The 72,089-nt window shown below is 40.7% G+C and overlaps 4 protein-coding genes and 2 long non-coding RNA genes across 6 annotated transcripts in view; 5 read left to right on the top strand and 1 right to left on the bottom strand.

Annotated features, from left to right (window-relative positions):
* Positions 1-165, bottom strand: part of LOC125785857 (uncharacterized) — a 5,479-nt gene extending 5,314 nt beyond the window's left edge. Inside the window, exon 1 of the mRNA XM_049470038.1 lies at positions 1-165. This exon is cut by the window's left edge and continues 2,847 nt beyond it. Within this exon, the coding sequence (XP_049325995.1) occupies positions 1-144 (144 nt within the window). The 5' untranslated portion in view covers positions 145-165.
* A 16,577-nt stretch (positions 166-16,742) lies between these two features.
* On the top strand, positions 16,743-18,148 carry LOC125785638 (G2/M phase-specific E3 ubiquitin-protein ligase-like). The gene is made up of 4 exons (XM_049469596.1): positions 16,743-16,915; positions 16,999-17,171; positions 17,478-17,692; positions 17,794-18,148. The coding sequence occupies exons 1-4, from the start codon at positions 16,772-16,774 to the stop codon at positions 18,048-18,050; spliced, it is 789 nt and encodes a 262-aa protein (XP_049325553.1). The 5' UTR covers positions 16,743-16,771; the 3' UTR covers positions 18,051-18,148.
* Positions 18,149-44,836: 26,688 nt separating this feature from the next.
* LOC111188254 (uncharacterized) lies at positions 44,837-46,973 on the top strand. Its single transcript, XR_007427969.1, has 4 exons — positions 44,837-46,266; positions 46,549-46,596; positions 46,710-46,815; positions 46,872-46,973. It is a non-coding gene; the product is annotated as an uncharacterized LOC111188254 (long non-coding RNA).
* A 210-nt stretch (positions 46,974-47,183) lies between these two features.
* Positions 47,184-48,531, top strand: LOC125785639 (uncharacterized). The gene is made up of 2 exons (XM_049469597.1): positions 47,184-47,696; positions 47,867-48,531. The coding sequence occupies exons 1-2, from the start codon at positions 47,296-47,298 to the stop codon at positions 48,195-48,197; spliced, it is 732 nt and encodes a 243-aa protein (XP_049325554.1). The 5' UTR covers positions 47,184-47,295; the 3' UTR covers positions 48,198-48,531.
* Positions 48,532-48,823: 292 nt separating this feature from the next.
* On the top strand, positions 48,824-49,585 carry LOC125785650 (uncharacterized). The gene is made up of 3 exons (XR_007427971.1): positions 48,824-48,997; positions 49,087-49,247; positions 49,375-49,585. It is a non-coding gene; the product is annotated as an uncharacterized LOC125785650 (long non-coding RNA).
* Positions 49,586-58,914: 9,329 nt separating this feature from the next.
* On the top strand, positions 58,915-61,575 carry LOC125785856 (uncharacterized). Its single transcript, XM_049470037.1, has 3 exons — positions 58,915-59,005; positions 59,052-59,653; positions 60,220-61,575. The coding sequence occupies exons 1-3, from the start codon at positions 58,915-58,917 to the stop codon at positions 61,540-61,542; spliced, it is 2,016 nt and encodes a 671-aa protein (XP_049325994.1). The 3' UTR covers positions 61,543-61,575.
* The last annotated feature ends 10,514 nt before the right edge of the window (positions 61,576-72,089 follow it).

Below are 72,089 nucleotides of genomic sequence, written 5' to 3'. Positions count from 1 at the left end.
CAACTTACACATTAAATCTCTCGCTAACAGGTTCACAGGGCAACACATGGAGATTATGAAACTGTGTCTGAATTTGAAGTCATCTAGCTCACACTGTACCTCGGCGGATACAGGTTCACTATTTATCTTTCCTCCTACTCCCATAGTAGTTATGGTCTTTCTGGTTATAGGTAAATGTCGTGATGTCGGGCGTGGTCTTCGATCGTGCTCAGAGTCTGGCGCTCGAATCCCACACAACTTTTCTTGATTGCGTTGCAGATCTCTGGTCTGAGTCCCATTAGGAAGCTGTTCCTGAGATGTGCTTCCCAAGGACCCACCGCATCCGCGCCTTGTGCTCTGTTTGCGGGTACCTCCAATCCACTGTAATCTGTGTGGACTTGGGTTAAGCGCACAAGATAATCTTGAACTGTCTCACCATCTTCCTGCTTGCAAGCTGCAATTTTTCCAGTATTGACGTGAAGGGGGAAAGCCGCTTCAAGTCTTGTTCTCAGATCCCGGATCATGTTGCGGTAGGGCCCGTTCGGATCGGCTCCTACTGCTGGACCTTCCCACACGGGATTTGTCAACTTTACGTCGGTGTTCGGCCAGTTACGGTCTATTTTCGTGTAACTGGATCCTAGTTTTCTCAGGAGCACTCTTTTCAGTTCATTTTCAGTGGGTCGGCATGCTTTGACAAAGCCTTCCAGTGCTTCTCCGAAGCGAACACCTCCTACGGTTGCTGGATGGGGTAGGTCTCCTGCTACTTCCATGATGTCTCTTTCAGTCCAATATCGATGTACAAGGATGGGTCCTGCGTGACCGGGGACCTCCACCATCGGAGCTTGAAAGTGTCCTGAAGGTGGGGTTCCCTTGCTTCTGGTCCACGGGCCCGTAAGCCAGGATGTTGGAGCTTGTGGTTTTGGTGAGATGAAGCTCTCATTTCCTCCGTACGGTGGAGGATATTCCATCTGTCGTCTTGCTGGAGTGTATGGGTTCTGGGGTGGAGGAGGAGGAGGAGGAAGGTCCTCAAAGTTCATCAGATCTTCTTCCTTTTCTTTTGGGGGGTCTGGTGTTGGAAGGATCTCTTCGGGTTGGTGGGGGTGTCGGTGTCTTGGTGGAGCGGAGTCGAGATCCGGGTCGACCTTAGAGAGAGACACACACTGGGAATCTTTGTTAGTAGGGTTAGGTTTTTTTGAGTTTCTTTGTGAGGCTTTTTTCTCTGCCTCATCCTGCCATAATTTAATTCCCTCTAACATTTCTCCCTTATATTTTCTATAGTATTTCTTATCTGATTTGTTCCATTCTGGATTTTCCATTTCTATTTTTGTCTGAAATCGTTTTAAGAATTTCTCCCCAAAACATCCCGCTGGTGGGAAGCTTAACTTAGCTTCCCAGAAGCGCAGATGCTTCACTGCCATTTCCCCATATTCTTCCTTCATTTGGAAGCATGCTTGAGAGGTCCATGGACCCTCCTTATATTGATATTTCTTATAACTTTTGCAATTCCCCATGCTTACCGCTTGATAATTTCCTCTGAGTCCTTTTTTTAGTCCCTTCTGCCAACCTAAGTTTGAGGATCCGGATTCCTCCTTAGTCTACCTCTAGACCTTGACTGAACTCGCCTACGCGGATCGACTTTTACATCTGCGCCTACGCGCTTACTGCTAGTCAGCTCAGTTTTGTTCTAGAGGTTGACTGAACCCGCCTACGCGGATCGACTTCTTCAGTTACGCCTACGCGCTTACTGTTAGTCAGTTCAGTCCTACTATGCGCTTACTGTTAGTCTATTCAGTTCTGTTACTGAACCCTCTACGCGGATCGACTTTTACAGCTGCGCCTTTTATTGGCATAGGGTCACTAAGTAAGGTTTAAGTTTTTACCCACCTCTGTTAGTTCGTGATATCGCTGCTCCCCTCCAGGTGACAGGAAAGTTGGAGTCCTCCGCTGAGAGTCTCTTCCTCTTACGAGGCCTCTAGCAGATCACCCCTTTCGGGTAACGAGCGTCCTCAGGAGTCCCTCTTACCGATCACCCATGGAAGAGGAGACAGGAAATCCTGTTCGTTGACGCCAATTTGTGGTGGAATTTTGTATTCTAGGAATCAAACCCAGACTCAGAATCTCTATTATCAAAAGGTAAAGCTTTATTCTGCAGAAGAGAACCTTGTCAGGTAATGACAGTGTTCTGACAAAAACGTTCAAGTGGTCGCTTTAAGTACAATTCACAACGCCTCTCACCCTATGAGCCAGGATTCTGGAAAATTCCATTATTTCAGCAAGCAGAAACAAAATCATAAAAAAGGGTTACAGGTGACATAACGTCTGTATAAAACGAGACACAAAGCTTCAGCAGACAGAAACAAGGTCATAAAAAGGTTACAGATGGAACGAGACACATCCGCCCTCGCTCAACCGCATGAGCTGCAAAGTCGAGGCGAGAGTGACACACTTTCCTTTGGAAACATGAAAAAAAGCATTTTTCTTTTTAGAATCATATAATACACATTCAATTTAAGCATTTTCTTTTTAGAATCATATAATACACATTCAATTTGCCACTACAACGTGAAAGCCTTTTCAGAGTTATTTGGCCAAAACTCTGTCAAAGTTTAAACATGCCAAAACTGTCGAAGCTACTAATTAACAATGACATTTGAAGCACATGTGCCAAGTATGAGCCAAATAAGTCTTCAGTAGGCTCTACAGTGACAAATGAACTCTTTTCAATTTATTCTATTTATCGCTATTTTCCAACCTAAATGGACAGAAGTCAGGAAACTTTGACCCTATCAACACAGAAATTTACATACATGTATATACAGACCACTTGATCATGACTACCATCATCAAGAGCACAATCAGACTTTTCTTCTCTTTTTAATAAATAGAAACACACTGATAGGGAATGTTCTGTCTTACTTATAGAGTGATAGATTTCCAGCAGGTTATATGTGGTCTCTTGCTGCGCTCTGGTGGTCATTTGGTGAAACAGCTACAGGTGAATTATTCTAAATTAAAGCTCTGCTGAACTTATTCAATCTTGCTTGTCTTGCTTAATTGAACATATTTATCCTTCTTGTTCATGCTGGTCAGCCGCCTGGGTCATTCTTGTTTATGCTCCACCCACTTAATTTTTTTTTTAATTTGCATAATATGCAAAACCTACTTTTGAGATCTTGTCCTTGGATCCTTGACCAATCATGACATGTTTGGTGTCAAACAGTTCAGCAGAGCTTACTCCTCAATAATTATTAAAAAAATCTTTACATTTATAAACAATATGGCCGCCATATGCAAATTAGTTCTACCATGGTGCAGTAAAATGTCTTTAACACTTATAACTTTTGAATGTTTAACCTGACACTAATACCACTTCAGTCCTTTGATCATTACATGACTCTCAGATACCCTGTCAGTTTATGTAGACGTACAGCACAGGGGGCGGAGCCAATGCTAGATAAGTGTTTCTCTAGAACCTTACAAGGTTTCAAGCTCAACCTGGGCATTTATCATCTACGGCCCATGCACTAATGGTACACCAAATGAAAATTTGATACATTCTTGTGGTCACTATTAGCCAATCACTTTCCAGCAAACTTTTTACAGGCTGAATGTTAATCAGGTTAAAACATACACACTATTTGTGGATTATTTGTATGTGGCATTTTTATTTCTCACTACTAGGCTCTCATCAGGATTAATGTGGTTTGTATTTTTCAATTTAAGAACTGAAGTTGTTTCACCAAATGCCCACTAGAGTGCAGCAAGAGACCACATAAAACCTGCTGAACACTAAAGCTCAGTTTATCAATGCTTTTCAACTAGTTTACTCACACCACTCATCTAGCATGCTTATTATGGTCATGCTAGTCAACCAGCCCTGTCTTTATGTTAAAGTTGGTCATCCATCTTGGTCATGCTTTGATGATTGGTTACTGAGAGATTAGTTACTGAGAGATTTGCAGTGTCTGACAGTTCGGCCTGGATAATAGTTTAATATCAATACATGGTGTGATAGAAATTCATAGTTTTTTTTCATTTAATTATTTAGAAGATAACATGAGACTAATTGTTTTAATGAACTTCTAGTGTGAAAAGTACAGACACCGGGCCAACAGCAGTGCAATATACAGTATCGTTAACATGGAATTCAGAATGTTACCATAGGGAGTAACATGAAAATTAGCTTTTGCAAAAAAGTAAATTATATCTGCATTTAATAAGAGCGGCACAAAAGCACATTTATGCTGAATGTCCACTAGAGGGTGGTAATAAATACTTTTTTTCAGGTTTATCCTGTTTTATATGCTGCCTGTCCTTCACTGTTCACTGGTCCACTCCCTCTTAGTTCTGTCTGGCACCGATATTGATGCATTCCTGGTGGTGCGGTGTGTTTTAACATGTGTTAAGTCTTAAAATAGATTATTTCAGCGTTTTTTCACCATATTTTTACACCTTTCTGCTGCTCTGTGTTTATTTCACAGCAGCAGTGCCTTTCTTTATAGTCTCACACCTTTGTTTAGTCATTTTATTTCATTTTATTAACTCTACGTGTTAGTATACCTACAGTCTTCATGCTCTTCTATGGAGTAGTGGAGGACATATTGGCTTTTCCCACCTGCAGCCTGGGTTCAAACCCTGCTTGTTCCAAGTTTCTCATATCTGCTTTTTGAGTTCATCCTGATTGTATTTTCCTTAGACATGTGTAAATGTGTAATTTTCCATTATAGCTGCTTCAGAAAAACAAACAGTGTGTCCAGAGACCCTTGTATAGTATTGTAGTGCTCTGAAAACTTTCCTGTCCCTATTACTTAGTAAAAGTTTTAATTTTATATACACACTATCCCCATGATTGTTGACTTATGTTCAAACACGTCAATTTCACTGGTTCTGGCTTTGAGAAATTGTGATGTTTGAATATATCATCATGGTATTAGGGCTAATGAAAGCATCATACTTCTTTTAAAAAACATGTGGGAGATCAGCCATTTCAGAAAGCCAAACAGGGTTGATGGATTTGCAATCAGCAGCTTTAGTGTGGGTTTACAAAACCAACGGCAATGTAAGGAAACTCATTTTTCTCCTAAAACAGACAAGATAACAACCTTTTGTCCATGCAGCTGCTTAGTGGACCAGTGTTCCTGATTGCTGGCTATGCATGAATTGTGATTTACGGGGCACCTAATTTTTAATAATACAATTAATACACATTTAGCAGTTCTACCTTTGTGGAGTAATGATAGCTTGCATGTTTGAGCTGAGTGCAGTTTTATGAAATAAATGATACTACGCTGGAATGTGTTGTGTGGCAGTTCAAATATGTTCTATTGTAATAAAAGACACAGATCAATTTAAATTCCCACAGGTTGGTATGTGAAAGCATTTACAAAACATAAAAAAGACCATTAGGTCTAGACAATAATTTAATATCAATACAGATAGAAAATGTTTCTATAAAGGCGATATGTTGTATCATTATTTCCTCATTTATAAGGTTACATTGCATTAGACTGAAGTTTAGTGTTGCTTTTAGTGTGCAGGTACAGAGCGTATGAAACGCAGCTAGCTTCTAACCAGAGATGCTATATGCATTATTATTTACACAAAATGCTGGAGGGTACCATAGCAAATGCTATAGTAACTTTTTAGAAATATGAAATACAGTGTTTAATACATATGTAATCATACAAATGTATGTAAACATTCAGGCTATACATCTATAGTGAGTAGAGGAATGCAGTCCACATTTAGTAAGAGCAGGATATTAATACATTTGTACCCACTGATCACTAGAGGGAAGTGAACACAAGCCTGTAATAAACACCATAGAGGAATTCCAAATAATCTCAAATTCTTCTTTATTAGAAGTTATTATAAAAATAATAAATATAAATGATATGTATATATATAAGATAATTGTGTGTCCTGGTAAAGTATGTTAGTGATCATTACAATTGTAAATAAAGGTGATTTAATGGATCACACTGTTCTTATGTTGAATGAAGATGTTATATTTATATATACATGAACAGTACTTTAATCCATCTGCTTTTTAAAAAGAATATTATTTAAAGACCATTTCAAACCTGTTGTTTTAGGATTTCTTTTATTTAATCATATATTCATTGTATATACACAATCCCATATATAATTCAATAAACCCCCCACCCCCCCAACATACACACAATAAATAAATAATAAAACAACTGGTGCTATGAATAATAAATTGATAGAGCTTTGTGCAGGATATATATGAATATTACTGCTGTCCACACAAAACATCTGCCTACATAGTAACATTAGTGATTATTTTCCCCCACTGCTTCTGTTTATATTATATACACATTTCTTTACGGTTAGACAAATACCAATCTATGTTCATTGTGTAAAATATGACACAATTTGACTACATTTTGTTTCACATTGGGATTGTTTTTCCTTTTTTCTGTAAACTAACTATTTTGGAGACATGTGGTTTTGTTTGGACAGTAGCAAAATTAAATCCATAAAAACATTAACAGGTATGATTAAACATTATTATATAGTGTACATAAAGACAGATGTAATCAGGGTCAATACAGAAGCAGGGGTAATTACCAGTAGACAGAGCAATGCAGACAAAACCATACCATAGACGAGAGACAGTCCAGAGTTCATACACAAGCAATCCAGTATCAGAGATAATCCAAGAGGCGGTGGTGAAAGCACAGTCCAGGTCATACACAAACAATCCAATATCAAAGGCAGAGGCAAAAATCGGCGTCGAGAAAACAAAAGCAAGGTCATACACAAAGTAAACTGAGACAATAGATAAGTAACGCTTTGTACGAGGATAACCTACAATACGCGGCGTGGTAGTCTGTTTGGCGTGCACCTTTATAGTGCCAGTAATCAGTATTCGGGACTTCCTGGAGGAAGCAGGTGAGGTGTCACGTGATCAGGTGAGTGCGTGATGTCAGCGGGTGGTGCATTCTGGGTAGTGTAGTTGTTAACCTGAGAACCACCGTTAGAGCTGGGTGTGGAAGGGACACAGGAGCTAACAGCACCAGACGTGACAGTACCTCCCCCCAAGGGAGTCGGAACGGGGAAGACCACGACGACGTCCACCCGACGGGCAGGGAGTACCGGCGGGAGGACCAGGCGTAGCCTCAGAGGTGCCAGGCAGGTGGGGGTTGCGAGACTGGGAACCCCGACGTACCGGAGCCGAAGAAGAGGCTTACCAGGGTGACGGGCATGAAATTCGGCCAGTAAAGCAGGATCCAGCACGTCACCGGCGGCAACCCAGCAATGCTCCTCAGGGCCGTAACCCTCCCAGTCTATGAGGTACTGGAGCACACCGCCACGCCTGCGTGAATCCAACACCTCTCGAACCGCATAGGTAGACAAATCCTCCCCCTCCACTGCCGCGGGCGGCACGTCATCTGGAACACCCTCAGCAAGCGGACCTGGGACAAGAGGCTTGAGCAGAGAAACATGGAACGAGTTATGCACCCTGTACTGAGCAGGCAACTCAATCTTATAAGTCACCTCGTTAACCTGAGACAACACCTTAAATGGGCCAATATACTTAGGCAGCAGTTTCCTACAGGCCCCCTCAAACCTCAAGTCCCGGGTCGACAACCACACCCTGTCTCCGGGTTGGTATTGGGGGGTGGTACCACGGTGTCTGTCGGACTGCTCCTTATATTTCCGTAAAACCTCCGAGATTTGCTGATGCGTCTCCTCCCACACCTGCTCACTCCGCTTCATCCAGTCGTCGACAGCGGGGATCTCAGTGGACGACGCTGTCCACAGAGCTAACGGAGGCTGGTAACCCAGAATGCAATGGAAAGGAGTGAGACCAGACGTGGAGTTAATCAGGGAATTCTGAGCTATTTCAGCCCAAATCAAATACTGTGACCATTCAGAGGCATGCTTGAAACAGTACAATCTTAAAAACTTTCCCAACTCTTGATTAACTCTCTCACATTGACCATTACTAGTGGGGTGAAACCCAGAAGTGAGACTCACGTGTATCCCCAAATGTTCAAAAAACGATTTCCATACCCGAGAAGTAAATTGAGGACCTCTATCTGACAAAATGTCCTCCGGGACCCCATAATGTCTGAAAATGTGTGTGTATATAGCTTGGGCGGTCTGAAGAGCAGTAGGAAGAGCAGGAAAAGGGATAAACTTAACTCCCCTAGAAAATCTGTCTACAACCGTAAGGATAGTAGTGTAGCCTTCAGATTCAGGTAAATCTGTAACAAAGTCTACAGCAATATGTGACCATGGTCGTTCAGGAACAGGCAGAGGACATAGCTTACCGGCTGGAAGGGTTTTGGGTGTTTTGCATTGTGCGCAGATTGAACATGAAACTACGAAAGTTTGAACGTCAGCTCACATGATTTCCCACCAATACCGAGCTGAGATTAGTTGTAGCGTGCGTGTAACACCTGGATGACCGGAAGTAAGGGCAGCATGTGCCCAGCCAATGAGCTGATTGCGAAACTGCTCAGGTACATAAATCTTGTGAGGAGGGCAACCCTCCGGAGGTTGTGTGTTAGCTTGACTCTGCTGAATGAGGTCATCAAGTTCCCATCTAATAGCTGCTACTTTAACAGTGGGTGGCAGAATGTGTTCGGGTTCGGAAGCGTGACGTGTCGTCTGGAGAACTAAAAACACGGGATAAGGCATCAGCCTTAGTATTACGGTTGCCTGGACGAAACGAGATCGAAAAATTGAATCTGGAGAAAAACAGTGACCAACGAGCTTGACGGGGGTTTAGACGTTTAGCAGTACGGAGATACTCTAAGTTCTTGTGATCTGTAAGAACGGTGAATGGATGTGCAGCACCTTCCAGCCAATGACGCCACTCCTCTAGAGCTAGTTTTACAGCCAGCAGCTCTCTATCCCTCTATCCCCTATCCCATAATTACGCTCCGCTGGTGACATTTTCTTAGAGAAGAAAGCTACGGGATGTAATTTGGGCGGTGAACCGCTGCGTTGGGAGAGAACTGCTCCGATACCAGTATTAGAAGCATCAACTTCAACAACAAAGGGTAGGTCAGGATTAGGATGTTTGAGGATGGGGGCAGAAACAAAAGCGGCTTTTAACTCTTGGAAAGCTTTGTCAGCTTCAGGGGACCACTTAAGAATTTTGGTGGCATTTTTAGTCAGCGCTGTAAGGGGGGCAGCTATGGTGCTGAAGTTGCGTATGAAACGCCTGTAAAAATTCGCGAATCCTAAAAAACGTTGGAGGTCTTTGATAGATTGGGGAACAGGCCAACTAGTAACGGCGTCTACCTTCGAGTCATCCATAAGAACTCCCTGGGAGCTGATGACATAGCCGAGAAATGCGACTCTCTGAAGGTGGAACTCGCATTTCTCGGCTTTAGCATAAAGGTTGTTCTCCAACAGCTTTTGGAGAACTGAACGAACGTGCTTAACGTGTGATTCGAGATCGGGGGAATAGATCAAAATGTCGTCTATAAAAAGGGTTACGTATTTCCCAATCATGTCCCTGAATACGTCATTCATAAATGACTGAAAAACGGCGGGGGCGTTAGCGAGACCATAGCTCATAACCTGATACTCATAGTGGCCATTAGTAGTGGTAAACGCTGTTTTCCACTCGTCCCCCTCCCTAATGCGGATCAGATTATACGCACTGCGGAGATCGAGTTTGGTGAAGTAAGAAGCTGTGCGTAGTTGCTCGAGTGCACTAGGGATGAGAGGCAATGGGTAGGCAAATTTCTTAGTTATAGCATTTAACCCTCTATAATCTATACAAGGTCTCAGTCCCCCGTCCTTTTTCTTCACAAAGAAGAACCCAGAACCGACAGGGGACTTTGACGGCCGAATGAAACCTTGAGCCAACGCTTCGGTAACGTAATCATTCATAGCTTTTTCCTCATCTAAAGTAAGGGGGTAGACTCTAGCTTTGGGTAGGGTGGCACCCTCCACTAGGTCGATGGCACAGTCATAAGAACGATGCGGAGGTAACTTAGTAGCATTTTCTTTGCTAAACACCTCTAAAAAATCTGAATATTCAGCGGGTATTTCAATGGGCTCAGAAACCTCAGGACTTTCAACAGAAGTAGACTGAATAACTAAACTATCCAGAGCTAAACAATGTTCATGACAGTGAGCAGACCAAACCGTGATATCCCCATCGCGCCAGGAGACAGTGGGATCGTGAGTCTTCAGCCATGGCATCCCCAGGATAACTGGATGCTCCGTGCAGGGAAGCACGAAAAGTGGCAGTTCCTCGAAATGAAGAGCGCTGGCTTGCAGGGTGATGGGTAATGTCTGTAGCGTGACCGGTTTGGAGCAAACCGTCTTCCCGTAAACAGCATGGATGGACAGGGGGCATAGAAGTTCACGGGTGGGCACTTTATGCTCCTTAACCAGGTCCAGACTGATGAAGTTCCCTTCCGACCCGGAATCTACAAGCGCTGAGACAGAGAGCAAACCATCAGGCAAAACAATATTCACTGGTAGAGTAAAACATTTAGAACGAAGGATTGTGTCATGCTTACGTACCACGGGCTGGAGCATTCACGGGTCGGGTTAGGAGACCACACTCAGCTTTGAAATGCCCGGCCTCCCCACAATAGAGGCATAGGCGAAGCCGGATTCGACGCTGTCGCTCCTCTGGAGTTAGCCGGGTTTTCTGGATGTCCATGGGCTCTGGGGCAGGCGGCGCAGCCTTCTCTGCTGTGGGAGCGCGGGGCAGAGACGCAGGAGTGTTTTGAGTGCGAGGACTGGTCTTGGGTCGGCGCGAGAGAAGTTGATCCAACCGGATCGACAGTGAAATGAGCTGATCCAGGGTCAGAGAATCATCTCTGCAGGCTAATTCCCTCTGTACATCTGGATTAAGTCCGCATCTAAACACGTTGATCAAAGCAGCGTTATTCCACCCACTACCAGCTGCGAGAGTGCGAAACTCCAAAGCGTAGGAAGCCACCGGCTTCTGACCTTGCTTAAGAGCCAGCAAAAGTTCTCCATTAGACTGTCCATACCGCGAATGATCAAAAACTGAGCGGAAAGTAGCCAAAAAGTCAGTGTAACTAGCCCCAGAAAGGTCTTCCCAAATAGCTGTAGCCCACTCGAGTGCCTTACCAGAAAGCCGGGAGATAATGAAACCGATCTTAGCTTTATCGGTTGTAGGCGGTGAATTACTGAAAACACGGAGCATTGTAAAAGAAAACCGCTGCATTTTTCCGGATCCCCATCAAACAACTCCGGTTTAGAGACAGAAAATCCAGGCACAGAAGAGTTAGCGTTGGGCATACTGGGGGCAGCTAAAGGGCTAGGGCTAGGCTCAGTTACGCCTCTGAGGTGAGCTAGCAGCTCAGCTAGTTGTTGCTGCTGCGTGGTTTGCTGGCGGGCTAGCTCAGAAACAGCTTGGGTCACACCAGCGAGCATTTGCTGGTGCTGACCGAGTAGCCTCCCTTGGTTGGCTAGACCAGATTTAATAGCCTCAGTATCCGCTATCTGATTTAGTTCGGCCGCGTATTCTGTCATGGTCAGAACAGAATAGCAGACAAGCGCAGATACTGATAAAAACAATAAACGTTTATTATAAGAATAAACAGATGTAATCAGGGTCAATACAGAAGCAGGGGTAATTACCAGTAGACAGAGCAATGCAGACAAAACCATACCATAGACGAGAGACAGTCCAGAGTTCATACACAAGCAATCCAGTATCAGAGATAATCCAAGAGGCGGTGGTGAAAGCACAGTCCAGGTCATACACAAACAATCCAATATCAAAGGCAGAGGCAAAAATCGGCGTCGAGAAAACAAAAGCAAGGTCATACACAAAGTAAACTGAGACAAGAGATAAGTAACGCTTTGTACGAGGATAACCTACAATACGCGGCGTGGTAGTCTGTTTGGCGTGCACCTTTATAGTGCCAGTAATCAGTATTCGGGACTTCCTGGAGGAAGCAGGTGAGGTGTCACGTGATCAGGTGAGTGCGTGATGTCAGCGGGTGGTGCATTCTGGGTAGTGTAGTTGTTAACCTGAAAACCTCTGTTAGAGCTGGGTGTGGAAGGGACAGAGGAGCTAACAGCACCAGACGTGACAAGGTGTCTCATTTCTTTTATAGTTGAGATTGTGTAAATATGAATAAGAGTTTGTTTAAATGTTTTCTTCTTGATGGTACTTACATAGATGAAAATAGTAATATACTAAAATAAATAGGAAAACTTATTTAAATATAACTGGAACTTTCTTGGGTTGTTTCTGTTTACAACTCACTGTGAGGAATTCGGAGCACTACAGAGGACTGACTGGTGTGTCATGGGGCCATATAGGGTACTACAAACAAAAGTGTTGCAGTACCGAATACTACATACTGGGCAGTGTGTAGTATGAAGTACGCAGTACAGTAGTATGCCATTCCGAATACAGCCATTGTGTGATTAATAAACTGCAGCTGTGTTAGTGAGTTAGCTTAACTTCGGAATGAGCTAGAGAGGGAGTCAAGGTTAAAGAAAAATAAACTATATATGTAATGTTCAACTTGACCTGTACCTGATCAGCTGATCACTATTTCATTTTTAAACTGTCTTTAATTTAGTATTACAGGAGTTACTGTGAGCTATAATGAAGGAAAATTCATTTAGATAACTAGTTTGATAGAAGCCGGATGTTGTGTATAGTCAGAATTTAGTACAGTACTTTATGTTTGTAGTTTAAAGCAGTTTCTGAACTCTGATCACTGCCTCTAAACTGTGTTTTCCACCTGATCCAGCTGATCAGCTAATAAACAGTCATGTACTGAGTTTACCTGTTAAAATCCCTTAGCCCCCTATGGAGCCTAAATTAATCATGTATATCAGCAGTGTATTAGACACATCATTCCACCACTTACTTTATTAAATGCCTTTAAACAGAGGAAGCTCTAAAATATGCAGAACAGTGGGAATATGCAGGAACAGGGTAGAGAAACACTGCTGTAACGTGACTTGTTTATTTGTAGTTCACAGTAAGACCACATGTCCTGTCGTTTATAAAAATCTCTATGAAACGTAAAGTTACATTCTTTTAAATAAAAGGACACCATCTTAAGAAGAGCTCTCAGTAGAAAAAAAAGCGCAGTTTTTTTAAAAGAGTGGAGAAAATGTAAATATACAACAGAATTTAAATGCCAATACATAATAATAATAATATTAATAATAATAACAACAACAATAATAATAATAACCAAATCTGTTATTATTTTAAATATTAGGTGATAACTGATCAGTTTTGTCATATGTATTTAATTCAGACTTTGCATGCATATTTTTTTAACAGTAACTGTAACATGGAGTAACATGTTTAGGGTCTAAAATCACCTTTACTTGAATGTTAACTAATATGAACAAAATACAAAAAAATGATTATTTGTGATTAAAAGTAATTTCCACAAATTCTAGTTCTAGGAAACTATAGGGTGGGCTTGGGTTCATATTGGCAAATATGTCCCCCCCCCCCCCCAATATCAAACCCGCTCCTACGCCCTTGGCCAGCTTGAATATAATAGTGGAGTTGGGAGTTGTCATAGAGTAATAGTCCAATAGTCCAAGTGCAAAGGATGCATCCAAGAGGAAATTAAAAGGAAGTAAGTGGAATACTTGTCCATGCATAGGTCGATGTAGTGTGAGTTAGCCTTTGTGAACAGTTCATTTTGGCTATAATGAGTCATTGTCCACAGTAGAGCACCTGTTCCGGATAGACATCTGTTGTTCATTGTGGCATCAGCCTGGCTTAGTTGTCTTATTCACAGACTGGCAACTTGTGTCACGGCCTCGTTTAAAATGGGCCAAAATATCCCTTAACCCAATTAAAAAAACTATACACCTTGGGGATTAGTAAAGCCAACAGTAATACACTGGAGAGGGTATACGGTTCACAATCATTTATTGAACAATGGAAAAATAAGATCTACTTAAAAGAGATTAAGAAATAAGATTTTGTAGAACTTCTAAAAGTCCATGCAGAAGTCCAAAACCTAGGCAGCAGCTCAAGGCAAAACCCACACACTCTTCACAAAAATAATAAGTAAATAGCAATTTAAATATAACCAGAAGCCAGAATAGAAAAAAAACTAAATTCTATTATTAATTTAAAGTAAACCAAATCAATAAACCAAAAAAATATAAAATGTACTTAAACTAATACTAGTGGTGAGCCAAGAGTAGAATTCTCAAAATATGGGGGGAAATAGCACTTAACTTAGGGAAGGGTGAGCGTTCTCACCCTTCCTTCTCCTCACAACGCCTCTCGCAGCAGACAAACGCCGCTGCAATAGAGTCTCTCACGTTCTCATACACACCGGCAGGTCCACGTGGCTTCCCAGCGCGCTGCAGCAGACACAGGGCAAACACTAACATGAACAGAAAGCCGCTCCGTTTCTCACAGACAGCAACTTGTTCAGAACTGACTCAGAATAGAAACTTAACTTTGTGGAAGGGTGAGTCGAATCCACACCCTTCCCCCAGCCAACACAGCCTCACCGATTCACCTTCTCGATCAGTGATTCAACCAGCGGCCACTCGATTCCTTCGAATCCCAGTTCAGTCAGCGCGAGTCATTCTCAGCAGCCAAATGGGTCAGAATTCGCCTGGGTCTGACGGCGCTTAAAGCGTGCGTAATACTTAAAAAACGCCGTCCAAAACGCCGTTCAGGGCTTACTTTTACGCCTTGGAACAAACGCGAGGCGCCGCCAGGCGTTTAAGAGCGTGTGGCGGCGCCAGGCGCTTACATAACGCCACCACGCGTTTTCATAACGCCTCCAGGCGTTCCATATGCAAAAACGGACAGAATATACATATCCCCTCCTTCTCCAAGCAGTTCAGCCCTCTGACTCTGTCAGGGAACTATATCTCCTGTTAAAATAAAAGCCCCCAAGTGCTTCAAATGTCTGCTGTGTTATTAGATGTGCTAGATTCATGTATTTCTGGCTAAACTGGGCTTTGCAAAATGTAGTCCCTGATTAAAACATAACAAAATAAAAAAACTTATTTTTTATCAACTCTTTCATTGCTGCTTTATTTAGTAATCATGTTTCATTTGCCGTAAGACCTCAGCCCGCCAAAACACACACACACTCTCTCTCTCTCTCTCTCTCTCTCTCTCTCTCTCTCTCAATACAGACAGAGACCACCACAGCATACAGAATGAATGCATAAATGGAGAAATTAGGAAATCAACTGGACACACAAAATCCAGCAACACATTTAGCAGATCTGTGTAGAGATTCTTTACGTTTTAGGGACATTCTTAAAACATAAAAACTGTTCACTATGAGATCGTAATATTCCGACTTTAATCATTCAGTATTCAAGGTATTCCTTAATTAACCTCAAACGGGCAACGTGGGTCTAAAATGAGCCACATTCATTTTCTATGCTAAGTATGGCTGTGTGGTGCTATTATATATTTTAGCAACACATTAATTCCGTCGTTCAGAATTTAATTGACGAATTTATGAATGAGTGTTTCTTTAGCACAAATCTTCATTTTCATTCTCCTTACACAGGTTTACACACACGGGTCAGACACAACGCACATGAATTGACCATTTCACAGCTCAGCACAGCTCCCTCAGTACTGTTTTACGATAACATCACCTTAGAAAATATTTGATACCACTAGTGAAAGATAACTGTACATAATATTTGATTAGGATTAGGTTACCATTAGAGTGAGAATATTACCTGTCAGAAAGTTACAAGTAATTATTATTAGATGTTGACATGTTCTATTTTAGTTAGCTTAATATACTGTAGTACTGTAGTACTTTGTTAGGCCATTTAGCTACAGGGTGTGTTTATAATAATGTTGTTGGTGACAGTAACTGAAATATTTTATTAATTTAAAGAATAAACATTTTTAATAAAATAAATAGTACAGTCTAATATAGGATAATAATAATAATAATAATAATAATAATAATAATAATAATAATAACTAGATTGCAGTTCCTACAGAAACTGCGAGTGTGATTGCAGTGCTGGCAGGGGTACCCAAACTTTTGACCCGTGGCTCCATTACACACAGTACTGGAGTTCTAGCTGCCGTCCTTCGATCTAGCTGCCATCCTCCGATGGCCCCATTCATTCCTATGGGGCCACTTCGTATGACAATAGTACGAAATCCGTACGTCGTAAGGTTCAGCCCTACAGAACCAGCCCTACAAGAGCAACTACTATGAACACCACCAGCCCAAGAACCAGCCCTACAAGAGCAACCAAATTTGAAAATGTGTGAGTGATGCCAATACAATTGCAACAGTTATGCTTTCTTAGTAATGCCTGAAAAGTAAAGTATATAACCTTTATGTGCATTTGGTGCTTTTTTAGATCTGACCTGAAGGAACTGCTTCACCATCTCAGCAGTAATGTTGACTGGGCATCTAAACCAAGGTCAAATCAAATAAATGTCATCAGAGATAGTGTCTTTGAATGTGCACTTCGGGCTTTTCGAAGGAACAGATTCGATCCAAGGGCCAAATTGGACATTGTTTTCCAAGATGTTGATGGACAAGGTGAGGGCGCAGCAGATGAGGGGGGTCCCACAAGAGAGTTTCTCAGGCTCCTTATGAAAGACATACATACTTCCCATATATTCGAAGGGCCTGATTGGAATAAATGGTTATCCTGCAACTCACAAGGTGAGTTATACCTGTGTGCAGTTTTATATTGAATGTGATCTTGTTTACTAAAATGATTTTGCAGTTAAAGGTATGATCATATTGCTGAATTGTTCTTATGTGCATTAGCACTATACACAGGATTGTACAGGCAGGTGGGCCGCATGATGGCAGTATGCCTTGTGCATGGTGGTGTGGAGCCTCAGTTTTTCTCACAGAGGCTCTACAACCAGGTTTGTGGACTGCCATCTCCAAAAGCTGATCCCAGTGAAATTGTAGACTACACATTTAAGGAGAAGCTTCTCAAAGTAAGCAGTTTTTAATTAATTAATATATCTTTTCGATTCTAACATTGACACGCATGAAAAGTTAATTTATCATTTGCATTTAGATTCTTTCAGCTGAATCTACAGAGCAAGCATGGGCTGCAGTTATGGACGCTTCAGATGAGCTATCAATGCTGGGTTCTGTGCAATGCATACGGACCTTGGAAGACAGAGATGTACTGGTACAGTCTGCGACAGAATTCTATTTGGAGAGTAGGCTGCGTGATGCTGTGAATCAGTGAGTGTAATAATATGTAATTTTGCATTTGAATACAGTGGTGTACAAAAGTCTGAGACCACCTCTGAAAATTTGGCTTTTTAAGCAATGTGAAACAATTGAAATGTTCAGATTTTTTTTAACTGTAAAGAAAATAAAGCAACATAAAAAATATTTACCCTGTGCTGTTTTAAAAGCACCATACAAATATAAGAATATTATTGACCATAGTAAAGCCTCACTGTAATTTTTGTTAATTATCTCAAACTTTTCAACCTTAATGTATGTACAGCCGTAATCTCTGATATTGTCATGTGTATATTCCAGATTTAAAGAGGGCCTGCAATGTCTGGGAGTGTTAGGGGAAGTTACAAAGCACTCAGGCATTTTTGAGGAGGTGTTTATGTACCATCCAAGACCTCTTACAGCAACCAGCATCTCAGAGCTGTTCAAACCAATACTTTCAGAGCCCGGCAGCAACAGAAGAGCCACTGAGGGTCGTGTTACTTGTTTCTGGAGAGACTGGCTTCTAGAAGTGGAAGGTATGAAACAGAAACACTAAGGTCAAACTATGTTCTGGTCCTATTAGTAGCAATGTACATGATATTGCATTTTATTTATATATTTTTGTCTTATGTTATAGAGGGAGGATCATACCCATTAACCCTCAGTGATGTTCTAATATTTGCATCTGGGGCCTCTACTATACCTAGACTGGGCTTTCCAGTGGAGCCAGAGCTGCATTTTTTGCATCTACAGGAGGGGGAAGCACAGAGGTCCTATCCAGAGGCAAATACTTGCAGCATCATCCTGAAACTGCCAATCCACTCTACATACGAACATTTCAAGGACAAAATGGAGAGCGGAATCCTGCAGTGTCCAACTTTTGGCACAATATGACCTTTGAAATGTATCTGAAAAAAAGCCCACATTTTCCACATTAGAAGAAGTGAGCACAAACATTTTGACTACTATAATCACCAGTTTACAGAAAAAAGTTTTTGTATAACAATTTCACATAAAACTGTTCTGAATGAGTAATTGAATTACTATATATTAGTGTATAATAAGTGTTTATATGTTGTCATGTGCCTGTGTTACTACCTGGGCTACGGTTTTGTTTGTTTGTTTGTTTTTACTATTTACAATAGTTGTATTATGCGTTTCAGAAAATATATCCTGTTTAAGTGATGCTCCAAGATTTTACTACAAATTTCCTAACTGCCCCCCTAACGCTGGAAATTGAATTGTTTATAAAATTATAATAAATTTGGAGTAATTACACTTCTATCAATTTGTGTTTATTTTCAGGTTCAGCAAGTAAAAATTCTAAACATCTTGTGTTCTTGTGCACCAATGTTTTGCAAGTAGAGTTAATACATACACAATCTTTGTGTCTCTGTTGGGGTCAGAGACAAAAACAGTATGATATCCAAATTAAATTTATGATTTAAACTGGTTAAAACAACATGTTTATTTAAATGTATATTTCACATTTCTACTGGTGTCATAATATTTGATATGACATTTCTACCATTTTAACCAATTTAATTAAATTCATTAAATTAAAAAGATGTAACCAAAAAAGCATGCCAAACATTAAATAACTCCTGATGAAAACAAATTAGAATGAAATATCTCAATTTTATTTACAAAATTAGAAAATAGGAGTTTTTGTTGCACTGAGTCATTTCGTTATGCCTTAGACATTAATTTTTCCACTATTCTTGGAAGAAGAGTTTCACCGATTCACAGTTCAATATAGTTCTTTTTTACCTGTCTTTGCACGTGCACACACTTTGAAATACATCCTCTTCAACTCAATCACTACAAGATACAAACATTTACTTGCACCCGGCATTAACCCTGTCATGAAATATTCATGTTATCTCCATATATTTACATTGTATTGGAAATACTTTTAGATAGAGACGAGAACAGCTGTGTAAACACACTTGTATATCTTTGTCAGACATGACACTGAACAAATTGCTTCATCAAGGTCTCCACAAACGTTTGCACACAGAAAACTGATTGGTCCATCTTAACTTGTGCTGGACCCAGTAAAACCTGGGTTTTGAAGACTCAAAGACTCTATGTAAGAAACAACTTGGCGAAAAACCTCTATTCCAAGGTCAGTTCTACGGCCACCCTAGAGGATCAAATTGTGCAAACACTTCTTCTGTGTAAACACTTTGTAAAGTGTATTGGATTTCAGGTACCACAACTCTTTCTGGCCAATCCAACACTGGTGCCTGTTCCTGCTCCTCCTCTGAAATGGAGTGATCCATTCCTGCATCTGAAGCCATCTCCGGAACAGATGCCACTATTCCATCATCAGGAACGTCCTCAGTAAGAGAGGCCTCTCTTACGGCAGAGGTTGTGGTTGCCAAGTCTTCAAAAATGTCTTGCATTGCCGTTGAAGGTCGGCTTTGCTGTTCCAGGCACCCACGAACAAAGATCTGCAAAGGGCTTTGGTGCCTTTCGGTTCTCAGCCCATGGTTGTTCCACTGACTGGCAAATGCACTTAGGTCACGATTTATCCTAGGCAGATAAACATAATGTAGTGCCCATAGATGCATTTCATTGTCAAGGTTTAAAATTCCTTCCGTTTCAAGGAAGCTGAACAAGTCATGGTACACATTAGTTAATCCACGCCACATATCACCCCAGAGTCTCTCAATGCGCTGATTGTGTGTGCTTGGTCCTCTGAGAGCACTGCCTCTCCCACTGCCTCTAAAAATGTTCATAAATAAGCAGACACCATTGTTCTCTCCTCCATGATCTGTCCTGACCCTTGAAGGCACTCCGAATTTTGCCACAGCATCTAAAAAACACTGTAGAACTGTGTTACTCCGGTTATTATTGGAGGCACAAAGAAAGACAATCAGTCGACTGTATCCATCTATGCCTCCATGAATGACTATCCTCCACCTAAAACACAAGCACAAAAAATTCAAATCAATATGTAGTTTAAAATACAAGAATGCAACAAGCATTGTTTACAGTTCACCATGGTTAGTCATTACTTACTTTATATGTTTGTGATTTTTTTTTGACAAAGAGTAGAATGAAATACAAACTCATACATCTACCTTATCAGCTTGTGATTTCCATCAAGATGCCACAAGGAGTTTAGCCCACCAACACAATATGACCTACGATGCAGTCCCTGTGACATGGCTCTGAGTGCAGCTGCTCTTGGGTTGACACGAATAATACTCTGTCTTTTTCTGTGTCTCTGCACCCTGATTCCTACTGCAAGTAACTGTGCTCGGACAGCCTCAGGCCCAATTCTTTCATTTCCAGCTACTATGTCCCGAACAGTTTCATCCAAGGCAGAGTTTGACATCTCAGCATATGACACTGAGCATGCCAAATTGAACTGCCTGAAAAAAAAAAAAAAAAATTCAAGTAAGTACCTACACTCACTGAACATTTTAATAGATACAACTAATGTCTTCAGGGGGTAACCCATTGATAACCAGAGGGTAGTTGAGCCGTGTAAAAAAAAAGAACTACAGTGAACTGAAGAAATAAAGTGCTCTTATGTGGAAAGTGAAGTTGATAAGATGGACAAAGAGTGGGAACTAAAATAAATTAGGTGCAAGCAATGGAGTGCTCAATGAAGAAGCCATATATAAAAACATAATTGTTTGATTTGACCAAGTGTAATGCACAAGAATGAAACGCTACAAATCAACTTGCCTCAAGCGTCGTTTCACTGTAGCTTGAGATACATGAAGAATATCGGCCATCTGTGTTACAGAAAATCCACATGATCTCAAAAAACATAGCTGTTCTCTTGTTATACAGTAGTGTGGTGCACCACGACCTCCACTCCAGATCAGTGGAGCTCGGTAACTACCACTGCTGCCTGTAAAAAAGAATAAACACCAGTTTATACAAAATATTAAGTGAAACAAAAGTATAGTTTTTAAGCTTAACATAATTAACAGCTATTTAAAAGGAGGAAAAGAAACGTGAACAATCAAGATATGTGAGACATTTTAATCCTTAAGATTAAACTCATCATTGCATTGATGTTAACACATTACTTTGTTGTCCATGATGACGAAGTGTTTGAACTTCTTGAATGTATTCATTCAAGTCTTCTAGCAACTGGTCAGCTGCTGAGACATTTAGAAGTCTCCCTCTTGCCCATTGAAGGCTCCTCTGCATTGTCTCCAGCCTGTAACACAACAAAAAAATATTTTGTTTAGCCAGAAGTATGAGAATTGCAGCAGCTTTAAAATACTTCTCTACCTAAAGGTACTGCAGCATATGCCATGTAGAAAATGTATTGTTTTGTAGTGTTTGTATGTATTGTATGTACATTGTATGTATTATAGTGTTACTCTACGTATTATTATTTTTTTTTGTTTGATATGTGCCAGGTTGTGTAAGAGGAACTAGCAACAGAGCAGGTAGAACCACTTCTGATAAGCCTGCTCTGAATTTTAAAATATGGAAGTAAGGGAATGTATACAGCTCTGGGAAAATTAAGAGACCACATCAAAATGATCAGTTTCTCTGATCTATGAAGAAGCGCTGCAGGGGTCACGGTTGTAAAGGCAAAAAATAGGTGCTTCTAGCGAGTGGGTGCAGTTGTCTGAAAACACTGGGAGTAGTGAGAGCTCCATATGCATCCACAAGCAGGGGTGTAGCAGCAAATTCTGGGCCCTGTACACTCTCAATGTCAGTGGGTCCCTATCCATGTCGGTACACAAGTAACGTAAGCAAGAAAAAAAAACAGGATTTTCAAGGGCCCCTCTCCCTACTCGGGCACTGGGAAGTCAGGTCTACTCCCCCCCCCCCCCATAAGCAAGGAAACTCCCGGGCACACTATCGTAGACAAATAAAAAGCCTTTATTGAGACATAATAGTAAAAAGTGCAGAAAAGTTGCAGCCTACTAAGGCCTTCATCAGGGCACAAATGCCCCCTACTGGACAAGAAGCATTGGTACTTTTTACTACTTTGCCATGTTTCAATAAAGCCCTTTTATTTTTCTAAGACAGTGTGCCAGGGAGTGCCAGCATACGGATGGCACAGCTCTCACTACTCCCAGTGCATAATCTTGTTTTCAAAATTTTCTCCTAAATTCTGTATAAAAATATTGTCATGAAGAGCATTTATTTGCAGAATGAAATATGTGATTAAAAATAAGGGTTATTTCATTAAATATTGATTTCTGAACTCTTAACAAATTCATATCTGAAATCACTGCATCAGTTTTGTTAATTTGACTTTCATAAATTCTCATAAATAAGCAAATAAATGTTCTACATAAAAATATTTTTATTGAATACATTTTGTCCATAGTTTATAGAATAAAACAACGTTTTATTTTACTCAAAATATACATATAAATAGTAAACTCAGAAAAACTGATCATTTTGCTGTGGTCTCTTAATTTCAATTTTTTTATAAATATAGTAAAGCCTTTTTCTATAGGCTAAATTATTAGCAGTAACTCAAAGTCTAACTAAATGTTATGTGATTCATATTTAGAAATTAAATGTAATTAAAGATATATCGAATTACAATTTAACCTAGTCAAATACAATTAGTGTTTCTTTTTTATTTAGTAGTTCTATGTCTATAGTTGAAGTTATATCGGCTTGACACAGTAAATTGAAACAAACTTTACTAGGTTAGATAGTTAAACAACTTTTACCTCAGTAACGTTGACTCAAACACACCAGGGCCAGCGTCACCAGTTAGAAGTCGAGTGCAATCATTTAATGTCCGCTTGCAACGTAAGATGAAACATCTTCTGGACATCTTGTAGATGTTTAGCAGTATCTATCAATAAGAAAGCTTTGTTAACACCACCAAATGCCTTCAGTGGAGAGAGAGATCGAGAGAGAGAGAGAGAGAGAGAGAGAGAGAGTGAGTGAGTGTGAGTGTGTGTGTGTGTGCGTGTGTGTGTGTGTTTTGGCGGGCTGAGGTCTTACGGCAAATGAAACATGATTACTAAATAAAGCAGCAATGAAAGAGTTGATAAAATTTTTTTATTATTATTTTGTTATGTTTTAATCAGGGACTACATTTTGCAAAGCCCAGTTTAGCCAGAAATACATGAATCTAGCACATCTAATAACACAGCAGACATTTGAAGCACTTGGGGACTTTTATTTTAACAGGAGATATAGTTCCCTGACAGAGTCAGAGGGCTGAACTGCTTGGAGACATGGGCGCAGATGGCACTGGGGACGGGGGGGACATGTCCCCCCCAGATTTATAGTGATCTCATCCGAAATCTAGCATCTACAAGCATAAACGTTGGGGTTTTAATTTAATTAACTGCACGTTTGTGGAGTTCTGTGTTCCACAATGCCCTCGTTTTTAAACTAAAGCGTTCAGTTCAGAGGTTCCATTGTTCGGAGCTCCGTGTTCCAGTTCCAATGTAAATTTAACGCACCTTCTCAAGTCCGGGGTTCTAAGGAGCTGGTAACTGCATGTACAGACTACAGACACAGGCAGTTACCAGCTCCTTACGGTACGTGTCCACTGGCACTTTTTTTCAACGCAATCCGCTGCGCTGGATCTCCTTGCTCGTTTTTGAATTAAAATGAAGCAACAGAAGTAGACAGTCATAAGTTTAATATTTTTATTTTTTTACCAACCTCACTGTAACCTATAGCTCTATAAATCCATATTCTGCCGCTTTCAGCTTCTCTTCTGTGGTTGAAATGCGCCTGTTCTGTGTGTGTGTGTGTGTGTGTGTGTGTGTAAGAGGCTTGTGTGTGTGTGAAGACGCAGCCTGCTCTTCCCTCATTGGCTGGACGCAGCCTGCTTTTCCCTGATTGGCTGGACGCAGCCTGCTTTTCCCTGATTGGCTGGACTGGACACAGTGCGGCGGCCGGATTTATTTGAATAAAGTTGAGCCGGAGGGCGGAGCTGCGTTAAACGCAACGCAACCCGGCATGCACCGAGGCATGCAGCGGCTCTCTATATTGATTTTATGTATGATGTTATTATGATGTTATTTTAGTAAGCAGTCGCTGTTAACTGAAATTATAAGATGTAAAATGTTAACGTTGTCTTCCTGGTCTTGCCTAGGCTGTAGCAATGAAGAAACAAAAAACAATAACAGCGTTTTTTCAAAAACCAAACAATGTAAGTATCATAGGCCGATTGTCTGTTAACTTCCCCAAATGTGGTAGACTGTTATTATTATTATTATTATTATTATTATTATTATTAATTATGTTATTTTAGTAAACAACCCTTTAGCTTAAATTACAAGATTTAAAATGTTAACATTGCCCTCCTGGCCGGCAGGCAATTCCTGATGACAGTGAGGCAGGCTGTAGTCAGGTGAGACAGGATCTGCCCGGGGGGAGTGGAAGCCACAATAGAAAAAGACAGCATGAGGAAGACGAGACAGAAGGAATACAGACAGTAGAAGCAGGGAGAGAAGAAGGAGGGAGAAGAGGCGATACAGAGGGAGAGGACTGCAACATGATAATGCAATATACAAAGCCAAATCAACCTGACCCTAAAGTTTTGCGAAAACAAGTGCTTAAAGAGCGGACACTGACATTCCAGAAAGCATGGTATGAGAAGTTTCCCTGGCTACATGTTAGTATGGGTACTGAGGGTGTTCTGTGCTTTCACTGCTCGAAATACTTTAAGGCAGGGAAACCAGCACAAGCCAAGAGTATCGACCCAGCTTTTGTCAGTACTGGATTTTATAATTGGAAAAAAGCACTTGAAAAATGTTCAATGCATGAAAAGTCAGAGGGTCACAAAGTGGATGTTACAACTGCTGCATATGAAACAAGGCCTGTTAGTACACAGTTGAGCAGTGCAGTTAGTACACAGCAAGCAGAAAACAGAGATAGCCTGTTAAAAATAATAGGAGCTGAGATGTTTCTGGCGCGGCAGGGATTGGCCTTTAGGGGTCATGAACATCACCAAGGTAACCTTGACCAGCTTCTAAAATACAAAGCTGAAGAAGATCAGGCATTCACAAGGTGGTTATCTGGAAAGAGAGGCATGCACACATCTTGGGACTGTCAAAATGAGCGAATAAATTTGATGAGTTCATCAATTATCAGGCAAATTGCAGATGAGATCCAGTCCTTGCCAGTGCTACAATATTCCATTATTATGGATGGAACAAGGGATGTCTCTGGTGTTGAGCAGGAGGCACTGTGCCTACGTTATGTTGATGCTGATTTGTTTGTGCACGAAGAGTTCATAGGGTTGTATGAAACAACTTCTACAACCGGTGAAAACCTTGCCAAGATCATTTTGGACGTTCTGTTGAGGCTGAACTTACCAATATCAGTGAACTAGAGGTTCTGAACGCGTCTCTCCAGAAAAACACTCAGACAATGGAGGGCATGCTGTCCGCAGTCTCCCTTGTCCAAGACAGCTTGAAATCAAAAAGAAACACTGAACACTTTGAGGCTATCTTTAAGGAGGCAGAGGACAAGTGTGACAGTCTGTCTCTAGAGCCCATTGTTCTACCACGCACACATAGGCCCCCTAAAAGACTTTCTGGTCAGGCTCCTGCATATACACCTGGATCAGCTGTGGATTTTTACAGACCAGAGTTTTACCGTGTTCTAGATACAGTAGATTCTCAAATCACTGAGAGGTTTATGCAGCCAGGCATTCAAAAATTAAAAGAGCTGGAACACTCACTTCTGACTCCCATGACAAACGATGCAGCAATTCGCAAATATCCTGAACTGAATGGAGATGACTTGAGAGTCCAACTCACCTTGTTTAAAAACAAGTACAAGGTCAACACAACTGCAGATGCTGTGCATGCTTTGAAAGAAATGCCCCCTGAAGTCCGTGGCCTGTTTGATCAGGTAGAGAGACTTGTAAGGTTGCTGATGGTGGTGCCCATATCATCTGCTGAGGCAGAGCGCAGCTTCAGTGCGCAGACTGAAAACATGGTTGCGATCGACCATGACTCAAAAAAGGCTCAATGGCATTGCTGTGTGCCATATTCACCAAGACAGGCTTGACAAACTGGACAGAAGAGATATTGCCCAGCAATATCTTCAGGTAAATGAAAGGAGGAGAGATGTTTTTGGGACCTTTTGAGTCTCTTTCTAGAGGGTACATTTGTTAGGCTGCAGAGAGAATTCTTTTTTTTTATCAATTGTGTTTATTATTTGAAAAAAATTACAAATATACATACTTACATTTCATTTCAAATTTCATGCCACTTAGGCTATACTTATTTTTTTTATTTATATGAATCTGTTGTTTAAGTGTGTACTGTATTTACTTAAGTTAGTATAATAAGTGTTTTCATACACATTGTTTTGTTTATAATCATTTACATGAAGGCATGTTTGTGAATCATTTAAATTTTATTTTGTTATTTTTTGTTATTTTGTTATTATTATTTTTGCACATAGGTTCTTTGATTTTTTGTTATAATACAGTTTCTTTCAGTTTTTTTCAAGTTTCTGTGCTGATATTGAGATTTTTCATCTTGTTGACATCAGCAAATGTTAAAATAAAAATTTGCAGAAGGCATTTGGTGTGTGATATGGAATTGTAGGCTGTCAGTGATTTGGCATCATGGTGTAAGAATGCGCGCAGATGGCACTGGGGACATATTGACATACCAGACCAATAACAGTTTCAGTATGGCTAGCGTTGATCAGAAAAGTGAATATTCTAAAGTTTATTGCAGCATATATATGTATATATATATATATATATATATATGATTTTACAGCTTGGTCCCCCCCAGTTCAAAATTTCCATCTGCGCCCCTGCTTGGAGAAGGAGGGGATATGTATATTCTGTCCGTTTTTGCATATGGAACGCCTGGAGGCGTTATGAAAACGCGTGGTGGCGTTATGTTATGGCAAGCCAACTAAGCCAAAACGTGTGGGAAAGAAACGCCTCCACGCGTAAAAATATGACGTGTCCACACGTAAAAAAATCACGCGTTGACAGATAAAGACGTTATCTTTTTACGTGTACAGACGTAATCTTTTTACGTGTGGAGGCGTAAATTTATGCCGTCTGTACATCACGTGCTTTTTTTCACCTGTACAGACGTGGATATATTACGTGTACAGACGTAAAAAATTAACGTCTTGGGATTTACTGTCCATCTCAAAAAGCCGCAGTTGCAATATGCAGCCTGTAGATGGCAACATTTACTGAGCTGTAGAAGCAGTCTTAATATGCCTGTACAACACCTCATATCTGCTAGGACAGATTAAAATGTGGATAAACAAGTATTTTTAATGCCACAGTGCCCTACTCAGGGAACATAACATTCCCTACATTAACACACAAGAAATATAACTATTATTGCTAGGTGTAAGACAGATCCCACAGGGAAAGTCATATTAAGTCAAGTCGTATTATAGCGGCACAATTAACACTAAAGCAAGGCTGTTATTAAAAATGTTAGGTCTAAAAAAAAAAAAAAAAAAAAAAGAACTACAATCAATATAAACACAATATTTCAGTCCTAACTGTCCACACTTAAAGTCTTAACTTTTAAAATGTTATACTTTTAAATTGTAATTTTGCTTTTTTAAGCCCTAGTAAACAACATTCGGTGTTCAGCCACTGAATTTAGTAAATTTAGAGTCACAATTTCTCTGTATCTTTTATTAGTTTCTTTTACATTTTTATTGTCCTAAAGCAAATCAAAATGACAAAATAACCATAGATTATTGTGCAGATGACTAGTACTACAAAAACTAATAATAATAATAATAATAATAATAATAACAATAATATGACTAATATATATACTATGAATTGCATTTTAATAAAATAGACATCCAAAGTATACAATACAAATAATGCTATATTAAAATATAGCTTTTTTAAACTGTTTTAGCATTCTCTGTTTTATAGATGTGAAGTGTTTTTATTGTCTTTTTTTCGTTTTGAGCGCACGCCCCCCCCCCCCCCCCAGAGGATGGCGAGGAACCCGTATGTAATTAAAGGCAGGGTAAACACTATGGATATAAAATGGCGGGGGTTACATCATGTGAAATAGGGGGTACATCATAGACACATGATTACAACGTTTCAGTTATGTGGACCTTGCGTGCAGAGTGTGTATGAGTATGTATGGGGCTATGTCACGGTACGTAGACACTGCGTTGTAACCCACGTAAGCGACTTATGAATATGGAATACAATACGTTGCATGACATCATGTGTTGTCAGGCTGCCTTATTACAATGCAAATGTATGCATAGGCGCGTTTACCGATTGGATGTTAGATGCCAAAACGTGTATACACGAACAGTTTTACCGCCTGTACACGTGATTTTTTTACGTGTGGACACGTCATATTTTTACGCGTGGAGGCGTTTCTTTCCCACACGTTTTGGCTTAGTTGGCTTGCCATAAATTTATGCCGTCTGTACATCACGTGCTTTTTTTCACCTGTACAGACGTGGATATATTACGTGTACAGACGTAAAAAATTAACGTCTTGGTATTTACTGTCCATCTCAAAAAGCCGCAGTTGCAATATGCAGCCTGTAGATGGCAACATTTACTGAGCTGTAGAAGCAGTCTTAATATGCCTGTACAACACCTCATATCTGCTAGGACAGATTAAAATGAGGATAAACAAGTATTTTTAATGCCACAGTGCCCTACTCAGGGAACATAACATTCCCTACATTAACACACAAGAAATATAACTATTATTGCTAGGTGTAAGACAGATCCCACAGGGAAAGTCACGCCCGAACTCTACGTTCTAACTCCACCCCGTATCAATCAACCGTCCTATAAATACCTCCCCTAACTAACTATCTCTCGTGATGAAAGTTCGCATCAGTCGAATCTGCCGCACCCGCCTGCTAGCATTAGCTTGTTCTCCGTCATGGACCTTTAACTGTAAGGTCCTGGCCCTGTTTCCTGTCTGTCCTCATGCCTGTGTTTTTCCACTCACCTGTGTTCTTCTGTAACTCCGCCCCTTCGTCCCAGGTGTTTCATGTTTCCTGTGTGTGTGCACCTCTATTTAAGGTCCGTGTTTCATTTCCCCGGTGTCGATCCTTGTACGTTTTTACATCTGTTAGTGGTCCATGTTTTCCAGAGTTTCCCCAGTCCTGTGTTCAGTAAATCCCGGTGTATTTTGTATTTGTTTTCTTTAATAAATCCTCTTTTTGTTTGCAATTGCGTCCGCCTCCTCGTCTACCCTGCACCCCACCCTGACAGAAGGATCGACCTAAGATGGATGCAGCAAACAAGTGGACCGGCTCCAGGTTGGCGATCCGCCATGCACCATGCAGGACCCCGGCGCTGGAATCCCCGAGGCCTAAAGGACGCCGCAGGCCTCGGGGTAGACGTTCTAAGGGGTCCCGCCAGCATGAAGAGGATCCCTTTACGGGGGAGGATTTGCTTGGGGGGGCGCTAAGGGCTGATGCGTTGAGCCTCGGGTCTCATCCCGTGTGTGGCAGTAGCCATGAGTACCCGAGGCAAGTGGCGTGCAGCCCGTGGGACTACCTGGGATGTGCGCCCAGTAGCTCCGAGGAGGAGGAGGAGCTCTACCCCGCACCAGCCCGTACTCCATTGCCGTTTCCCCCAGGGGCTGTACTCTACCCGCGCTCGGTGACTTTCGCGGCCAAGATGCCGCGCTCCGTGAAGCTAGCGGATGGGACGCCACGCTCTGTGACTCCCGTGGCTCATCCGTGCTCCGAGAATCCCGCGGCCAAGACACCGCGCTCCGTGAAGCCAGCGGATGGGACGCCACGCTCTGTGACTCCCGTGGCTCATCCGCGCTCCGAGAATCCTGCGGCCAAGACGCCGCGCTCCGTGAAGCCAGCGGATGGGACGCCATGCTCTGTGACTCGCCGCACCTGCTCAAGCAGCACCCGCTGCCCCAGCTCAAGCACCAGCAGCTCCTGCAGCTCCCGCTGCTCCGGCCTCAGCCTCAGCTCCTGCAGCTCCCGCTGCCCCGGCCTCAGCCTCAGCTCCAGCTCCCGCTGCTCCTGTATCTGCTCCTTGAACTTTGTATACCCCCAGGCCTGCCCCAAGGCCCCCTGTCTTTGCCCCCAGAACTGTGCCCAGGCTGGCTCCTTGGACTTCCCTACAGACTTTTGCCAGTCCTGGGCACCCACCAATGTTTGTACCCCTGTCTCTCCCTATCCTGGTCCCCGTATCTGTGTCAGTTCCAGTTCCTGTCCCCGGTGGTTTTTCTGTTCCCGTCCCAGTCACTGTATTTGTTTCTGTCCCCGTCACTGTTATGGTTCCTGTTCCCCTGTCCAGTTTTGTCCAGTCCCCGTCTTCTGTTCGGTCTGCTGCCCAGTCTCCGTCCCTGTCTAGTGTCCAGCCCCCTGTCCAGTCTCAGCCCCCTGTCCAGTCTCAGCCCCGTGTCCAGTCTCAGCCCTGTGTTCTGTTCCCTGTCCAGTCTCATTCCCCAGTCCAGTCGTTTGTTCAGTCTGAACCCCCTGTCCAGTCCCAGTCTCCGTTCCCTGTCCAGTCTCTGTCTCCTGTTCGGTCCCCTGTCCAGTCCTTGCCCCATGTTCAGTCTCTGTCCAGTGTCATGCCCCAGTCTCCTGTCCTGTCCAGTGTCCAGTCCCCAGTACGGCCTTAAGTCCAGTCTCTGTCACCTGTCCAGTCTCCGTCTCCCTTTGTGTCCCCTGTCCAGTCCCTGTTCCAGTGTCTGTCCCTGTCTCCTGTCCAGTTCCCTGTCCGGTCTCTGTCCTAGTTCTGTCTTGTCTTGTTCTTTGTTTTCCGCCCTCTCCTGACCTGCTCCTGGGGTTTCGTTTTTTCGCGCCCCGGGAGTTGCGCGTTAAGGGGGGGGGTTATGTAAGGTCCTGGCCCTGTTACCTGTCTGTCCTCGTGCCTGTGTTTTTCCACTCACCTGTGTTCTTCTGTAACTCCGCCCCTTCGTCCCAGGTGTTTCATGTTTCCTGTGTGTGTGCACCTCTATTTAAGGTCCGTGTTTCATTTCCCCGGTGTCGATCCTTGTACGTTTTTACGTCTGTTAGTGGTCCATGTTTTCCAGAGTTTCCCCAGTCCTGTGTTCAGTAAATCCCGGTGTATTTTGTATTTGTTTTCTTTAATAAATCCTCTTTTTGTTTGCAATTGCGTCCGCCTCCTCGTCTACCCTGCACCCCACCCTGACATTAACTCACCGCCTCCGACGAGGACCTCTTCCCTCCCAGCCAGCCTGTCTCCACTCCTGCTCCACCTCGCCGGGCTCGTCGTCTGAATTCTGTAATCTCCATTCCGGCTACTCCTGGTTCTACTCCGGCTACTGCTTATTCTTCCTCCCGGGTCGGTCGTCCTCACCAGTGCACCCCCGGATCTCGGCACTCCCGCCGCTCTTCTCCCCCTTCCCCTACTCCACCTCGCCGGGCTCGTCGTCTGAATTCCGTAATCTCCATTCCGGCTACTCCTGGTTCTACTCCGGCTACTGCTTATTCTTCCTCCCGGGTCGGTCGTCCTCACCAGTGCACCCCCGGATCTCGGCACTCCCGCCGCTCTTCTCCCCCTTCCCCTACTCCACCTCGCCGCGCTCGTCGTCTGAATTCCGTAATCTCCATTCCGGCTACTCCTGGTTCTACTCCGGCTACTCCTGGTTCTACTCTGGCTACTGCTTATTCTTCCTCCCGGGTCGGTCGTCCTCACCAGTGCACCCCCGGATCTCGGCACTCCCGCCGCTCTTCTCCCCCTTCCCCTACTCCACCTCGTCGGGCTCGTCGTCTGAATTCCGTAATCTCCATTCCGGCTACTCCTGGTTCTACTCCGGCTACTCCTGGTTCTACTCCGGCTACTGCTTATTCTTCCTCCCGGGTCGGTCGTCCTCACCAGTGCACCCCCGGATCTCGGCACTCCCGCCGCTCTTCTCCCCCTTCCCCTACTCCACCTCGCCGGGCTCGTCGTCTGAATTCCGTAATCTCCATTCCGGCTACTCCTGGTTCTACTCCGGTTACTGCTTATTCTTCCTCCCGGGTCGGTCGTCCTCACCAGTGCACCCCCGGATCTCGGCACTCCCGCCGCTCTTCTCCCCCTTCCCCTACTCCACCTCGCCGGGCTCGTCGTCTGAATTCCGTAATCTCCATTCCGGCTACTCCTGGTTCTACTCCGGCTACTGCTTATTCTTCCTCCCGGGTCGGTCGTCCTCACCAGTGCACCCCCGGATCTCGGCACTCCCGCCGCTCTTCTCCCCCTTCCCCTACTCCACCTCGCCGCGCTCGTCGTCTGAATTCCGTAATCTCCATTCCGGCTACTCCTGGTTCTACTCCGGCTACTCCTGGTTCTACTCTGGCTACTGCTTATTCTTCCTCCCGGGTCGGTCGTCCTCACCAGTGCACCCCCGGATCTCGGCACTCCCGCCGCTCTTCTCCCCCTTCCCCTACTCCACCTCGCCGGGCTCGTCGTCTGAATTCCGTAATCTCCATTCCGGCTACTCCTGGTTCTACTCCGGCTACTCCTGGTTCTACTCCGGCTACTGCTTATTCTTCCTCCCGGGTCGGTCGTCCTCACCAGTGCACCCCCGGATCTCGGCACTCCCGCCGCTCTTCTCCCCCTTCCCCTACTCCACCTCGCCGGGCTCGTCGTCTGAATTCCGTAATCTCCATTCCGGCTACTCCTGGTTCTACTCCGGCTACTGCTTATTCTTCCTCCCGGGTCGGTCGTCCTCACCAGTGCACCCCAGGATCTCGGCACTCCCGCCGCTCTTCTCCCCCTTCCCCTACTCCACCTCGCCGGGCTCGTCGTCTGAATTCCGTAATCTCCATTCCGGCTACTCCTGGTTCTACTCCGGCTACTCCTGGTTCTACTCCGGCTACTGCTTATTCTTCCTCCCGGGTTGGTCGTCCTCACCAGTGCACCCCCGGATCTCGGCACTCCCGCCGCTCTTCTCCCCCTTCCCCTACTCCTCCTGCGCGGGCTCGCCGCTCCGGACGCCCGTCTTCCTCGGCCGGCCTCGCCGGCCCTGGGCCCCTCTCTCCTATTAAGTCCCAGCCTCCTCGCATGTCCGATTGGACTGTTGTTAAGCTGCAGCGGGTTTTTGAAGGGCCGCGGCGTCCCTTTCCCCCGTTCTGCTCCAAAAGCGGAACTTTTCACTGAACCTCTGAACAGCGCACATGAGCCGCACTGGCGTCGCGGCCTGATGACGTCACCCGCTCAACTCGCTGCCGCTGCAGCTCTCGCGCCCCCGGCGCGGCACCAACTTCGCCTCAGCGCCTCGTCTCTCGTCTCTCTCGTTTCCCTCTTCCCCTCAGTCGTTCGAACCCCCTCTCTGTCATCCTCCTTCTCCATTTCTGTGTTCCTCCTGCTGTTCTCCAACAGTGTTGCCAACTTGCCAACGTAGTTTTTGTTTGTTATTGAGAGTTTAAATGAACACACATGCTCTTCAGTTTCTCCTCAGCGAGCAGCAGGTGCTGCCGCGAGCCCCACCCACGACACTCACAGCGCAGTCTCAGTCAGACCACACACTCACACCGCTCTTCAAACACGCTGCAACGAACTGCGCATACCTAAAGCCGCCACTGACTGTCCAAAAAAAAATAAATAAAAATAACTTAATCATGTAATTTACGTTAAAATGGAGTTATTTTCAGAAGTCTCTGCCTATTTATAAAAGCAACGGACGTAGTTCATTTGTTAGAGTTCATTTGTAACATTCTAACATTTAAGGGGTTTTAATCACAAATTGCAGCCAATGGCTACTTTCCTTACTGAGCAGTTGGCAACACTATTCTCCAACCCGTCCCTTCCAGCCAGCCTTTCTCCTTCCTTTACTCCGTCAATTCTCTTCCCGCCTCCTCTCTCGCCGTTTCTCACCGGGCTGCAGCACCCGCTCAGCTCCTTGCTGGAGCTTCATGACCTTCATTCTCCATCTACAGCGCCGCCCCCTCTCAGCTCGCGCTGCGGTTCATCTCCAACACTGGAACCCTGCTACATTCCAAGACGCCCCGGATCTGGAACTTCATTGACGTGTGTTTGCGGGACGAAGCTCCCCATCCCGCGATGGGCCTGGCTGTCTAAGGCTGACGTGGTTTCGGCTTTCAAAATCCTCCCTCTCCATCCTGACTCCTGGCGCCTTTTCAGAGTCCGTTTTTCAGTTCACCTTGCTTTCGGGTGCAAAGTAACCCCAAGCTTCGACTCCTTTGCTAAGGCGCTCTGCTGGATTTGCTTAACACGGGCCCCAGTTCGTGCTCCACCTCCTGGGTAACTTCGTCATCGGTCCTCCTTCCTCGCCCCTCTCGATGGGTCTTGAAGCCATGACCAGCGCTTTCACTCGCCTCCGTGCCCCGCCGTCGGAGAACTCCGTTGGTCCCTCCACATCTCTCGAGTTTCTTGGGATCTTTCTGACTCCGCCTCCTTTCAAGTCTCCCCGCCCGTATCTAGCACCGTCTTTCCCCCCTCGGCCACTTTATTCACAACCCAAAATCGAACCCAGGGTCGTTCTTTCATTTCCCGCCTCCTCCGCTTGGCTTTTTCGTCCGAGCCCTCCACCATTCGTTATGCTCAACTGATACTGCACATCTGAGCTCCATTTCTGGCTGTGCCTCCTCTGCAATCGAACGGGTTTTTCTTCTACGCCAACGCAGCTTCCAGCTCTTTTGATATTAAGCTATTCACAGATGCCGCTACTTCCTCTGGTCGCTTCTGCTTGGCCGGAGAACTCCATCTGCTCCGCCGCGCGATTCTTCTGCGCTCTCTGGACTTATATGCGGTCCTCGTCGCTGCCCTCCTTTGGGGACATGAATGGTCAAAATCTATTCTACTCCACTCTGATCAATCTCGCCGCAGTCCACATCAAAAAAAAAATAAAAAAATTGCTCCAAATCGCTAGAAATCTTGCCTTTTATCCGTCGTCTCACTTGGCACTCCATTAAGCATCAGTTCACCACTAAAGCTGTTCACACCTCAGGTCCATTTAATTCTATCGCTGATAGAATTTAATTCTATTCTTTTTCGTTTTCAGTTACAGAAATTCAGATCCTTGGCTCCGCATGCAAATGCAACCCAACCTCGGTACCTTAATTTTCACAAACTACACTTCACCTAACCCCCGTGTAAACGGACTGATCTTCCAAGCTCAACAAACCATCCTTTCAGCCGTCCTTCTACTTAGATTCCTCAGATGCTCAGAATTTACTTCCCTTAAAATCTCCCACAACTCCTTCTCAGCCCCTAATTTCAGATCTCATCATCCTTGACTCAGATACCTTTACCTTCAAGAATGAAGCAAACGGACCAAATTGGCAAAAACCACGATCCTCTATCTATTCAAACTTGACTCACCCCTCAGCCCGTACGAACCACTCGTCCACCACTTAATCTCCGCCTCTTTCAACAAGCATCACCTTTAGATCCTCTGTTCACAACGGAATCTAGTAGTATAATCTCAAAGCACTGGTTCCAACACATCTCCGTCACATCCTTTCTCCCAGTAGTTACTCACCAGATCAATTCTCCGCCCACTCAGTTTACATCGTGCAGCACCCAACGCCTCCAGACAAGGAATCTCCGAGCACACGATCAAGCTCCACGGCCGGTGGTCTTCCCAAGCTTATAACCTATACATCCGTTCCCAACCAGACGGTTTGAGACAGGCTCATTCCAAACTAGCTTCCACACAAGCTCCAATTTTGGGGATATAACTGCACGCTTCTTCAAGCACGCAGTTCAGAACTCCAGCCCAAATTTCCCTGAGTTCCCTCCCCTTTTTCCTTCTTCTTTCTCTACTTCTTTAGGCGTGGTCCGCACTTAGCAAACACAATATTTCAGTCCTAACTGTCCACACTTAAAGTCTTAACTTTTAAAATGTTATACTTTTAAATTGTAATTTTGCTTTTTTAAGCCCTAGTAAACAACATTCGGTGTTCAGCCACTGAATTTAGTAAATTTAGAGTCACAATTTCTCTTTTATTAGTTTCTTTTACATTTTTATTGTCCTAAAGCAAATCAAAATGACAAAATAACCATAGATTATTGTGCAGATGACTAGTACTACAAAAACTTATAATAATAATAATAATAATAATAATAACAACAATAATATGACTAATATATATACTATGAATTGCATTTTAATAAAATAGACATCCAAAGTATACAATACAAATAATGCTATATTAAAATATAGCTTTTTTAAACTGTTTTAGCATTCTCTGTTTTATAGATGTGAAGTGTTTTTATTGTCTTTTTTTCGTTTTGAGCGCACGCCCCCCCCCCAGAGGATGGCGAGGAACCCGTATGTAATTTACTGTAATTTAATGTAATTTATTTAGAGCTAACAAGTACTGAAAGCAATGGCAGGGCGAAGATTTAGATTGCTTCAGGAAAACTTTAACAGAATTGTGAACAGCCATCTTCGCAGAGATGATACAGGTCAAGGGAACATAAATCGACGGAGTGTGATTGACCGGTAACTTCTGTGTGACCAGGGTTATATGCAAACGGCCTGCACATGCATAGCTAATTCGATAATGCAAACTCTTAACACAAGACTAACATTGCTTTTTTGTTTCTGAATCGTGCATTAATTGAACTCTTCAAGACATCTCGTCTTTCCCTCTTTTTTCATTTTGCTGCCACAAAATATTTTCTAATAACGGTTTGGCTTTAATATTAGCAAAGCTAGCTAACACAGTTAATGCTAACGGCTAACGTTACTAATAAACGCCAAATATGCCGTTTATGATCCTCTCTAACACAGACTGTGAGTTGTAAGTTGTGAGTTGATTAAACTGAAACCCACAGATAGCCATAAACTGCCTGTTTGTCCGTCGGTACTCGCTAGCATTAATATGTAATATAAAAATGTACATGCCCCACTGAGATCAAATCTTGGCTAGCTAGCTATGTTTAGCCTAACATAACCATAACTGTAGTAGTGCTAGAACCACTGAGAAAACAGTTTGTGTGAGAAATTTCCCATGGAAGGAAGACATGGTTCCTGTGAAAATTAGGACTGACCCGAATATTCGTTAAAAAAAGCCGGATTAAAAACGAATTAAAGTACGAAAAAATGCAACTCAGGGCCCCCTTAATCCACTGCAAAATTTTCCGCGGACCCTGGCCCCGAAAAAAAAAAAGACTTCCCACCCCTTTTCTCGGCTGGGTCTGTTATAGACGTCTGTTTTTTTAATTCACACTCTTCTTATTTCTCATTAAATATCAACTAGAAACAGATTAAATATGTACAGTACCATCTATTGCACTTCAGTCCTGATTATATGGGGTGCATTATGTCTCCTTATGTTGTGCTGCGTGCTCTGGTGTTTTCACCCCGTTTTTTTTTGTTTTTTTCACCCTAGATTTTTGTGTTTTCACCCCGGAATTTCTGCTTCCCCACACCAAGGCTTCAGCGTGCGTATGCAGGCCAGGAGCTCCGCTGCTCCAAGGCTTCTCCACTGCGCAAGCCGGCCCAGTAAATTGCTCTTTTTGTGTTTTCTCACTTAGGCTATTTGCTTAAAAATATATATATATATTTATATATATTTATATATATATATATATATATATATATATTAGCGTATAGGAAAGTCATTGTAAATGACGCTACTGTACTTGGTCTATTTCGGTTTAATGATTGTGCAGTTCATAGCCGTATTACTGATTTTGTATTTTTGCACTTGGGCTATAAGCTCAATAAAAAATTGTTTGTTTGTTTGTTTGTTTGTTTAGAAATTATTTTATGTTCTTAAATGATATTAGATTAGAGGAAAATAATTCAGACATCATTCTTTACATTTTAATTATTTCACTAGAACCATCAAGCTGCCTCTGCTCCTCCTTAAGCATTTTGAGCTTAGATTGGTTTTATTTAGCTTTAGATTAATTTGTTCTGTTCATTCTGTTCTATTTGTTATTTACTTTTGGATATTTGCATTTTTTTTAGTATTAACAGACGCGCCAAATGCCCCGCTACACTCTAAGAACAAATTTGTTATTTTTTCTACATATCTACTCTGTTGTGAGCACTAACACATTTTGTGTCAATTCTGAACACATTATGTGTAATATGACCCCTAGAATTACACACTGGATGTGTGAGAATCAACACAACATGTGTTGTCTCTGAGCACACTCACGAATGTGTTAAAATTCTACAGTCTGTGTCATTTTTAACACGTTTCTTATGCGCGGTGTGCAGTCCACCGATTAATGCGTTGAGCTTTAAACGCGCAGATAAGCTGTAATTGGGGAAACAACACAAAAACCACAATGTGATTTGTTACATAAAAACACAGAACATTTTCTTCCGCCGAACCTGACAGAGCCCGCGGAAAGCGGTGGGAATTCTCGGCCGGCCCGAGTTCAAGCAGTGGGTCAGTCAGGCAGATATTTGCGGTTTTTTTTGTTATATTACTGTATTGTTCTACTCTTATTCTGAGTTTTTCGTTTTTGCTCTTTTGAAATTCGTTAGATTAGATTTTATTGGGCTTAGTTTAGTTGTTTTTTTTATTTCATATTTATTTTTCTATTATTACTTATTAAAGTTTGTTATTCATTTTCCATTATTTTTAAGATCAGGCCTTATTTGCCTCACAGAGTAATACTTTGACTTTTATTTCGTCAGAAGAGACTTGAGACTTGACTCGGACTCCTGACCAAAGACTACCGCTCTTATACCGCCATAAACCTGAATGAAAGTGTGATGTTAGAGTGAGGCGGAGCTCTGGAAAAGCAAAAAACACGAATATCCGAATACCAAAATTAAAAACAGAATCAACGAGTGAATACCAGAATATTCGGGTCCAGCCCTAGAAAATATTGATGTATAACATAGAGGCAGAGCAAACATATATAAAGTGCCATGAAAAAGTATTTATTCCCCTTGAACATTTTCCTTTTTTCCAAGTTACACCCACAGACTTGTATTTTATTAACAATTGACAAGTAGTAATTAATTGTGAAGTGAAAGTAAAATGTTACATGTTTAACAATTATTTTCACAATTACAAATCTGGAAAGTGTGGTGTGCATTATTAGTAGCCCCAAAGTCAGGATTGAGCTTTGGACTTGATCTAAACCAGGGGTGGGCAATTCATTTTCCCAAGGGGCCACATAAGAAATTGGAACGGTTTTAGAGGGATATATAGGGATATTTAGAGCCGAATATATATATATATATATATTGCATATTATTGTAATGTTTCATTTACTTTTTTTTATAAAAAGGGTTATTATAAATGCTATAAAAATATATATATATATATATAGCATTTATAATAACCCTTTTTATAAAAAAAAAGTAAATGAAACATTACAATAATACAATACAATGTAGTGAATTATATAATCATGTAATAAACATGTGATGGTTCAGTTTAAAAACTATAAACATTTTAGTGCACAACTAAAAGTTGTCCTGTGGACAGATTCTCCCACCTGAGCTGTGAATCTCTGCAGCTCCTCCAGAGCTTATCTAATTATTGTTCTCCTTGCCTGGGCTGTCAGTTTAGGTGTGCCAACACATCTTGGTAGGCTTGCAGTTGTCACATGGATTGAACAGTGCTCTGTGAGATGTTCATTGCTTGGGATATATGTTATGACATAACTCTGCTTTACATTTCTCCACATCTTTATCCCTGACCTTTCTGGTGTGTTTCTTTTTTTCATGATGGTGTTCAATCACTAATGTTATCTGACAAACCTCTGAGGCTTTCACAGAGCAGCTTTTGTTATACAGAGAATTAATTCCAAAAAGATTGAATCTATTTACTCATTAGGTGAATTCTGAAAGCATCTGGATTTTGTTGAGGGGTATCAGAGTACAGGGAGCTGTATAGAAATGCACCCCACTTTGCAGATTATTATTGAATAAACATTTAGAAAAACATGTATCATATTATTTTCACTTCACTTCTATGATGTGTTGGTTTATCGCATAATATAAAATATTAAAATATTATGTAACCAAAAATAAAATTATCCCAATAAAATACATTTAATACCTTTTACGTTTATTTAAAGCATTTTCTGGATGTTTACATTGCTGGGGTCAAATTAGTTTTTGTGACTGTCTTTATAATTCACCTCTAAACCATCACAGATTTATATATTTTGAAAGAGATGTTCAGTAGAGATGTGTAATTTGTTTAATACTGTTTCTTTTAGTCTTAGGGACTTCCAGAGAGGTGGGGCAAATAACATACCTACACGGTCATCCCGAGGTCGGGCAACAAGAAGGTGCACCCTGAGACTGGCTTTTTTGCCAGATACATGCAAAGAGGTCCTAATTCCTAGAAGTAGGTTTTATAGCTTAGTGGACTGTTACTTGACTATGTTTGAGAAACAACTGCATTTGTTAGCTTTGTACATGTAAATAGTTTTTTTCCTGGAATCATTTTATATTTTATTCTTTTTGTCACACAGCTGATGCATCCGTTAAAAAGGTATCTGTCCCTTACGCCATGTCTGAAAGTGACTTTCAGCAGAAGGTTAAGGACACCTTTCCTGAACTACAGAATGAACCCTTTGAACTGTGCAGAGTTGATCGGTGGCGGAAAATTCACCTTGTGCAGCTCACTTCTCAATGCCCTGCAGTCATTAAAGCATGCCCTGACTTTTCAAGATCAGCTGTATACGTCCGATCCAGAGCAAGCAGTGAGGTATCATTTTGTTTTTTATCATAGTCAGTCATAATTAATCAAATCCTATCACAAGTCACAAAAGTAAGAAAATATTACACTGTTTAATAGGGTGTCATTCAAATAACATTTAAGGTTTATTTCAGCAGAGGAACAATGTTTACGGCTTTTAATATTACATTTAAATTGTGTGATAGGTTATTTCCACTTCAAATCCAACTCACAATGAAGGAAGTAGGAGCAGTCAGGTAAGTTGGAAGCCAGTACATGCTGGAGGTTATAGATGGGCTTCTTCTAGAAAAAAAGTTGCAGAAAATGTATCCTCTTAACATTAGTTTATCTTAAGAATAAGGTAAGTGTGTTTAGGCATGCCCAGTACTTGTAAGGAAATGCTAGGCAGGGAGACTGTAACCATGTTTAACTTGAAATGCAAGGTTTTGGAAAAAACTTGTGGTAAAATATTTAACACCCATTTTTTCATTAGGATGCTGTTGTCTCTGATACTTCATCCCCAGGTTTCAATGGTGATGTGAGTAATTAGTTTTCCATTAATGGTCTGTCTGTTGTTCCAGTTTAGCATAGTTTGAATTTATTGAATTTATTGAAAGGATAGCCCCTTGAGATGTGACATCTCATTTTCAAGGGGGTCCTATAAATACATACACAAAACAAACGAGCAAAAAAAAGAAAAACAAAAAAAAAACATTTACACGCTAAACATACATTGCACATACATATACAGCTCACTTTCCACCAGAACTCAACTTATCAAATTACATCACTCGATACTTATAATATTCCAATACAGATAACTGAAAACAATTAAGAAACAGAGGTGTTTTAAGATGAAAAAAATATAACATTGCATATATAACAAATATAACATCAATCGGTACTTTTATTTTAATACCAATACAAACAACAGAAAAATATATATAAATAAATAAATTAAAAACATAAACACGTAGTTTTAAGATAAGAAAATAAACATTTCCTGAAGCAGTGAAGTGAAGTTAATTTTTTCAAAGAAAAAGGAAGATTATTCCAGTCAGAAGGAGCTTTGTAATTAAAAGACCTTCGCCCTACTTCTTTAGAGATTCTAGGAACAAAGAAAAAAGGATATTGCATATGCCGAAGAGAAGATTTAAATAGAACAAAAAACTGTTTTAAGTAGGGTGGACAATCCAAATAAATACATTTAAAAATAAACTGTACCCAGTGATATTGTCTTCTAGATTTAGGTTGCAACCAATTAATTGATTCGAACATAAAACAGTGATGAGTTCTATATGGACATCTCAAAACAAACCTACACAAAGAGTTAAACACAACATTAAGAGGTCTTAAGTGAATTTCAGAGGTGTTCATATAAACTATATCAGCATAATCAATAATAGGTCAAATTAATTGAGAAACCAATCTTTTTCTAATATGAAACGTAAAACAATTAATTGCTCGATAAAGTGAACTCAAACAACCATATGTTTTTTTAATAATATAGTCAACATGGGGTTTAAAGGAAAAATTCAGAGTCAACCCAAAGACCAAGATATTTAAATGAATCAACTTTTTCAAGAGGTGATCCATCATCAAAATAAATATGTAGATCCCTTAAATTAGGAGAACCATGCTGCATACCAAACAACATGCAACAAGACTTCTTCTTATTCAGTATAAGTTTATTATCATAGAGCCAATTTTGGACCAAATTAAACTCAGACTGTAATGAATTCTGAATTTGTAACAAATCCGAATTAGAAACATAAATAACAGTATCATCCGCATATAAGTGAACAGAACATTGTGAGCAAATCTGAGGCAAGTCATTAATAAAAATAGAAAAAAGCAGGGGTCCCAAAATGGAACCTTGAGGAACACCTTTATCAACTATTAAATAGTCAGATTGCCTTCCCTGAAAAACCACACACTGACGTCTATTATGAAGATAAGCACTAAACCATAGTAAAGCATTTTGACTTAGACCAATAGAATAAAGCTTATCCAAAAGAAGATAATGATCAACCATATCAAAGGCTTTAGATAGATCGATAAAGATTGCACCTGTATATTGACTTTTATCAAAAGATGAGAACACATCGTTAGAAAATTTTATGAGAGCTGTAATAGTGGAATAATTAGATCTAAAACCAGACTGAGATAAAGATAAAATATTAAACTTATTAATATACTCAGATAATTGATTAAAGATGAGTTTCTCAAAAATTTTAGCTATAACACAAATAATAGAAATTGGCCGATAATTATTTAAATCAGATTGATCTCCGCTTTTAAAAAGAGGAGTAACTCTAGCGCATTTCCAGATTTGAGGAACTGAACATGATAACAGGGACAAGTTAAATAAGTCGGCAAGGGGACACATTATTATGTGAGCAACTATTTTAATGAACTTGGTTTCCAATCCATCAGGACCAGCACAACAACCTCCTTTCAGCTCAGATATCGCTTGAAATACATCAGTGGGCAAAATATTAGTAAACGAAAATGAACTATTTAGAGTATCAGATTTTAAAACATTTGCCAGACAATAAGATTTTGGATATTGGGGACCACAAATAGAAGAAAAGTACTGATTAAAAGCCTGAGCAATTTGTAAAGGATCAGAAATAGTTTTATCATTAAATCTTATCTCGTTTATGAAGCTTTTATCAGTTTTATTTAAAACCTGATTCAACTGTCTCCAAAACTGCTTAGGATGATTAAAATCCTGAGAAAGGCTCTCTTTATAATAGTTAGATTTGGCATTCCTTGTTTTTGTCTTACACAAATTCCTCAAACATCTATACGTTTCCCAATCAGCACAATCTTTAGACAAGCGATATTTGGCCCAGGCTTTATCCCTTTGTTTAAAAAGACTAATAAGATGTGAACTAATCCATGGTAGATGTCTACCTTTAACTCTGATTGTTTTCAAAGGAGCATGTTTATCAATCACGTTAACAACTTCAGAGTAAAAGAAATCCCATGCTTCATCTACAAAAGGAATTAACTGGAATCGATTCCAATTAACATTAATTATATCTTGAATAAAATTATCAACATTCATATTCTTATTCTGTCTTAATCTAATATACCTAGGAGGAGAGCGTGGAGTTTTAATTTTCCATACACAGAATATGATCGAATGATCACTCAAACAATCTGACATAACACCAGATTTAATTATTCTTTCTGGGTTAGTCACCAGTATCCAGTCAATTAAAGAAGAAGACTGGTTGACCACCCTAGTGGGTTGATTAATTAACTGCGTCAGATTTACACTACCAAATAAATGTCTATCTTTAGAAGATGAACGGTCCAGCCAGTTTCTATTAAAGTCTCCCAAAATGATCATTTCACTGTGCCTCTCAAGAGAATTAATAGTTGACAAAATACACTTAGTAGAGTCAATTGGAGCATGAGGAGGTCTATAGATATTACCAATAATTAAGTGTTTCTTATCATGAAAATTAATATGAATAAACAAACATTCAAAGTGCGCTGGCTCTACTTTAGGAGCAACACGCACAGAAATCAATCTTGAAGAAACATAAGTAGCAACTCCACCTCCTCTAGATGCCCTATCAGCTCTATATAAAACAAAATGATCTATTTTTATATCATTATCAGAAATATTACTATGCAACCATGTTTCAGAAATAGTGACAATATCTGGTTTATAGAAGTTTATCCAGGCTCTAAGAAGATCAATTTTTGAAACAAGGCTCCTAATATTTAAATGAATAACCTTCAATCCTTTAACTAATTCAATTGTACCTACTTAAATTGCAAAAAATATAAAGTTGAGTTTGAAAGGAAGATGATGGAGGAAAGAAGAGCAGCACACAGACACACACACACAGACACACATGCCTATGAAGTAAAATAAAAATAATAATAAAAAAAAAAAGCGTGAGCAACAGCAGGTTTAGTCTGCACATAAATAAAAAGAAAAAAGAGAAGGGCCTTTTCATTCATATTATAAATAAATAGATAGAAAAATCAACAAACATATGAATAATATATTAAACATTTAAATGCACTTAAACAAAGCCAGGTAACAATGCAATGTCCATTCATAGGTGACAGACTTTTGTCCAGACAAACAAAATCAAAAGACAAGCAATTTGCATAATGACTTACTCACTCGATCAGAGGAGATGACGGTAAAGTTTTGACAAAAAGGTCAGCTTCTTCAGGGCAACGGAATAGTTTTGGCTTTCCATCCACTGTGACTCTCAGTGTACAGGGGTACAGCAAAGAGTATTTAATATCAGCAGCACGGAGGATCTTCTTGACAGCATCAAACTCTCGACGTTTCTTGACCAAACCAGCACTGAAACCAGGGTAAATATGAATGCGAGTGCCGCTGTAGGTTAGCACCTCTTTTGCCCTTGCCAGACGTAGGATCTTTACTTTGTCCTGGAAATGCAAGAACTTAACCAAGATGGGTCTAGGAGCAGATCGAGCATTGGAGCCAAAAATAGGAGTGCGGTGAGCCCTTTCAATAACCGGCATAGTGGAAAAGTTTTCACATCCCAGAAGCAATGGAATCATCTTGTTCATGAACACAATCATATCTCTTCCTTCACTTTTCTCTGGAACACCAATAAAGCGAAGGTTGGATGACCGGTTTCTATTCTCTGCATCTTCCACTTTGTCTTTCAAGTAGGCATTTTCTTTTTCAAGAGTTTGTACACGTTTATTCAAATCATCAACATTGTCTTCATTCGAACTCACCCTTTGTTCAAGCTCAGAAATTTGCTCACACAATGAATTCAAAGATCCTTGAATATTTTGAAGTCCTGTTTGAATGGTCTCAGTCTTTGAGTCAAAGTGAGCAGTCATTTCAGTTTTAAACTGCTTAATTGCATCCAATATTGTTTGGAGGGAAGCCTCAGCCACATGATCCATTGTGTGAACCAAACAATTGTCTGCACAAGGCAAAACAAAGCTTCCACAACAGCAAATATCCAACAAAAGTCAAATATTAAGTTAATAAACTAAAAAATAAACATAAACTGATCAAAAGAACCAATTAATACGGGCCCACATGGGAAAAGCAGACTAAACCCAGCAGCAAGCACTCAAGGTAATCCAGCCATGGCGGCCATTTTGAGACCAGTTTGGTCTGACTAGTTTGCAGTAGTAGATTTTTTAAGTAAAATGTCCTCAGTCTAATCATGTTGTGCATAGTTGAAATCAGTTTAATAAGTTTAATAAGAATGCAGAATGTCTTTGTAATTAGCAAATGAGGCTTAATTTTTACTGGACTGGACTGGAACGTTCATATGGGTTAACTTCTCCCGTCCGATGACTGCTGGGATAGGCTCCAGCCACAAATAGGATTAAATGGGTTTGACGATGAATTAATGGAATTTTTTAAAATACATATCAACTAACTCTGAATCTGGATAAAGAGATACGCCTTGAGCATGTGAGTAAAGCATCAACCTGATAGTTATGATGCAAAACCTGTAGAGTATATATTTTATTGATATTCTTTAACTCACAGGACTTACTGGCATGGAGGGCATTAAGGGCACAACAAGATGAGGAATTTCAACAATGTGTTCTGATAGACAGAGAACAAGTAAGCACACAAATTGGAACTTCATATTTATAGTTTTGTTGTATAGAAAGTAAATTGATAAGGCTGATAATTCAATAAAAAACAAAGTGAGATTAGTTTCTTTTTTTAAAACCGCATGTTTCACTGTTTGTTTTTCCAATATACAAAAGGAAAATTATGTAGTATAAATTGGATCATATATGGAAACTTGGTGTGATGTTACATTTCATAATGGCTGGTCAAATGTGCTTTTATGTGATTCTGTTTTTGGTAAGTGTTTTACTCCTGTTTTATTTACAAAAGGAAATGAGGCGTAGACAAGTTTGTGAACTGGAGAGGCGCAGAAGACAAGTAAAGTAATATTATTTAATTAAAGGGAGAAACAGGACATTAGTATTGATTTTTTATTACATACTATTTATCATTTATTTATATCAAAATGTTTCTTGGTTTCTTTCATTCAGAAAATAGGTGAACGAAGGCAGAGATTGAGTTTGGTCCTTGAGCCAGTTAAAGTTTTCAGATGGTCAGTTGCAGAGGAGAAGATTTTTGACTTCACAGCCATTCCAGGTGTTTCAAATTGGTACACTTGCAGTATGCTAATTAGTGTTTTTCTTATTCCACAGGATTTGGTGGCATTTGCAGGTGTCAATGACATGGCCAGTGAAGTATTTTCATTACAGCTGGCCATGTCACCAACACCAATGTTAAGCACTTTGACTGGCACTCTGGAGGTGAATGGGATTTCTGAGTCCTGTACATTGTACGTTCTATGGATGTCAGGAGATGATGTACAGGTAAGTTTTTCTCCTTCACAACGTATGTGGAACTCTGTAATAGTTCCTTAATTTCATTAATATAATTCTATATATATTCACTTGTTTTGAACCATGTTCAAATGTATGGCCACTAATTACAACACCTGCTTTGTAGGAAATACTGTCAAATGAGCAAGATTCGTCTACTTCATGTGGGAATGAATCTTTGCTATCCACTTCCAGATCTCTTCTCTCCACGGTTCCTACACCCTCCATAACTACCAATACTAACATGTGTCCTCTAGACATTGAGTCTCAGACCTCGACAACTTCACTGCCTCCCCTACTGACCTCCCCCACTCACAGTCTTTGCCTTCCTCCAGACACTGTACTCCAGCCCTCTACAACTCTTAGCATTTTCCCTCCTATACCCCTTGGGCCCCTCACCTCTACCACTCACAACATTCGCCTTCCTCCAGACGCTATACCACCCATCACCTCCACTCACAGTATAGTTCCTTCTCCAGACACTATGGCCCTGACCTCCCCCACTCGAAGCATTTCTCCTCCTCTGTACATTGCAACCCCAGCCACCCCCACTCACAGCATTTCCTCTCCTCTTGAGCCTGTACCCATCTTAAGTCCCACACTTGAGGTAGACCATGATCTGGATGATCACTTCATGTCAGATGGGTAAGTACTCATGTCCTGCTATCCTCGTTCTATGGTGAGTTTTTAGATGGTCAAATTTACAATACCATGCCACGAATGCCTTATTCATACAGGTGTTACAGGTCAAGAATTTGTCATTGTGATGAGCCTCTGAAGTAATAAAGCCATAATTAATTTTTTCCTTCCTTTAGGATTGATGTTTCAGACCTTCTTAACGTTCTTAGGTCACAGATTGATTTTGGGACTTGTCCATCAGCCAACCTTATTAATGTTTGCCGTGATGACATCATGGCATGTGCAGTACGTGCTTTTGAACGGCCTTTGTTTGATCCAATGAAGAAGATTGATATTATATTTGTGGATGACTGGGACATGTCAGAGGGTGCTGTGGATGATGGAGGCCCAACCAGGGAGTTTTCACGACTGTTGATGCAGGCCATTAAAGAGAGCTCTCTTTTTGAGGGCCCAGAAAACGAAAAACATCTTTCATTAGACTCGCATGGTGAGTATTTAGCATATTAATATTACAATATATTAATATGTGTGTGTTAAAATATATTTTTAATATTTGAAATTCATGCACTTACTAGTGCATTCATTCAGATTATTAGAGTAAGGCTGAAAAATCAGTGGAATAGTTAATGAAGTGTAATTAAACTTTTTGATTGTTTCTCATTACTGAGTGACTGCACCTGGAGGAAATCAACACAAACACAGGGAAAGCAAGCAAACACCACACAGACAGGACTATAGTCATATAATATAAATCAAAACAGCCCTTCTTGGTGGAAGGTGACTATGCCACAAAGCCAACTTTTTTTATTTCTAAGTTCAAATAAAGCAAAACAGACAACACACTCCAGCACATATTAAATGTATGTATTCATATTTATTGGCTGAATTTAACATTTTGGGAAAAAGTATTTTTTCTGATATCCCACATTAAGTAAATAAGCAGTGCCTTAAATGTTTAAAAAGCACATTTTTCCTAGATAGTATTCATTTACTGCTAGCAAACTTGACTAAGGATGTTAAAACATTTGCTTACACCTTGCACCAAATTGCAGTATTTGCACCACTCCTTTTAAAATACATTAAATATTTATTGAAATTGTTATATTTATTCAAGTGCTGTCACTTCAGCTCTGCGAACAGGGAGGTACAGAATTGCTGGCAGGATGATGGCTGTGTGTCTCCTGCATGGAGGTGTTGCACCAAATTGCTTTTCTCAAAGAACGTACAACATGGTGGCAGGAAGACCTAATCACCCGGTAAAATTAAATGAAATCCACAATACTGAACTCCATGACAGGCTGGAAAAGGTGTGTGTGTGTTTTAATGTGCTTAAAGCAGTTGCTATGGTAATTTGCATTTATAGAAGTTTTTAATTGTTTTCTTTTTTGGAATGCAGATACAGAATGCTGCTACTGTTGAAGAAGCAAGATTGGCCATTTTTGATGCTTCAGAAAGCTTGTCAATCCTTGGAGCATTACGGCACATTAAAGACCTTGATTTGGTCCTTGAAGCTGCCCAGGATTACTTTGAGGGGAGAGTAAAAGTAGGACTGGAACAGTAAGTACCGGTAATTTGAAGTATGACAATGCAGACACACAGTAATCTAAATGCAATTTTTTTTTTTACATATATATATATATATATATATATATATATATATATATATATATATATATATATATAGGTTGGCAGAAGGTTTGGAGACATTTGGCTTAGCAGAGGCTATCCGTAAGCACCCCTCCGAATTTGAAGGTCTGTTTTTAAAATCTTCAAAATCCTTAGTGGCCAAGGATCTAATAAGTCTGTTTCAGCCCAACTTTTCACCACGTGGAAGCAACCGGCGGCGTGAGGAGAACAGAGTTCTTTGCTTTTGGAGAGACTGGCTAATTAACGTGGAAGGTAAGTAATAGGAATGTGCAAAACATAACATGGTACATCAGCACATTTTTCAATTTACACTGTGGTGGAATTGTGTGTGTGTGTGTGTGTGTGTGTGTTAAGTTGTAACACGACATATTTGTTAAGTTGTAACACGTTACTATCATGACCTTTACACGACACAAGATTTTATAGTAGGTGAAATAGGAACTGTAGTTCCACATATTTAATTATATACTGATTAAGAACAAAAAAAACATGTAATAGTAATTTCAGTGAACTGTTAATTACATCTCTTAGACTACATTAAATATGGTTTTAATGAGCTTGCTTATAACACGTTCCGTGCAGTGTATCCCTGTGACCCTGGAAAAGGTGCTCATCTTTGCATCAGGACTTGACAGACTCCCTCCCCTGGGATTTCAAGTCCCACCGTCTTTGGAATTCCTGCATGCAACAGGGTGCCGGAGACCGCTACCAGAAGCGAATACCTGCTCTGTTTGCATTAGGTTACCTATTCACCCCACCTATGAGGATTTTGAGCACTGGATGAACTCTGCAATCATACAAGCACCTACATTTGGGCTTGCTTAATGCATTTTGAGAATGAATCAAATTTTAGATAACCTTTACTTGGCTTTAGATATTCTGTCCCCACTGTCCTTGCAGCCCCAGTGCACAACAAGTCATAAGAGCTTTGTTCTTTTAATTGTTTGGAACTTAAAACAGCTGTGATTTTTTTTCAAATATTTCAATATTAGAAACAGCCACAGTATTTACAAGTAAATCCCACATAGAATAGAGATTTGTAAGAATTCTGCAATTATGCAGTCAACCCGTTTGGGATAGTTGATAAGTCACTGAAATATTATGATTTGAAATGTTGCATGTCCTTTATTGCCTCATCGTCAGCATAACAACCACTCCCTCACAACTCCACACAGGCCCCAGTAGACCCATCCCCCACCACACCCACTAGACTGTTGCCCCCTTCAAAATACAAAACAGAATGTTTCTTCCACGTCTTTTATTTGTTCAAAACATGTACAACAGTTGTGATGTTAATGTTGTAATGAATGTAATGAATTATCAGCTATCTTCTATCCTGTTACTATGATCACTCTCTTGCCTTAGTGAACAAATGTCACCAAAGTCATCAGCTATGTTACAAAGAAATGCAATTTTGAGTAAATTTGTCTTTTATTCACGTCTTTTATTTGTTCAAAACAGTGATGTTAATGTTAATGAATTCACAGCTATACTGAAATGTTAATAAAGCATACTGTTACTTTCATCACTACTGTCTCTTGCCTTAGTAAACAAATTTCACCAAACAAAGTCATCAGTATTGTTACAAAGAAATGCAATTTTGTGTACATTTTTTGAGTCTGCATAATTAAAGATAATTTACAACTATATATCTCTGCTGAGCTTTATATGCTTTCTAAGTATGTACATGTATTGTTTCAACACATAATACTTTTTTTCTCTGTATATTTCTCTGTTGCAGTGTGTTGTGCTGGTGTAAATGTGTCAGAGAAATCAGTGCTGCTGGAAAACCTTAGTGTCACTGCTGGACTGAGAACTGTCCACCAACAAAAACAATCTGTCCAACAGCTTCTCACACAGAGCGTCCTGTGACCACTGATGTACTAAAGGAGCACAAACTGTGCAGCAGCAGATGAGCTATCATCTCTGACTTTAGATGTACATGGTGGACCAACAAGTAGGAGTGTCTAATAGGGTGGACATGGTGTTTAAAATTCCGGTAGCACTGCTGTTTCTGATCCACACACAGCAGCACAACAAAAGCTAAAACACAACCACCACCTCAGTATATATTTCATCTGTGGAGATTCTCTGGAATGTTTCTCAAAAACGCTAAAACCTGCTGCAAAATATCAACTCCAAAATGATCCTGCTCTCCACCTAGAGGATTCACCTGCTGAATGAGTTCTTGTAAGACTTGCTCTTCAAGATGAAATTCATTCTGAGGAACGTGAACTGCACCTTCCTCCTCCACAGACTGAGGAGCACCTTCCTCCTCCACAGACTGAGGAGCACCTTCCTCCTCCACAGACTGAGAAGCACCTTCCTCCTCCACAGACTGAGAAGCACCTTCCTCCTCCACAGACTGAGGAGCACCTTCCTCCTCCACAGACTGAGGAGCACCTTCCTCCTCCACAGACTGAAGAGCACCTTCCTCCTCCACAGACTGAAGAGCGCCTTCCTCCTCCACAGACTGAGAAGCGCCTTCCTCCTCCACAGACTGAGGAGCACCATCCTCCTCCACAGACTGAGGAGCACCATCCTCCTCCACAGACTGAAGAGCACCTTCCTCCTCCACAGACTGAGGAGCACCATCCTCCTCCACAGACTGAGAAGCACCTTCCTCCTCCACAGACTGAAGAGCGCCTTCCTCCTCCACAGACTGAGGAGCGCCTTCCTCCTCCACAGACTGAAGAGCGCCTTCCTCCTCCACAGACTGAGGAGCACCTTCCTCCTCCACAGACTGAGAAGCACCTTCCTCCTCCACAGACTGAGGAGCACCTTCCTCCTCCACAGACTGAGGAGCACCTTCCTCCTCCACAGACTGAGAAGCACCTTCCTCCTCCACAGACTGAGAAGCACCTTCCTCCTCCACAGACTGAGGAGCACCTTCCTCCTCCACAGACTGAGGAGCACCTTCCTCCTCCACAGACTGAGAAGCACCTTCCTCCTCCACAGACTGAAGAGCACCTTCCTCCTCCACAGACTGAAGAGCACCTTCCTCCTCCACAGACTGAGGAGCACCTTCCTCCTCCACAGACTGAGGAGCACCTTCCTCCTCCACAGACTGAAGAGCACCTTCCTCCTCCACAGACTGAGGAGCACCTTCCTCCTCCACAGACTGAGGAGCACCTTCCTCCTCCACAGACTGAGGAGCACCTTCCTCCTCCACAGACTGAGAAGCACCTTCCTCCTCCACAGACTGAGAAGCACCTTCCTCCTCCACAGACTGAGGAGCACCTTCCTCCTCCACAGACTGAGAAGCACCTTCCTCCTCCACAGACTGAGGAGCACCTTCCTCCTCCACAGACTGAGAAGCACCTTCCTCCTCCACAGACTGAGAAGCACCTTCCTCCTCCACAGACTGAGGAGCACCTTCCTCCTCCACAGACTGAGAAGCACCTTCCTCCTCCACAGACTGAGAAGCACCTTCCTCCTCCACAGACTGAGAAGCACCTTCCTCCTCCACAGACTGAAGAGCACCTTCCTCCTCCACAGACTGAGAAGCACCTTCCTCCTCCACAGACTGAGAAGCACCTTCCTCCTCCACAGACTGAGAAGCACCTTCCTCCTCCACAGACTGAGGAGCACCTTCCTCCTCCACAGACTGAGGAGCACCTTCCTCCTCCACAGACTGAGGAGCACCTTCCTCCTCCACAGACTGAAGAGCACCTTCCTCCTCCACAGACTGAAGAGCGCCTTCCTCCTCCACAGACTGAGAAGCGCCTTCCTCCTCCACAGACTGAAGAGCGCCTTCCTCCTCCACAGACTGAGGAGCGCCTTCCTCCTCCACAGACTGAAGAGCGCCTTCCTCCTCCACAGACTGAGAAGCGCCTTCCTCCTCCACAGACTGAAGAGCGCCTTCCTCCTCCACAGACTGAGAAGCGCCTTCCTCCTCCACAGACTGAAGAGCGCCTTCCTCCTCCACAGACTGAAGAGCGCCTTCCTCCTCCACAGACTGAGGAGCGCCTTCCTCCTCCACAGACTGAAGAGCGCCTTCCTCCTCCACAGACTGAGGAGCACCTTCCTCCTCCACAGACTGAGGAGCACCTTCCTCCTCCACAGACTGAGGAGCACCTTCCTCCTCCACAGACTGAGGAGCACCTTCCTCCTCCACAGACTGAGGAGCACCTTCCTCCTCCACAGACTGAGAAGCACCTTCCTCCTCCACAGACTGAGGAGCACCTTCCTCCTCCACAGACTGAGAAGCACCTTCCTCCTCCACAGACTGAGGAGCACCTTCCTCCTCCACAGACTGAGAAGCACCTTCCTCCTCCACAGACTGAGAAGCACCTTCCTCCTCCACAGACTGAGGAGCACCTTCCTCCTCCACAGACTGAGAAGCACCTTCCTCCTCCACAGACTGAGAAGCACCTTCCTCCTCCACAGACTGAGAAGCACCTTCCTCCTCCACAGACTGAGAAGCACCTTCCTCCTCCACAGACTGAAGAGCACCTTCCTCCTCCACAGACTGAGAAGCACCTTCCTCCTCCACAGACTGAGAAGCACCTTCCTCCTCCACAGACTGAGAAGCACCTTCCTCCTCCACAGACTGAGGAGCACCATCCTCCTCCACAGACTGAGGAGCACCTTCCTCCTCCACAGACTGAGGAGCACCTTCCTCCTCCACAGACTGAGGAGCACCTTCCTCCTCCACAGACTGAGAAGCACCTTCCTCCTCCACAGACTGAGGAGCACCTTCCTCCTCCACAGACTGAGGAGCACCTTCCTCCTCCACAGACTGAGGAGCACCTTCCTCCTCCACAGACTGAAGAGCGCCTTCCTCCTCCACAGACTGAGAAGCGCCTTCCTCCTCCACAGACTGAAGAGCGCCTTCCTCCTCCACAGACTGAGGAGCGCCTTCCTCCTCCACAGACTGAAGAGCGCCTTCCTCCTCCACAGACTGAGGAGCACCTTCCTCCTCCACAGACTGAGAAGCACCTTCCTCCTCCACAGACTGAGGAGCACCTTCCTCCTCCACAGACTGAGGAGCACCTTCCTCCTCCACAGACTGAGAAGCACCTTCCTCCTCCACAGACTGAGAAGCACCTTCCTCCTCCACAGACTGAGGAGCACCTTCCTCCTCCACAGACTGAGGAGCACCTTCCTCCTCCACAGACTGAGAAGCACCTTCCTCCTCCACAGACTGAGAAGCACCTTCCTCCTCCACAGACTGAGGAGCACCTTCCTCCTCCACAGACTGAGGAGCACCTTCCTCCTCCACAGACTGAAGAGCACCTTCCTCCTCCACAGACTGAGAAGCACCTTCCTCCTCCACAGACTGAGGAGCACCTTCCTCCTCCACAGACTGAGGAGCACCTTCCTCCTCCACAGACTGAAGAGCACCTTCCTCCTCCACAGACTGAGGAGCACCTTCCTCCTCCACAGACTGAGGAGCACCTTCCTCCTCCACAGACTGAGGAGCACCTTCCTCCTCCACAGACTGAGAAGCACCTTCCTCCTCCACAGACTGAGGAGCACCTTCCTCCTCCACAGACTGAGGAGCACCTTCCTCCTCCACAGACTGAGAAGCACCTTCCTCCTCCACAGACTGAGAAGCGCCTTCCTCCTCCACAGACTGAGGAGCGCCTTCCTCCTCCACAGACTGAGGAGCACCTTCCTCCTCCACAGACTGAGAAGCACCTTCCTCCTCCACAGACTGAGGAGCACCTTCCTCCTCCACAGACTGAGGAGCACCATCCTCCTCCACAGACTGAGAAGCACCTTCCTCCTCCACAGACTGAGGAGCACCTTCCTCCTCCACAGACTGAGGAGCACCTTCCTCCTCCACAGACTGAGAAGCACCTTCCTCCTCCACAGACTGAGAAGCACCTTCCTCCTCCACAGACTGAGAAGCACCTTCCTCCTCCACAGACTGAGGAGCACCTTCCTCCTCCACAGACTGAGGAGCACCTTCCTCCTCCACAGACTGAGGAGCACCTTCCTCCTCCACAGACTGAGAAGCACCTTCCTCCTCCACAGACTGAGGAGCACCTTCCTCCTCCACAGACTGAAGAGCGCCTTCCTCCACTGCAGCTTGAAGCAATGGTACAGGTTCTTCGTCTGCTCCGAAAATTCCTCGTATAGCAGTGCGATTGCTATTTTGCTGTGTAAGGCAACCTCTGATAAATACTTGAAAGGGTGACATGTGTCTTTCAGTCCTCAGCCTGTGGTGATTCCACTGATTTCGGAACATCTGCAGGTGCTGATTAAGCCGAGGTAGGTAAACGTAATGTAGTGCCCAAATGTGCATTTCATTATTGCTGTCAATTGTGCCTTTACTCTCCAAAAGGGTAAATAAAGCATGGCATGTGTTTGAAACACCTCTCCAGACATCTCCCCACAGTCTTTCTATTCGTTGGTTGTGGGTACTTCTCCTCTCATAGCACTACCTCGGTGTAACCCACGGAACGCCTCCATGAACAAACAGACTTCATTATTCTCCCCACCTTGATCGCAGCGCACTCTGGAAGGCACTCCATGTTCCTGAATCGCTTCAACAAAGCTCTCAAAAACAGTATTGCTGGAGTTGTTGTTGGAGGCTTTCAAAAACACAACAAGCCGACTGTATCCATCGATTCCCCCGTGAATTACAATTCTCCATCTAAAATAAAAATAAATAAATAGCACCATGTTCATACTGGCATTGTTTAGTTTACATACTAGTATATTTAACCCTTGTGTGGTGTTCATATTTTTGTCACTCGTTTACTTTTGTAACTTTTGTATTAAATTCAGCTAAATTAAGCAATTACACATGCTCGCTTCACCTAAATTGCAAGAAATATAAACAGTTTACATTGTTAATATTTGCCCTTTACCTTTCTTATGTTACATTTCTTTTAAAACGTGCTACTCTTTTTTTATTTGTTTTTTTTTAATAAAATGTAAAAGAAAATGAATTAAACTCAAGATATGAGTAGAAAATTAGTTTAGTTTCAAATTTACAAATGAAGCAATGTTTATTAGCCCTTGGCTAAACATACTGTATTTAATATAAATGTGAGGGGGGTGGGGGGGTGTACAGTGTGTGTTTATCGAAAATGAGCTTTGATATATGTTCTTCACAAAAAATGAGCCAATGCCAATGAGTTTAAGTTAGAACAAATATTTTTTAGTATCATTTGATGAAAAATTAAAATGGGTCCCACAGACCCGAACACCACACAAGGGTTATTTAATGGCATTACACGTTACTGTATTCACATCTGCCATGCACAAATGCATTAAATTGCATATATAAAATAAAATAAGCAGGAATTACCATATACCTGATTAACTTGTGATTGCCGTCAATATGCCACAACGAGTTTGGCCCGGCAACTCGATAGGTTCTTCTGTGCATTCTGTGTGACATTGTCCTGGTTGCTGCTCCCTCTGGGTTTGTTCGGATTAAGCTCTGACGAATCCTGTTTCTCTGCAAGATGATGCCTTCACTTGCAAGCCGTGCTCGGACAGCATCTATGCCGAGTTCATCATTTCCACCCACCACCTCTCTGACCCTCTCATCCAGATCGTTGTCAGACAGATTTGTGTAGCGTCCTCTGAGAGACAGGTTGTACTTTACTTTAAAAAATATAAAAATAAATTATTTCATGAATATTATCACAATATAAGGCTTTGACATCTGGCAAAGTTATAGGTTGTTAGCATATTAGCATTTTAAGTTATTTGTGAAATTAGCCAAGAGCATCTCATTACCGTTACTCAATATTCTCATTACCATGCATTGTGAGGGCCATAACTGTAATAAGAACCATTGAGCTGGTAATGAGATTCTTATGTAAGACTGCTAAAAGAGTCATTTAACAGAGTTTATTTGATCATTTATGGTAATTCATTATATATATATATATATATTTATCATTTTTGGTAATTATAAATATATATATAGATGATGGTTGTAATTATAATTATTTTCGTGTGATTTTTACTTTCTGATGGAAAAAGTATCTTACATGCAGGTGGATTTTCCACTATTTATGTAGTACATAACAGTCTACTATTTACTATATAAAATATATATATATATATATATATATATATATATATATATATATATATATATATATAACAATGTCATTGATGTTTATACTCTTTTGATTAGTCTAATGATTATATTCATTTTTTGAAGACTGACAGAGATTGAACGCAAGAAGGCAGCAGCCAAGGCTAGAGTTTCTTGAGATTTGCTTGTTTTTCTGGTTCCATGGTTTGTTATACAATTGCCTTAACCCTTGTGTGGTGTTCATATTTTTGCTACTCGTTTACTTTGTTACTTGTATTTAATTCAGCAAAATTAAGCAATTTTACATTAAAATGCTTTACACATGCTCGCTTCACCTAAATTGCAAGCAATATAAACAGCTTACATGGTTAATATTTGCCCTTTTCCTTTCTTATGTTACATTTCTTTCAAAAAGTGCTACACTTTTTTTATTAGTTTTTTTTATAAAATGTAAAAGAAAATGAATTAAACTCAAGATATGAGAAGAAAATTTGTTTAGTTTCAAATTTACAAATGTAAATGTGTGTACAGTGTGTGTTTATCAAAAATGTGTTTTTATGTATGTTTTTCACAAAAAAATGAGCCAATGCCAATGAGTTTGAGTTAGAAAAAATATTTTTTTCAGTTTCATTTGATGAAAAATGAAAACGGGTCCCACAGACCCAAACACCACACAAGGGTTAACTAATTTTCATTACCGTTACATTTATTCTCATTACCGTTTAATTGTGTTCTCATTACCGTTATGGATCTAAAATGTTAATTTTTTAAATGTTTCACATCTTATCATAACTTTCCTTAATTTTATTATAGTATATCCTCACCTGTTGTCCACGTGAGTTTTTGATCAAACATATTCTAAAATAATTTCCATTAATTAAAAAATTAAAAGATATTTTACAAATGTTGTATCGGTAATGAGAGTTGCTTAACTATAAATAAAAAAATAAAAAAGATCAAAGTAATTGTCAAGGACTGTGCTGTTAAGTTGATGGAATTTGTTGTGGAAATATGAAATTAATCATCAAAAAAAGTTTTGAACCGTTGATCTAGCTTCGTCATTTACTGTAACGGTAATGAGAATTATTCTGGATCAGATTCAAAGTGTTGTTAAGTATTAACAGAGTTTTGGCATATGGAGCGCGCCTCAATTACAAGCTCCTCCCCTTGGCCATATATATATATATATAGATCCCCCGCGCGGCGATGACGTCACCTCTACTTCACCCAGGCGGCGCGGCCGCCCCGCCCACACTCCCTTCAGCCGCTCCACCCCCCCCCCCGCCGGTGAGGCGGGCCCCTTCCTTTCCACCCGGCCCATTACCACTCTTTATTCTGTCTTTTCCCGCCTTTCTCCTCCCTTCGTTGCTCCTCTTCCTTCTCTCTCCTCTTTGCCCCCTCCTGAGTTTTCCGCTCTTCCCGCCAGTGGCCTCGTTTCTTCTTTTTTCCCCCCCGTTTCTGTTTCCGCCCCCTTGGTTCCCGTTCCCGCCCACAACCCCCCCATCCACCGAGTTCCCCAAGCCCCCCATGTTTCCCCCGTTATTGTTCCCTCCGACCCACCTGTTCCCCATGCTCCTGTTCCCCGAGTTCCCCAAGCCCCCCGAGTTCCCCAAGCCCCCCCTGTTCCCCCTGTTCCCGTTTCCTCTGATCCCCCCAGGCCGTTCAGCAGCTAACATCACTTTCTCTTCCTTTCACTCTCTCCTCAGGTGCTCCGAGTGTTCAAGCTGCCCAGCCCCTCCTCCCCACTCCTCAGGTCCACGACGGCTCCTTCTCCCTCTCCACCGCAGCTCCCGCCCCGCCTCCAGCCGGTGCCCGCTCCTTCTGCCCTCCTCTGGTTCAGCCATCTCTACGCCAGCGAATCCTGCAAGGTGCGGATGTGGACCTTTCCTCTCTCCTCCGTCCATCAGCTGCCGCTGCGGCGCCCCGCCTTCTCGATGTCGGGGGCGTATCGCTCATGCTCGGATCTTCTGAATCCCGCGCCTCCAAGATCCTTACCGTGCCCGAGTTCGCTCTCGCGTTTTCCACCTTCCGCGATGTTATCTGCGCTGTTTTCCCTGCCCGCCGGCAGGAACTCGATGATTACCTGTCCATCATCCTTGACATGGCCGTGCGATACGGTGGCTCGGGATTTTATGAATACCATCGCCTTTTCTCCGCACAGGCAGCTGCGCGCCTGCAGCAATGGAATATCGCTACCTATTGGGGCTCCATGAATCTCGAGCTTTATTGCCGTATTTTCGCCGGCCGTCCTTCCCTCTCCTGCGAACTGTGCGGTCAGCCGTCACACCCCGTCTCAGCCTGCTCACTGGTGATCTCTGCTCCTGTCACCGCTCCTTCTCCTGCCCCCCCCTCTCTCCTTTCACTCCCTTTTGCCGGCGAACCTTCAGCTGCACCGCGTCTCACTACCTGCAGTTCTCGCGATTCGCGCGGAAGGCGCCTTTATTTTCTTGGGAATCAGGCCGTGTACAATAATTTTAACGCGAACGAGTGCCGTGCATCTTCGTGTCGTTTCCTGCACATCTGCTCTTATTGCGCTCAGGCTCACGCCCGCCCTTCCTGCCCCCACCATCCCCCCAAGTTCGGGCGGAGCTGACTGCTCCGCTATCTGTCAACCCCGGTAAACGTACCTGAACTCGCTGCTTGCCTGTCTTCTCACCCTGACCCTGTATCGGTACGCTACCTCCTCGATGGTTTCACTTTCGGTTTTTCTCCTGGGCTCGTTTCATTGCCGGACTTTTCTTTCTCGGCTCCCAACCTCCTGTCAGCAGAATCTGAACCCGACGTTGTCTCCTCTCTCCTTGCCAAGGAGGTTTCTGATGGTTTCATGGTCGGCCCCTTTTCCTCTCCCCCTTTTTCTACGTTTCTACGGGGAAGAAACGCCTCATCATTGACTTGTCCGCTCCCCATGGCTCTTTTGTTCCTTCCGTCAATAGCCTGGTGCCCAGCGACGAGTTTTCTTTGTGCTATGCCCGCGTCGATGATGCGATTTCCCTCATCAAACTCGTCGGACGCGGCACTTGGATGGCCAAAGCAGATATCGTCTCAGCTTTTAAAGTCTTACCCATCCATCCTGACTTTTGGCACCTATTTTGCGTGCGCTGGAAGGGGCGTTACTACTTCGCCACCCGGCTCGTTTTCGGCTGTAAGAGCAGCCCCAAGATATTTGACTGTTTCGCCGAGGCACTGTCCTGGATCCTGCTCAACGTGTGTCGCATTCCCTATGTCGTGCACCTGCTGGACGACTTTCTGGTCCTCAACGCCCCGTCTTCTCCACCCGCTCGTTGCATCACCTCCTTAGCATCAGTTTTTCACCGCCTGGGCGTTCCGCTGTCCGCCGAAAAGACCGTTGGTCCGTCTACATCGCTCGAATTTTTGGGGATTTTGCTGGACTCCATCAACTTTCAGGCTTCTCTTCCCCGCGATAAGCAAACTCACATCTCCCAAGTTCTCTCAGAATTTCTGCAACAGCCTCGTTGCACCAAGCAGCAGCTCCTGTCGCTTCTCGGGCATCTGAATTTCGCCATGCGCATCATCCCACAAGGTCGCGCTTTTATTTCCCATCTCCTCCTCCTCGCTTCTTCAGCTACATCCTACTTTCAGTTTGTCACCCTGGATGAGGCTTGTCTAGCAGAGATACGTTTCTGGCTCCTACTCCTCTCTCATTGGAATGGCATTTCATTTTTCTTTAACGACGCAGTATCTAATCCTGTTGATATTCATCTCTTCACGGACGCCGCACCTTCCACAGGCTTTGGCGGTTTCTACGACGGCAGATGGTTCGCCTCCCAATGGCCTGCCGAATTTTTTCAGCTCCCCTCAGATCTTCGTGATTCATCCGCGGTTCGTGAACTTTACCCCATCATCGTCGCTGCCCTGCTATGGGGACACGAATGGACGCGACGCGTCATTTTCACACACTCTGATAATCTAGCCGTAGTAAACGCAATCAACAAGGGTCGGTCAAATTCCCCGTCCTTAATGCCATTGCTCCAGAGGCTCACGTGGCACTCCATCATGCATCAGTTCATTCTCAAAGCTGTTCACATTCCTGGTTCATCTAACTCCATTGCTGATTCTCTGTCTCGTTTCCAATTTCAGAAATTCAGGACCTTGGCTCCACTCTCAGACCCACATCCAACCCCAGTTCCACCTTATTTGGACACCATCTTCCCGCTGCACACGCCTTCTACAATTTGACTCTCCAATCCCAGGACCTCATTCTTAACGCCGTTTCCCCAACACTCTTTCTACTTACTGGACAGGATGGCAATGTTTTCGTCGGTTCCACGTTTTTTTTCAATCCCCTTTCCCTCCTTTGATCTATTTAGCACGGCCAACTTCCTCACCTTTACCAGCTCCCGCCTCTACATTCGATCATCCTCCCTCAAAGTTTACCTATCAGCTATCAACTTCTTTCATAAACTCCTCCATGGCTCACCTCATCCTTTCGTAAGTCATCCTCAGATCACACTGCTTTTAAAAGGCATTAAAAGGAGCGAACCTCCTCTCACTCACAAACGTCTTCCCCTAACCTCTCACATTCTTTCCTGCTGCCTTTCCACTCTACGTTCCGGACAATATTCTCCCAGCATTTCTCAAACCTTAGAAGCTATGTTTTGTTAGCTTTCTTTGGTTTTCTCCGAGTTTCAGAATTTACCACTCCTTCCACCACTCATCATCCCTCTCTCCACCCCTGTCTGTCTGATATCACCATCCTGGACACCGACACCCTCATTTTCAACATCAAGAGAAGCAAAACTAACCAATTTGGTATATATACTCCAGTCTACATTTTCAGACTTCATTCATCTCTCAGTCCTTACGAACCTCTCCAGCTCTACCTCCAGTTCCGTCTCTCCCAAGGTGCTCGTCCTCACGACCCCCTGTTTATCAATGAATCCGGTTCCCCTGCTACCAGTCATTGGTTTCATTTTCACCTCAAGAACGTACTCTCCCTCAGTGGATTTAACCCCGCACATTTCTCCGCCCATTCTTTCAGAATCGGAGCAGCCACTACAGCTTCTCACCAAGGCATACCTGACCACACCGTTCAGATCCTCGGCCGCTGGTCCTCCCATGTCTATCACAGCTACATCCGCACTCACGCCCGAGACCTGTTCACTGCCCACGAACTTCTAGCTTCTGTATTTCCTTAATCCCATTAGTTGCCATACTTTCTTCCATTGTTTTGGGGTTTACGCTTGAGACCCACTCAAGCAGTACAGAACTGTGCCCAAGCATACCTCATACAGTTCACGTCCCCCCCGCGTCATCTGGCGCGATCCATTATGGCAAATGATAATAAAATTCTATTTTAAAAAAATATATGAAAAAATAATCAATATAGTAAAATACACATTCTATTTTAGCTTCTCAACTTGAAAAAATGCTGCAATGAGGTGAAAAACGTTTTTATGTTAATGTGAAGGTCTTCGTGAGAATCCCCCTATAGTGCGACAAATACGGTATGCTGTAAACCAGTTAATAGGGCACCTGAGCTCTAGCCTATACCCACTTCCCACAGGGGCCGTCCGGCTTTTTGTCATACCCCTGACACCCATTGAAGTCACCCATAATAATTTTTCCTCCTGCAAACGTGTCAATGACACTGATTACATTTGACAGCTTGTTAACAAATGCTTTTAAACTGTATGAAGGTGGTCTATATGTGGCAGTGTGATGTTGTTCCACTAGATTATTCCGCTTTGTTGGGATTTTATTTTGAAAGTTGTTCTGAGTTGTCAGTTGCTGGAGCACTTCACAGAGGACTGAGAGATGGGATTTATTTTTTTTACATAATATTTTTTTTAATATAAATTTCTTAAAATGTATTTATTTTCTTGGTCGAATTATTTATAGAAAAATATTTATATGCATAAATATAACCAATAAATATAGTTTAATTTACTAAAAATATGTCCATGTGGGCGGAGTCTCTGCATCTCCTGCATGGGCGAGGGCTCTCCCAAATCTTGTCCTGTCTGAAAATGGCCATCCTTAGTGAAGGTATGTTCTGGTGCAGCTCCGTAATTTTGTGCTCATAAACTGCATTATCTGTTCTATATTCGACATGCAAGTGGCTAATTCAATCAATTAATTGTTTAGTAACACGTTGCTGTTGTTTAATTCAAGTTAAAGCACAGTTTTATGTGTATTTTGGGCTGTTTTATTCTCTGATTTGGCGCGAATTGTGTTAAGGTGGAATTTTTAAGGTGGAATGCTGATTAGAAATGAAAATCTAGATGCTAACCAGTCACTGTTTATTATATATAGATATATAGATATATTGTTTTTATTATTGTTTTTGTGTTAAATATAATGTACTATTTCTTTTATATTCATATGTATGTTACTCTATACTATTGTTTTGATAAACTCTCTGAAAATGGCCATCCTTAGTGAAGGCGCAGCTGAAAGAGAGCAAGAGCATGCCTGATAACTCAATCCTGTCTGTCCTGTGTATTCTAATACAGATTGGGGGAAATAAATGTCAGAAACAGAGCTGAGGTGTCTGTGCTCTTTAATGACTACACAACACAACGCAGAAGTAAACCGGTTACGGGCTTGGTGAAAACCAGGAAGCTGTGTTTGTTTTTCCGGAATTCCAATAAAACAAAACAAACAAATTCACGTGACTGCTGACGTGACTGCACGTACAACACTCACCGAACAAATGCTCTCTTCTTTTGGTCGACTGTACACAAACCAGTAATTACGTGAAGAAACGTAAAGAAATGTGCCTTAATCGCTTATGTCCACTTCCTCCCTGGAATTATTATTACAAGTGCTGCAGTAGCGGCCTCTATTGGACGGAGTTAAAAATCGTGTATGAAGTGTAATTCAAACATCAAAATTACATATATGAAAGGTGGTCATAATGTTACGCACACACACACACACGAAGCATTACATTATTATCACCTCATTGTTTTTACAATCAATGCATAAATTTTTGTTCGTAACATATGTTCATTAAATAATTCATACATTCTATTACAGGTCTGGACTACACCTGCAGCCAGTCTACACTAATAGATTTAATGTGGAGACAAAGAGGACCTACAGGTACAATGGACTGCAGTTGGATGGAAAGCTGGACCGGTCAGTAAACATATACACCCTGTACAGAAAGGGACGGAGCCAGCTCTATTACCTGGTTACAGTGGCAGAGAAGAGGACAATGTGCCTTTGATAGTGACCAACTGCATGCCATCACCAAGCAGAAGAGTATGTTTATTTGCAGCCTGCTTTCACAGAGCGTTTCAGCATACAGACTGAGGAGAACTTTCAGCAGTAATCATTCAATGAAGATCAGTGTTGATATAATAAAGATCTGTGTTGATATAATAAAGATCAGTGTTGATATAATAAAGATCAGTGTTGATATAATAAAGATCTGTGTTGATATAATAAAGATCAGTGTTGATATAATAAAGATCTGTGTTGATATAATAAAGATCAGTGTTGATATAATAAAGATCAGTGTTAATTTAATAAACATGAGTATGTATTTTTTATACATCATTATTTATTCAGTAAACATCAGTGTTGATATAATCAAGATCTGTGTTCATTCTGTAAACATCAGTTATCATTCTAGAAAAATCAATGTTTGTTCTTTAAACATCAGTGTTTGCTCTACAGACTTCTGTAATCATTTGGTAATCATTGTCTATTCTATAAACATCAGTGACCATTCATTAAAACATTTGTACTCATTCAAGAAACATCAATGATCATTCAACAAATATCAGCCATCATTCTATGAACAACAGTGTTCCTTAAGTATGCATCTATTGAAATCTATTAATTTGGCCTGTGATGTCATTTCCTCTTGCAGGAAAGTTTGGAAAGGCAGTGAGGTATGTTGGTCTCTATGTCAGTACTGATGCTGTCTGTCGGCCCATTTAGGACAATTGCTCTCCTAAAGACTCCATTTCCCAGCTTTCTCAGTCCATGACCTACAATGACCTCCCACTTTCTGATTGCTCATTTCCCTGTTTGGGTTTCTATAAATAGCCCTTAGTTCCCTTGGTTTCCTGCCGAGTATTATCTAGTTTACTAGCTCTGTTACAACGCGTTTTCCTTGCTTGCTTGTCTTATTGTTATTGACCCTTTTTTGCTCATTGTTTACTCTCTTGTCTAGCCCTATTGATCTGCTGTTAATCTGTAGTTACCGACCTTGCTTTCCTCCCTGACTACTCTATTGCCTTATCCCTTTACTCCTGATTGATTACCCGTGTACCAACCCTGCTTCTGGCTTACTACGTTCTGGTATGTTGCTATTAATTGCTGCACTATTGTTCACTAGTCATTCTGTGTAAGCAAATCCCTTTGGAATCTGATCAGCACTTGTCTCACCTTGTCCTGGGCATGTTGACATCCTAATTAATTTCTAACAAATGTTCAGTATACACTGCTTGTTAATAATTAAATAATTTAATGAATTTTAATTGTTTTAAATGCATCAATAAAAGTTATTTAAAATAGATTGAATACATGAATACATGTTTCAGCATTTTGTTGTATTTGGCACATTATTTCACTAGTTTTTTTTTTATTACATTATTATATATTATAGAGATGCATTACACACAGAGTGATCTACATTAAGCGTTTATTTATTTTACTATTGATAATTATGGCTTACAGCAAATGAAACAAAAAAGTCAGTGTAACAGAAAATTAGAATATTATATATAAGACCAATTGGTACTTTTGGCAGTGTGCCAAGTCCTGATGAAAAACTGAAATCTGCATCTGTATATCTATTGTGTATGTATTTATGTTATATATATGTATATGTGTATATATATATATATATATATATATATATATATATATATATATATATATATATATAATGAAAGCTGATATATATATTGTGGCGTGAGGAGGCGGGGGAGTTGGTCCGCCCACGCCAACACGCTCAGTTCTGCCTGTCCCCAGCTGATCTGCGGTCCGGACTGATTAGCAGATCAGCCGGGACAGGCATATCAACTCAGCCTGAGCTCACTCCAGAGGAGGGCACGAGAGACTGCACTGGAGAGCAGAGAGGGCTGAGGCTGCACAGACTCTAAAAAGAAGAAGAAACGAATAAACTCTAGAGCCCCACTGGGCCATGTTTATTTAAGTTTGTTTTGGGTGTGGTGGAGGGCATTTTAAAGCCGAAATAAAGGTATGTTCTGAGTTAATTCACTCCTCGTGTCTGTGTGTCTATCTGCGCTTCCTGCTGCCGGGTCACAGTGGTCACGCCCCCATCCCCAGGGGCGCGCCACAATATATATAATGAAAGCTGTTAAGACCCCTTAAGAGGTAAACGGGTGGTCTGCACAGTCAGCCTGAGAGACTGAAGGTGGCGTTGTGGTTCAGCCGCAGCTCCTCGCGCAGGGGAGGCCGACCACCGGCAGGCAGCGCGGCTCATTCTCTCCACGGAGGAGCAGCGCGACCGGCCTCGGACTGGCTTTAAAGTGTCAGGGGGCGAAGGGGGCAAACAAGCTCCGGCCCGCGATCTGCTTTCCCCGAGCCGGGGACGGTCTACCAGCGTTCATTATATATATATATCAGCTTTCATTATATATATATATATATATATATATATATATCAGCTTTCATTATATATATATATATATATATATATATCAGCTTTCATTATATATATATCAGCTTTCATTATATATATATCAGCTTTCATTATATATATATATATATATATATATATATATATCAGCTTTCATTATATATATATATATATATATATCAGCTTTCATTATATATATATCAGCTTTCATTATATATATATCAGCTTTCATTATATATATATATATCAGCTTTCATTATATATATATATATCAGCTTCCATTATATATATATCAGCTTTCATTATATATATATATATATATATATCAACTTTCATTATATATATATCAACTTTCATTATATATATATCAGCTTTCATTATATATATATATATATCGCTTTTATTATATATATCAGCTTTTATTATATATATATCAGCTTCCATTATATATATATCAGCTTTCATTATATATATATATATATCAGCTTCCATTATATATATATATATCAGCTTTCATTATATATATATATATATATCAGCTTTTATTATATATATATCAGCTTCCATTATATATATATCAGCTTTCATTATATATATATATATATCAGCTTTCATTATATATATATATATCAGCTTTCATTATATATATATATATATATCAGCTTTTATTATATATATATCAGCTTCCATTATATATATATATATCAGCTTTCATTATATATATATATATCAGCTTCCATTATATATATATCAGCTTTCATTATATATATATATATATATATATCGCTTTTATTATATATATATATCAGCTTTTATTATATATATATCAGCATCCATTATATATATATCAGCTTTCATTATATATATATATATATATCGCTTTTATTATATATATATATCAGCTTTTATTATATATATATCAGCTTCCATTATATATATATCAGCTTTTATTATATATGTATCAGCTTCCATTATATATATATATCAGCTTTCATTATATATATATATCAGCTTTCATTATATATATATATCAGCTTTCATTATATATATATATATCAGCTTCCATTATATATATATCAGCTTCCATTATATATATATCAGCTTTCATTATATATATATATATATCAGCTTTCATTATATATATATATCAGCTTTCATTATATATATATATATATATATATATATATATATATATATATCGCTTTTATTATATATATATCAGCTTTTATTATATATATATATCAGCTTCCATTATATATATATATCAGCTTTCATTATATATATATATATATATATATATATCAGCTTCCATTATATATATATCAGCTTTCATTATATATATATATATCAGCTTTCATTATATATATATATCAGCTTTCATTATATATATATATATCAGCTTTTATTATATATATATCAGCTTCCATTATATATATATCAGCTTTCATTATATATATATATATCAGCTTTCATTATATATATATCAGCTTTCATTATATATATATATATATATATCGCTTTTATTATATATATATCAGCTTCCATTATATATATATCAGCTTTCATTATATATATATATATCGCTTTTATTATATATATATATATCAGCTTTTATTATATATATATCAGCTTCCATTATATATATATCAGCTTTCATTATATATATATATATCAGCTTTCATTATATATATATCAGCTTCCATTATATATATATCAGCTTTCATTATATATATATATATCAGCTTTCATTATATATATATATCAGCTTTCATTATATATATATATATATATATATATATATATATATATATCGCTTTTATTATATATATATCAGCTTTTATTATATATATATCAGCTTCCATTATATATATATATCAGCTTTCATTATATATATATATATATATATATATATATATCAGCTTCCATTATATATATATCAGCTTTCATTATATATATATATATCAGCTTTCATTATATATATATATCAGCTTTCATTATATATATATATATCAGCTTTTATTATATATATATCAGCTTCCATTATATATATATCAGCTTTCATTATATATATATATATCAGCTTTCATTATATATATATCAGCTTTCATTATATATATATATATATATATCGCTTTTATTATATATATATCAGCTTCCATTATATATATATCAGCTTTCATTATATATATATATATATCGCTTTTATTATATATATATATATCAGCTTTTATTATATATATATCAGCTTCCATTATATATATATCAGCTTTCATTATATATATATATCAGCTTTCATTATATATATATATATATATATATCAGCTTTCATTATATATATATCAGCTTCCATTATATATATATCAGCTTTCATTATATATATATATATATCAGCTTTCATTATATATATATATATCAGCTTTCATTATATATATATATATATATCAGCTTTTATTATATATATATCAGCTTCCATTATATATATATATATATCAGCTTTCATTATATATATATATATCAGCTTCCATTATATATATATCAGCTTTCATTATATATATATATATATATATCGCTTTTATTATATATATATATCAGCTTTTATTATATATATATCAGCATCCATTATATATATATCAGCTTTCATTATATATATATATATATATATATCGCTTTTATTATATATATATATCAGCTTTTATTATATATATATCAGCTTCCATTATATATATATCAGCTTTTATTATATATGTATCAGCTTCCATTATATATATATATCAGCTTTCATTATATATATATCAGCTTTCATTATATATATATATCAGCTTTCATTATATATATATATATATCAGCTTCCATTATATATATATCAGCTTCCATTATATATATATCAGCTTTCATTATATATATATATATCAGCTTTCATTATATATATATATCAGCTTTCATTATATATATATATATCAGCTTTCATTATATATATATATCAGCTTTCATTATATATATATATATATATATATATATATATATATATATCGCTTTTATTATATATATATCAGCTTTTATTATATATATATCAGCTTCCATTATATATATATATCAGCTTTCATTATATATATATATATATATATATATATATCAGCTTCCATTATATATATATCAGCTTTCATTATATATATATATATCAGCTTTCATTATATATATATATCAGCTTTCATTATATATATATATATCAGCTTTTATTATATATATATCAGCTTCCATTATATATATATCAGCTTTCATTATATATATATATATCAGCTTTCATTATATATATATCAGCTTTCATTATATATATATATATATATATCGCTTTTATTATATATATATCAGCTTCCATTATATATATATCAGCTTTCATTATATATATATATATATCGCTTTTATTATATATATATATATCAGCTTTTATTATATATATATCAGCTTCCATTATATATATATCAGCTTTCATTATATATATATATCAGCTTTCATTATATATATATATATATATCAGCTTTCATTATATATATATCAGCTTTCATTATATATATATATATATCGCTTTTATTATATATATATATATCAGCTTTTATTATATATATATCAGCTTCCATTATATATATATCAGCTTTCATTATATATATATATATCAGCTTTCATTATATATATATATATATATATCAGCTTTCATTATATATATATCAGCTTCCATTATATATATATATATCAGCTTTCATTATATATATATATCAGCTTTCATTATATATATATATCAGCTTTTATTATATATATATCAGCTTCCATTATATATATATATATCAGCTTTCATTATATATATATATATATATCAGCTTTTATTATATATATATCAGCTTCCATTATATATATATATATCAGCTTTCATTATATATATATATCAGCTTTCATTATATATATATCAGCTTTTATTATATATATATCAGCTTCCATTATATATATATATATATCAGCTTTCATTATATATATATCAGCTTTTATTATATATATATCAGCTTCCATTATATATATATATCAGCTTTCATTATATATATATATATCAGCTTTCATTATATATATATATATATATATATATATCAGCTTTCATTATATATATATCAGCTTTTATTATATATATATCAGCTTCCATTATATATATATATCAGCTTTCATTATATATATATATATATATATATATATATATATATATCAGCTTTCATTATATATATATCAGCTTTTATTATATATATATCAGCTTTCATTATATATATATCAGCTTTCATTATATACACACTACCGTTCAAAAGTTTGGGGTCACTCAAACAATTTTGTGTTTTCCATGAAAAGTCACACTTATTCACCACCATACGTTGTGAAATGAATAGAAAATACAGTCAAGACATTGACAAGGTTAGAAATAATGATTTGTATTTGAAATAACATTGTTTTTACATCAAACTTTGCTTTCATCAAATAATCCTCCATTTGCAGCAATTACAGCATTGCACACCTTTGGCATTCTAGCTGTTAATTTGTTGAGGTAAGCTGGAGAAATTGCACCCCACGCTTCTAGAAGCAGCTCCCACAAGTTGGATTGGTTGGATGGGCACTTCTGGCGTACCATACGGTCAAGCTGCTCCCACAACAGCTCAATGGGGTTCAGATCTGGTGACTGCGCTGGCCACTCCATTACCAATAGAATACCAGCTGCCTGCTTCTGCTGTAAATAGTTCTTGCACAATTTGGAGGTGTGTTTAGGGTCATTGTCCTGTTGTAGGACGAAATTGGCTCCGATCAGGCGCTGTCCACTGGGTATGGCATGGCGTTGCAAAATGGAGTGATAGCCTTCCTTATTCAGAATCCCTTTTACCCTGTACAAATCTCCCACCTTACCAGCACCAAAGCAACCCCAGACCATCACATTACCTCCACCATGCTTAACAGATGGCGTCAGGCATTCTTCCAGCATCTTTTCATTTGTTCTGCGTCTCACAAACGTTCTTCTTTGTGATCCAAACACCTCAAACTTGGATTCATCCGTCCACAACACTTTTTTCCAGTCTTCCTCTGTCCAATGTCTGTGTTCTTTTGCCCATCTTAATCTTTTTCTTTTATTAGCCAGTCTCAG

This window comes from Astyanax mexicanus, chromosome 21, assembly GCF_023375975.1.
Source record: "Astyanax mexicanus isolate ESR-SI-001 chromosome 21, AstMex3_surface, whole genome shotgun sequence".
Lineage (NCBI taxonomy): Eukaryota > Metazoa > Chordata > Actinopteri > Characiformes > Acestrorhamphidae > Astyanax > Astyanax mexicanus.
This window is presented reverse-complemented; position numbering and strand designations above follow the sequence as displayed.

Coding starts and splice junctions, on each gene's coding strand:
- LOC125785638 (XM_049469596.1), top strand. CDS start 16,772: ATGATGGCAGTATGCCTTGTGCATGGTGGTGTGGAGCCTCAGTTTTTC. Junction 16,916..16,998: donor TTAAGGAGAAGCTTCTCAAA/GTAAGCAGTTTT, acceptor ATTTGCATTTAG/ATTCTTTCAGCTGAATCTAC. Junction 17,172..17,477: donor CTGCGTGATGCTGTGAATCA/GTGAGTGTAATA, acceptor TGTATATTCCAG/ATTTAAAGAGGGCCTGCAAT.
- LOC125785639 (XM_049469597.1), top strand. CDS start 47,296: ATGTGTCCTCTAGACATTGAGTCTCAGACCTCGACAACTTCACTGCCT. Junction 47,697..47,866: donor GATCACTTCATGTCAGATGG/GTAAGTACTCAT, acceptor TCCTTCCTTTAG/GATTGATGTTTCAGACCTTC.
- LOC125785856 (XM_049470037.1), top strand. CDS start 58,915: ATGCTCCTGTTCCCCGAGTTCCCCAAGCCCCCCGAGTTCCCCAAGCCC. Junction 59,006..59,051: donor TCCTCTGATCCCCCCAGGCC/GTTCAGCAGCTA, acceptor CTCTCTCCTCAG/GTGCTCCGAGTGTTCAAGCT. Junction 59,654..60,219: donor CCGTCTCAGCCTGCTCACTG/GTGATCTCTGCT, acceptor TCTACGGGGAAG/AAACGCCTCATCATTGACTT.